At 50.4% G+C, this 67,393-nt stretch overlaps 1 protein-coding gene across 4 annotated transcripts; it reads right to left on the bottom strand.

Moving 5' to 3' along the window:
• Positions 1-9,487: 9,487 nt before the first annotated feature.
• Positions 9,488-42,877, bottom strand: CABP1 (calcium binding protein 1; the record flags this gene model as incomplete). 4 transcript variants are annotated; one of them, XM_080717459.1, is made up of 7 exons in its annotated part: positions 9,488-9,513; positions 12,257-12,404; positions 12,599-12,708; positions 14,475-14,618; positions 14,882-14,912; positions 21,204-21,383; positions 42,362-42,877. In XM_080717459.1, the coding sequence occupies 7 exons, from the start codon at positions 42,875-42,877 to the stop codon at positions 9,488-9,490; spliced, it is 1,155 nt and encodes a 384-aa protein (XP_080573585.1). The 4 variants fall into 4 exon arrangements, with proteins under 4 accessions (XP_080573585.1, XP_080573587.1, XP_080573586.1 ...); XM_080717461.1 differs by lacking the exon at positions 42,362-42,877 and adding an exon at positions 28,580-28,624; XM_080717460.1 differs by lacking the exon at positions 21,204-21,383.
• Positions 42,878-67,393: the final 24,516 nt, after the last annotated feature.

The following is a 67,393-nucleotide window of genomic DNA, read 5'->3' as shown; positions in this document are numbered from 1 at the left end:
CCATGTTTCAAAATTTAAAAAACTCAGAGGCAGAATGTCCCTAGGTTCAATCCTTAGTGACGTGCGTGCACATACGCATACATGCATGCATGTATGCGCGCGCGCGCGCGCGCACACACACACACACACACACACACACACACACACACACTGGCTTGTCTCTCAAGGGGTTACAGAGAAGCCTGCTGGAGGGAGTGGCTGGGTGAGGACGGCACTGGCCTGGCTTGGAAACAACAGCCCCTCGCTGGCTCTGGCATTCTGCCCAATGTTTGCAACCTGTGACAGTGAAGTCAATTAAAATTCCAGTTTTATTTTATTTAATTTCAGTTAAATGGCCACATATGGCTAGTAATTAATGTAGGACAATGTACTTTACAGTACAAACTTCATGAAACCAGGGATCTAAGTATACTTTTCTCTTTTTATGTGTAACACTGGGGATTGAATCCAGGGGCATTCTACCTCCAAGCTATACCTCCAGCTCTGTTTGTTTTATTTAATTCTATTTTATTTATTTATTTTTTGCAGTACTGGTGATTGACTGCAGGGACCTTTTACCTCCAAGCTACATCCCTAGCCATATTTTATTTTTTAGTCTGAAACAGGATCTCACTAAGTTGCAGAGGACCTCGTTAAGTTGCTGAGGCTGGCCTTGAACCTGACATCCTCCTTTCTCAGTTTCCCAAGTACTGGGCTTACGAGTGTACGTCGCCACGTCCAGCGTTTTTGTTGTTGTTTGGGAAGGGATGGGTATGGTGATCCATGCCTGGCCCCTTCCTATATTCAGTATTTAAGTTGAGAGCCCAGATCCAAGAAATGGGACAGATCTAATTATTCAAAGAACACAGTGCGGTTGGGCATGGTGGTGCACGCTTGTAATCCCAGGACTTGAGAGGCTGAGATGGGAAGGTCACAGGGTTGCAGCCACCCTCAGCTACTTTGTGAGGCCCTTTGCAACTTAATGAGACCCTGTTTCAAAATAAAGGAATAAACTATGGCTGGAGATGTGGCTCGGAGGTGGAGGTCGTATGTCCAATCCCCAGGGGGTACTGAAAAAAAAAAAAAAAGAGCTCCGTGAAAAGCACTCAGAGCACAGGCGAACGCTGCCAAGCATGGTGCTGGGGCTGTTTCTTCGCAGCCACCTCGCCAGGTAGGTACAATTATTATCACTAATAATAGCAACGAGGCTCAAGGGAACAGGCGCTTTGCCTTCAGTGGCAGAGCTGGGTCCTGTTCGCACCAAAGCCTGTGCCTCAGTCATGCTGCTGGCCCTCTGTCCTCCCTCTAGGAAAGAGGGCCAGCAGCCAGCGAGCAGGAGCAGATGGCAGCCCTCCCTGCCCTGCAGCCAGAGCCACGGGCCAACAGGATCCGAGCGGCCACTCCTGGTTGCTGAACCCACTCCCAGAGTTAAGCTGCGATTATCTTGTCACTGTCAATGAGAGGTTCTGGCACAGACACTGAAGGATGACATTTCCGACTTTCCCTTGCCCTGTCCTTGAGAGGGAACCACAGAGGTGCAGGACGCGTGGGAAAGGGTGGGAGGGAACTAGGGAGTAGCTCCAAGGGTTTCATGGATATAGTCCACCCTCAGCATCCACGGTGGGTACTGGTGTCTGCAATATCTGATGCAGATGGATTTTGTGTGTCTGTGTGGTACTGGGAGGGAATCCAGAGGCTTTCTACCTCCAGGCTACACTCCCAGACCTATTTTATATTTTATTTGGAAACAGGGTCTCACTAAGTTGCGGAGAGCCTCACTATTTAGCTGAGGCTGGCTTTGAACCTGTGCGATCCTCCTGTCTCGGCCTCCCAAGTACTGGGATTACAAGCATGCGCCACCACGCTCAGCTTTGCAGATGGATTTAGTATCCACAGATACCAAAGTCTGTGGCTGCTCAAGCCCCTTATAAAATAGCACTATAGCCGGGCGTAGTGGCGCACGCTTGTAATCCCAGCATTTGGGAGGCTGAGACTGGAGGATCGCGGTTCGCAGACAGCCTCAGCTACTTAGTGAGGCCCGCTGCAACTCAATGAGATCCGGTTTCAAAATAAAGAATAAAAAAAAAATAGGGGAGGGGATCTAGCTCCGAGGTTCAATGCCCCTGGGTTCCATCCCCAGACCTGCAAAAAAAAGCACTATAATTTGCATATAACCTGTGTACTTTATTTAATTTAATTTTTTATTGTGTGTGTGCATGTGTGTGGTACTAGGAATTGAACCTATGGGCAATTGACCCTGTTTCAAAAACAAACTTTCAGCAACCTAGCAAGACGCTGAGATAAACACCAGCTTATTTTATTCTTAATTTTGAAACAAGGTCTAAATTGCGGAGGGCCTCACTAAATTGCTGAGGTTGGCTGTGAACTTTTGATCCTCCTATTTCGGCCTCCCAAGTACTGGGAATAAAAGTGTGCACCAACATGCCCTGCTGTAACCTGTACACTTTATTTTTTATTATTATATTGTGGTGTGTGTGTGGTACTGGGGATGGAACCCAGGGGCTTTCTAACTCCGGGCTATACTCCCAGACCTATTTTATACTTTTTTATATTTGAGAAACAGGGTCTCCTAAGCCAGCATGGCTGGCTTCGATGCGATCCTCCTGTCTCCGCCTCCCAAGCACGGGGATTATAAGCGTGCGCCACCACACCTGGTGTCCCAGACCTATTTTATATTTTATTTGGAAAGAGGGTCTCACTAAGTTGCCAAGAGCCTCACAAGATAGGAGGATAGCAGGTTTGTAGTCAGCCTCGGCAATTTAGCAAGGCCTTTGCAATTTAGTAAGAGCCTGAGGCTGGCTTCGAACCTGCGCGATCCCCCTGTCTCCGTCTCCCAAGCGCTGGGATTACAAGTGTGTGCCACCACGCCCGGCGCCTGAATACTTTAAATTACTTCTAGATTACTAGTAACGCCTAGTGTGGGTGCTACTAAACAGTTGTTATCCTGTTCATTTAGGTAATAATGACAAGAAAAAAATCTACATGCATTTTTTCAGATATTTTCAATTCAGTTTGTGGTTTGTCAAGTCTGGTTTCCATATTCTCAAAGAGCAAACTATACTAGTTTATAATCCTTTAATTTTCAGAACAACCCTATAACATCATCCCCATTTTATGAAAGAGGAAACTGGGACCCAAAGGGGATGAACACTTATCCGCATGACTCAGCTCAATAAACGGCAGAGCTGGGATCTGACTCCAGGTAGCTGGCTCCTCAGTCCACGCCCATTTTTCTTTTTAAGCCTTTTTATTGTTTAAAAAAAAAAAGGTAAACAGAAAACCACACAAAACAAATAGGTAACTTGGCAAATTAGTATAATGCAACCACCCTGTGATCACCCTACTGGCCAGGAAATAGAACTTGCTGGGTGGCACATGCCTGTAATCCCAGTACTTAGGAGGTTAAGACAGGAGGATCTCAGGTTTGAGGCCAGCCTCATCAACATAGTAAGACTCTTAGCAACCTAGCAAGACCCTGTAGCTTAGAGGTAGAATGTCCCCAGGTTCAATCCCCAGTACAAGAGGAAGTAAAGAAGCAAGAGGGGGAGAAGGAGGGGGAGGGAAGGAAGGGGAGGAGAAACTGACATCCTGGTTTTTATAATAAAAATTCTCCAGGCAGGTGTGGTGGCCCAGACCTGTAATACCAGTACTTGGAAGACTAAGATAGGAGGAGAGCAGGTTTGTGGTCAGCCTCAGCAATTTAGCAAGGCCTTCTGCAACTTGGTAAGACCCTGTTTCAAAAAAAAAAAAAAATTAAATGGGAACCGAGCATGGTGGCGTCGCACACTTGTAATCCCAGCATTTGGGAGGCTGAGACAGGACGATCGCGGTTCACTGACAGTCTCAGCTACTTAGGTCCTTTGCAACTCAGTGAGACCCTGTTTCAAAAGAAAGAATAAAAAATAGGACTGAGAGTGTAGCTCGAAGGTAGAATGCCCTGGGTTCCATTCCCAGTATTGAACAAAAAAATTACATGGGATAAGTGTTACAGCTCAGAGGTAGAATGCCAAATACCACAAAATAATAAATAAGTAAATAAATAAATAAACACATTCCCCTGAATCTCTGTGTGTGTGTGTGTGTGTGTGTGTGTGTGTGTGTGTGTGTGTCTACCCAACTGCATATCATCTCTGGAAACTATCATTATCGTTCAGTCTGCCCTGTTTTAAAATTCAAAAACCTCTCGGCCGGGCGTGGTGGCCCACGCTTGTAATCCCCGCACTTGGGAGGCGGAGACAGGAGGATCGCGCAGGTTAGAAGCCAGACACGCTGGCTTAAGAGACCTGTTTCCAAATTTAAAAAGTATAAAAATAGGCCTGGGAGTGTAGCCCAGAGGTAGAAGGGCTTCCAGGAACCCCAGACCACCAAAAAAAAAAAAAAAAAAAAAAAAAAAATCAAAAACCTTTTAAGTGTGTTTTACTGTTTTTTTGTTTATTCACTTGTTCTTGCATTGCTAGAGTTTGAACCCAGGCCCTCCTACCCATGTGCTAGGCAAGCACTGATCTATATCAGCCCCTTAAGTTTCTTATAATCCACAAGCTCCTCCTCTGTCTGTTTCTTGTGATTGGTACTTTGAAGGGCCCCAGCCAGCTGAGGAGTGTCCTGGGTTTCGCTGATGGCAATGTGTTCCTGGGCCTCAGTAGTTCCTGCAAATTACCTGCTGGGTCTCATGAGGCGTGATCAGACTCCAGGAGATCCTTCTGGCAAGGCCCCCACTGGTGTTCTTCCATCGGGGCATCTAACATCTAGTTTTCTGTTTTATGATCAGAGCCTAGGCTTTTAAGCATGCTGTGATGGGAGCTCCCTGGCTACCCTTGGGTCTTCTACTCACTGGCCAGATTGGTCCCCAAAGGCAAGGCCTTCCTAAGTACCGGGGTGTCTGTGGCCGTGGCCTGCAGAAATAGACAGCTCTTTAGAGGTTCCTCCAGAGCCCTCCGCATCCTGGATCTGCAGGGTGAGGTGCCCCTCCTGTCACCTGCTGCCCTCTCTGTTTCTCCCTCCAGCCAGTTTCTGCCTAGTTTCTCAGAGGGGCCAGGCTCCCCCTGACCTCTGGGCCTGTGCACATGTTCTTCCCTTGACCAGAAACACTTACCGCCCGCCTCTTCTGACTCAACACTGCAGGTCCTAGAAACTGTCCCTTCCGCTCCCTCATCACCCCGCAGGAGCGGTGCCTTTTATGTGCATTCGGGACTTTGAGGCTAGTCGTGTTAGCCACTACATCACACTTGCTTGTTTTCTTGTTCCATTTCCCCTCTAGAATCTGAGCTCCTTGAGCACAAGGCCTGGCCCGACACAAAGCACATAGTAGGAACTCAGTAACAATCAGTAGGGGCTGGAATGTAGCTCAGTGGTAAGGCGCATGCCAGGCACGCGGAGGCCCTGGGTTCCATCTGCAGTGCCACAAAATTAATAAATAAAAAAGTATCAGTTGAGCTGAGCAAGGTGGTGCATGCCTATAATCCCAGTTCTTGGGAGGCTGAGACAGGAGGATTGCAATTCACAGCCGGCCTCAGCTACTTAGTGAGGCCCTCTGCAACTCAGTGAGACCCTGTTTCAAAATAAAGAATAAAAAATAGGGCTGGGGGTTTAGCTCGAGGGTAGAATGCCCCTGGGTTCCATCCCTAGTACCAAAAAGAGACCTGTCTGCCCATGAGCACTGTTCTAAGAGGACCCCCAGAGGTCCCCATAGCATTACAGCAATGATGTGAGTGGTGGCAGAGAGAATTCTTGCCTAGGAAAATGTATCTGGATTCTTGAAAAGTCGCTGATCCCTTTCTTCAAACAATTTTCCCAAGAGTCCTAAAATACAAGTAAAAAGGGAGGAAGTCTAGTTTTAGCATCAAAGGAGGCAGAGGTCCAGAGCCTAGGCCTCCCATTCCCCTGGGCATTAAGATACCTCTGAACAGTGGTCCAGTGATGCTCTCAGGTTGCTTTATCACGGCTCCTGTGTCTATGGTAGCAGCCACAGGCTGGGGATTACCCCAAATCCCACCTTCTCCTCAGGTGTTCCAGGACTCACCCTGCCACTGCCGGAGATGTCTACAGAGGAAGATGTCTGCCTCTGTCTGCAAATTGCCCTCCAAGGCCATTGCATTGTAGACCTGGGGTCTGGGCAGAGCTAAGCCTTGTGGAGAAGCAAGCTGGCAGGCCTGCCCAGCAGGGCACAGAGCCAAGGGCTTAGTCTCAAAATTGGATTATTAGAGTGAATTTAGAACTCCCAGCCCCTCTAGCTTAGGGGACATGAGGATTACCCGAGTCTCTGGCGTGGGTCCATAGTCCTTCCCACATTCCCTGCCAGGTCTAAGAACCGGTGTCCCCTCCTCTGTCGCAGCACAGGGGGCAGGGGACACTCCACCTGCCTCCCAGCCCCAGGCACAGCCTGCCCAGGCTGCCTGGAAACACTCTGGCCTCCCGCGTAGCTGGGTCATAGAGCCAAATTCTTCAGACTGTGGCCCACAGTCTGAAACATGTGCGTCTTCTGGGAACTTGGAAGAGATGCAAGTTTATGGAGCCCGTCCCAGATCGGAGGCAGAATCGCCGAGGTGGCCTCAGATTGCGGCTTACGAAATCTTCTAGGTGATGACGATGACGATGGTTTTATACTAGGGACTGAACTCAAGGGTGTTCTACCTCTGAGCTATACCCACAGCCCTTTTTATCTTTAACTTGTGTGTGTGTGGGGGGGGGGTACTGGGGATCGAACCCAAGGGAATTCTATCTCCAAGCTACATCCCCAGCCCTATTTTATTTTTTATAAATAGGGGTCTCGCTAAGTTGCAGGAGAGCTCATAAGGTTGCTGAGGCTGGCCGAGAACCAGCCATCCTCCTGTCTCTACCTCCTAAGTATTGGGATTACATGTATGCATCTTTTTTTTTTTTTTTTTTTTTCAGTACTGGGGATGGGACCCAGAGGCATTCTACCTCCAAGCTACATCCCCAGCCCTATTTTTTATTCTTTATTTTGAAACAGGGTCTCACTGAGTTGCAAAGGGCCTCACTAAGTAGTAGCTGAGGCTGTCTGCAAACTGCGATCCTCCTGTCTCAGCCTCCCAAATACTGGGATTACAAGTGTGCACCATCTTGATAAACTTCTGGGACTGATCTGGAATCTGCAATCCTCCTGTCTCAGTTTCCCAAGTAATGTGATTACAGGTGTGTGCTACCACATCCGGCTCTCCAGGAGACTCACGCACTCGCTACAGTAGAGAACCAACAGCTTGGAGTGCACCTGCTACCACAAGGACCTTCCCAAGTACGTGCCAAGCCTGCCAAAGCCACAGACTTCTTCAGACTCCTTAGCCCTTCATATGTAGAAATTAATTACAGTGATTACAGTCATTCTAGTCCATGTTGGCACACTGCACAGTTCCACTGCAGTCTGTGAATGGCAGTCCCTAGAATTATGCAAGGCGATGTCCCAACAGTACTTACTCTGTACTGGCCCCATCCTTTATTATCCCCATGTTACCTAGAAAGAAACTGAAGTTTAAAAATGGGACGTGGCCGGGCGTGGTGGCACACGCTTGTAATGCCAGCATTCGGGAGGCCGATACAGGAGGATCACGGTTCACAGCCAGCCTTAGCTACTTAGTGAGGTCCTCCATAATTCAATGAGACCCTGTTTCAAAATAAAGAATTAAAAATAGGCCTGGAGGTGTAGCTATTAGGTAGAATGCCCCTGGGTTCAATCCCCAGTATAGAAGGGGGAGGGGGGAGAAGAAACGTGACTGGCCCAAAGACATAGCAATTAAACCCCATGTCTAAGCCAGGCGTGGTGGCACACACTTGTAATCCCAATCCTTAGGAGGCTGAGACAGGAGAATCACAGGTTCAAGACCAGCCTCAGCAATATAATGAAACCCTCAGCAACTGAGCAAAATCTTGTATCAAAATAAAAATAGATGCCGGGCTTGGTGGCGCGCACTTGTAATCCCAGCATTTGGGAGGCTGAGAGTGGAGGATCGCGGTTCGCAGACAGCCTCAGCTACTTAGTGAGGCCCTCTTGCAACTCAGTGAGACCCTGTTTCAAAATAAAGAATTAAAAATTGGGCAGGGAGTGTAGCTCGGAGGTCAGATGCCTCTGGGTTCCATCCCCAGACCCGCAATAAATAAATAAATAAATAAAATAAAATAAAAATATCCGGGCGTGGTGGCGCATGCTTGTAATCCCCGCGCTTGGGAGGCTGAGACAGGAGGATCATGCAGGTTTGAAGCCAGCCTCAGCTACTTAGTGAGGCTCTCAGAAACTTAGTGAGACCCTGTTTCCAAATAAAATATAAAATGGGTCTGGGAGTATAGCCCGGAGGTAGAAAGCCTCTGGGTTCTACCTCCAGTACCACCAAAATATAAGTAAATAAATAAATAAATAAATAAATAAATAAATAAATAAAAATAGAGGGCTGACGGTATAGCTCAGAGGTAGAATGATCCTAGATTAGATTCCCAGTACAAAAGAAAAAAAAAAAGCAGTGCCTAACCACAGTACATCCTGCTTTCTTTCCATCACAGTGAAGAGGCGGCTGTTTCAGTGTCTGTCTCTTCACACACACTAGGATTTCCTTCAGGGCAAAACCTTTGTCATCGTTTCCTCAGGAAAGCTTTCCTGACCTCCCAGAGCAGACCGGCCAGGTCTCCTGATTATACCCTGCTGCCGGTCCCTGTGCTTCTCCTCTGCAGCGGCGTTATCATTTGTGATCATATATAAATGTGCTTATGTCATGTCTGTTTCCCTGGCCACTATGAAAGATCCAGGAAGTCAGGAAGTAGGGCAGACCCTGCTAGATGCGTTCAGGGTAGTCATCCTTCCCTTTCAGACCCTGGTTTTGTTTGGGCAGCTGCAAATCCGGCTAAATAACTGCATTCCTCAGACTGTTAGTAAGAGGCAGCAGGTTTTGGCCTCTGCAGTGAGAATGGAAGGTGCTGGGTTTAAAATCGTTACTCAATCCATGCAGGCTGCATGCAAGAAAGTGCAGCCAGTCCTGGGTATGCATGTGGTTCTCAGAGACGTGCATCCTTTAACCAGGCCCGAGAAGCAAAGACCACCCCTGCTGTCTTTCTCTTGGAAATATTTTTATTGGTTCTGAGATCACAGGGCTGAGGCGAGCTGGGACGGGCATAGAGCTAAGAAGGGCAGCGAGAGACTTTGCCCCTGGGCAGACATGCTGTGTGGGGTCTGCTGGCGGGTCCCTGGCCCACCCAGCCAGCAGTGGCTGGGTGCATGGCACGTGGCGCCTGGCATGACCTCTGCGGGCTTGGCACTGTGGCCTCGTCAGCGGGCGCCCCCCTTTCCAGTTGCAGGAGTTGTCTTTCACAGTGCGGAGGGGTGGGGGTCCGGGGTGGGCACCTCCCCGGGGTGCAGGCAGGCCCCGTCCGCCAGTACATCCTGGGCTCTCAGCGGCTGCGGCGGCGGCAGGGAGGCCAGCTCTGGCTCCTCTTCTCCCCTCCCCGCCTGTGGGAGCTTGGCAGTCCTGGAGGGGCCCTTGAGGCCTCAGCGGGACATCATCCGGACAAACTCTGCCAGGGAGGCAGCGGCAGTGAGCGCCCAGCCAGGACGCTGCCCCAAACTGTCCCCATCGCCGCTGGCCCGACTCGGTGCTGCTCCCCCACACCCACTCTGCCCCCTCCACCCATCTTCTGCACAGCAGCTAAGGTCAGCTTCTAATCTGCACACGTGGTCTCTGCTTAAACCTCCATGGCACTCCACTGATGATGTCCAGCGTCCGGGCAGGGCCTCGGGGCCTCCCTGACCTGGCCTGGCTCAGCTCCAGTGAGCCAACTCCATGTCTCCCTCGTCAACACCCCCAGCTCCAGCCGCACAGACCTCACTGTCAGAATGCAGATGGCTTGGGCTTGACACTGCATGCTTGGGCCTCTCTCTCCCTCTCCCTCTCTCTCTCTCCATCTCTCTATCTCTCTCCCTCTCCCTCTCCCTCTCTCCCTCTCCCTCTCCCTCTCCCTCTCCCTCTCCCTCTCCCTCTCCCTCTCCCTCTCCCTCTCCCTCTCCTTCTCCCTTCCTGATGTAGGTAAGTTACTAGGGACTGAGCCTAGGGGCATTCTACCTCTGAAGTACACCCCAGCCTTTTTTATTTTTTATTTTGGAACAGGGTCTCACTACGTTGCTGAGGATGGCCTCAAACCTGTGATCCTGTCTCAGCCTCCTAAGTACTGGGATTACAAGCCTATGCCACCATACCTGGCTATCAATTCCTTTTTCCTTCCTTTCTTTCTTTCTTTCTTTCTTTCTTTCTCTCTTTCTTTCTATTTTTTTAGTACTGGGGCATTCTACCTCTGAGCTATACCCCCAGCCCTATTTTTATTCTTTTTTTTTTTTTTTTTTTTGGTGGTACTGGGGGTGGAACCCAGAGGCTTTCTACCTCCAGGCTATACTCCCAGACCTTTTTTTTTATAGTTTATTTGGAAACAGGGTCTCACTAAGTTGCTGAGAGCCTCACTAAGTAGCTGAGGCTGGCTTCGAACCCTTGTGATCCTCCTGTCTCAGCCTCCCAAGCGCAGGGATTACAAGCGTGCACCACCACGCTGGGCTTTATTCTTTATTTTGAAACAAGGTCTCACTAAGTTGCAGAGGGCCTCACTAAGTAGCTGAGGCTGTTGATTCCTTTTTAAGAACTTTTACTGAACATTAGCTATGTCCGGTGCTTAGTTACATAGGAAATACAGAGATAAAGAAAGGAGCAGGGCATGATGATGCATACAGAGATAAAGAAAGGAGCAGGGCATGATGATGCATGCGCACGCTTGTAATCCCGGGACTTGGAGGCTGACATAGGAGGATGGCAGGCTTGAGGACATCAATTTAGCAAGACCCTGTTTCAAAATAAAAATAAATAAATAAATAAATAAATAAGTAAATAGGTCTGGGGACATAGCTCAGAGGTAGAAAAAAATACCCCTGGATTCAATTCCTAGCACCACAAAACAAACAAACAAACAAACAAATAAATAAGAAAAGAAAGAGCCAGTGTGGTGGTGAAAAATTTATAATCCCAGTACTTGGGAGATAGGAGGAATGCAAATTTTAAACCAGCCTCAGCAAGTTAGTAAAACCCTATTTAAAAAAAAAAAAAGCTGGGTGTGGTGGCGCACCCTTGTAATCACAGCATTGAGAGGCTTAGACTGGAGGATCGTGGTTCACAGCCACCCTCAGCTACTTAGTGAGGCCCTTGGCAACTTAGTGAGACCCTGTTTCAAAATACAGAATAAAAAATAGGGCAGGGGGTGTAGCTCGGAGGTCGAATGCCCCTGGGTTCCATCCCCAGTACCCAAAAAAAAAAAAAAAAAAAAAAAAAAAAAATCAAGCTGCGCGTGATAGTGCACACTTGTAATGCCAGTACTTGGGAGGCTGAGACAGGAGGATCACACAGGTTCGAAGCCAGCCTCAGCTACTTGGTGAGTCTCTCAGCAACTTAGTGAGACCCTGTTTCCAAATAAAGTATAAAATGGGTCTGGGCGTGTAGTAGCCCAGAGGTAGAAAGTCCCTGAGTTTCATTCCAAGTAACACACACACACACACACACACACACACACACACACACACACAAAATATATCAGGTTGGGATGTAGTTGGAGGTAGACTGTCCCTGGGTTCAATCCCCAATACTAAAAAAAGAAAGAAAAAGTACGAGCAAACAGAGAGCTGTGGCTGATTATGCGAATACTTAGGTGATGCATGGGTGGGCGTATGGAGAGAGCCAGCAGGTGCGTGATGGGGAGATAAGAGCACAGATCAAGTCGGTGCAGATGGCTATTTAGGGACGCAAGGCTAAAGAGGCATCCAGACAGACGGACAGATTAGAGACGGACCAACAGAAACAGAAGTGGAAGGATGAGCCGGGCGTGGTGGCGCACGCTTGTGATCCCAGTGCTTGGGAGGCTGAGACAGAGGATTGCAGGTTTCCGGCCAGCCTCAGCTACTTAGTGAGGCCCTCTGCAACTCAGTGAGACCCTGTTTCACAATAAAGAACAAAAAAAAAAAAATACGCTGGGGGTGTAGCTCGGAGGTAGAATGTCCCCAATACCGAACAAAATAATAAAAAAAAAAAATAGAAAGATGAACGAATGGATGGGTAGGTGAACAGAGGCGTGGCTAGATGGACAGCGAAGGGACGGGGTGGAGGGCTGCAGGAGCAGGGGCGTGAGCATGAAGGGCAGAGCTGTGTTCCCTTGGAAACCGGAGTGGCGCCAGGCGTGGGCTATGGGTGGCCCTGCTGGCGGCTTCCTCACTCTCGGCCCCGCCTACCTTCGAAGTCCACTCGTCCGTCTCCATTGAGGTCCACGTCTCGGATAATCTCCTCTATGTCTCTGTGTCCCACCTGATGACCCAGGAGCTTCCTCATCGCCTCTCGCAGCTCACTCGTGCTTATCTCCCCATCCCCGTTGGTGTCGAACTTGAGGCAGGAAGGAGAGCAGGTGGCAGCAGCCCAGGGAGGAGCAGAAGCACGGCCCAAAGCCGGGCTCCTTCTTCAGGCCGGCTGTCCTGCGTTCCCTAGAGACACTTCCCGTCCAGGCCTCTTCTGGAGCTGCCCTCCTGGGATCGGGTGCCCCCGGCCCCCCCACCCTGCCATCTGTGCCTGTCACTCACCTCTCGAAAGGCGTCTCGTAGTTCCTTCACCCCGATCATATCTGCCGTCTCCGCCAGGAGTTTAGGACCCATGAGCTCCACAAAGTCATCAAAATCCACGTGGCCACCCACTGGAGCAAGAGGAAAGGCTAGGCCACCCGCAGCCACCTGCTCCCCTTCTCCAAGAGGCAGCCCAGTGGCGCGCCTGCCCTCCTCCATCTGCCCAGCTCCAGCAAAGGCCAAATGGGGACAGAGGTGACCACAGACAGGTGGCTCAGGCCTGGGCGTGGTGGCACACACCCGTAATCCTAGTTCTTGGGAGGCTAAGACAGGAGGATCACAGGTTCAAGGACAGCCTCAGAAACTTAGACTCTCAGCAACCTAGTGAGACCCTGTTCCAAAATAAAAAATAAAAAGGGCTGGAGGTGTAGCTCAGAGATAGACTGCCCCTGGGTTCAATCCCCAGTACACCACAAAAAAAAAAAAAAAGAACAGCTCAGGAGAGTGGCCAGGGTTTGAGTCAGGGAGCAATCAGGAAGTAGGTAGAGGTAGATATGGACAGGGGAGCCGGGCGTGGTGGCCCACATTTGTAATCCCAGCATTTGGGAGGCTGAAACAGGAGGGTAATGGTTCGCTGACAGCCTCAGCTACTTAGTGAGGCCCTTTACAACTCAGTGAGATCCTGTTTTTAAAATAAAGAATAAAAAAATTGGGCTGGGGGTGTAGCTTGTAGGTAGAATACCCCGGCGTTCCATCTCCAGTGCCACAAAATAAATAAATACATGAAATAAAATAGATATGAGCCGGGCGTGGTGGCGCACGCTTGTAATCCCAGCATTTGGGAGGCTGAGACCAGAGGATCGTGGTTCACGGTCAGCCTCGGCTACTACTTAGTGAGGCCCTCGGCAATTCAGTGAGGCCCGGTTTCGAAATGAAGAATAAAAAATAGGGCAGGGGATGTAAGTTGGAGGTCGAATGTCCCTGGGTTCCATCCCCAGACCCACCAATAAAATAAAATAAAATAAAATAAAATAAAATAAATATGGACAGGGGAAGGAAGTCTTAAGCTGCAGAGCCAGGCGAAGAACTTCAGAGATGGAGCGCTTGATACGCACCCCTGGAAAGGCGGAGAGGAAGCTCTGGGGACCTGGGCACATGTCCCAAGCCTATCCTTGTGGGAACGCACTCAACTTCCAAGTGGCTCTCTCAGTAGACAGGACTGGAGCCCTGACACCCACTGCCTGCTCACAGCAGCTTCAACAGTGACTGATGGGGACAGAGGGGAAAAGCCCAGCTGGAGCGGCAGCAGCTGCTGGGCTAACTTTGAGGTGGGCATCTTGCGTGGAATCTGAACTCCCAGCATCCCCTTCCCTCCCCTCCCTCGCTTCCCTGCTCCCTACCTACATTTTCCTTCCCCTACCACCCAGATCCCTGTCTCAAGAGAACCCAGATCAAGACAGAAGAACAAGGCCTCCCAGTGCTAGTGCCTTACTGCCAGTGGGACCGGGCTATTTACATAGCATTCCCTAATTGACTTCCTGGCCCTCATTTTACAGGTGAGAAAACTGAGGCTCAAAGAGGGTAAGAGGCCGGGCGTGGTGGCGCACGCTTGTAATCCCTGCGCTTGGAAGGCGGAGACAGGAGGATCGCGCTGGTTTGGAGCCAGCCTTGCTGGCTTAGGAGACCCTGTTTCCAAATTTAAAAAATATATAAAATAGGTCTGGGAGTGTAGCCCGGAGGCAGAAGGGCTTCCAGGAAACCCAGTAACACCAAAAAAAAAAAAAAAAAAAAAAAGAGGGTAAGAGGTCTGCCAGGCCACAGGGCTGGAAGAGGTGGCTGCAGGATCAGAACCGGCCTGTGTGAGGACAGGGAGGAGGTGCCCTGCAGAGGGACTCACAGTTCATGTTGATCTGCTGGGACAGCTCGATAAGCTCCATCTCGGTGGGCATGTAGCCCATGGTGCGCATGCAGTTGCCCAGGTCCCGGCAGTTAATGTAGCCGTCCTTGTCCTTGTCAAATTCTCTGAAGGCCTCTCGGAGCTCTGGGGAAGGCAGATGTGGCTGGGGGTAGGACATGCACTCTGGAGGCAAGGGCAAGCCAGGGCCCGCCAGCTCCAAGAGATGGACCCTGGAGTCCCCAAGACTCTGGGACCCTGCGCTCGCCTCAGGATTTCTCCTCTGATGGCTGCTTCACACTAGGCCCTGTTCCCATGAGGCCAAGGTACCCTGCCTTTTTTCCCACCAACCCCTTCCCACACCTTCCTGGAGGGCTGAGCAGCCGATTTCCCCAAGGCCCAAGTTTTACCTTCAATCTCCTCTGGCCGCAGCGATCTGTCCTGAAACAAGAGAACATGTCCTATTAGCAGCAGTGAGGGGCCAGGATGTCACAAAATGCCCATCTCCTTGGCATTTTTTCCAAGGGGCAGCAAGCACTGGGTGGGAGGTGATGGAGATAGAACACAGGTGTGTCTGGACCATGTCCTTGAAGGAAAAGTTGCAGCTCCATGGGGACCATAGGCCCAGACGCCCTGGCCCTTCTCTGGGGATGTGCAAGGACCCAACAGCCCCCTGAGCCTGGGCGCCGGAGCCTCTGCCTCCCCAGATCCTTATTCCAAACACAAGCCTGGGTCAGGGACAAAGCTGGTCCAGAGGCAAGAACCTGTGAATAAAACAGGACCAGGGAGGTGACCACAGAGAGAAGAGATCATCACCCAGTGACACCTGGAGGAGCCGAGGAGCAGAAGCCTGCAGGAGGTGAGAGAAGAGGGCTGCGGTGGGACAGAAAGCAGGGACTACAGGGGCAGCCCCAAGGAGAAGGAGGAGGAGCCAGGGAGGCGGAGGCAGAAGTGGGGACATGCCCTGCCTCCTGGGCACTGCCCCACTTTGCCCAATTTGACCCCTAGCCCTATACCTCACCCCGTCACAGGATACAGGATGGGACTGTGGAGGCCACCAGCATCTCTGATGGCTGCCAAGGCCCAAAGCTCACATCTCCAGCCTCTCCAGGGCCCAGGTCTCCTTGGGGAGTCATGGAAGCCCTAGGTACAGGCGTCAAAACAGATGGCAGAGAAGTCCCCAGACCCAGAGGAGGCCTGAGGACGGCCCCGGGTGGCGAGGTGCTGTTGCCCCAGGCCTGCCCAGGAGGGAGACAGATTGGCACGGAGAAGATGCCTGTACCCACTCCACCCTGGCCCCAAGGTGGGGGATGCAGGCATCAGGATGTGGGAGGATCCCGTGGAAAGGAGAGGATGCTGCCGTTGAGAGTGTATGTGAGCTTGAACCCGCAGGGTACAGGTCCCAGTCCTCCAGATGGGTCTGTCGGAAAGGAGGCAGGTCTCTGTGTGATGGTCTTGTGGACTTTCACTTAAGGGCATCATGGTAGGTGTCTCAAGGTCATGTCACCCCTGTTCCTAACACACCCAAACATTCCTAGACTTTCTTGGATGCCCAGGGTATATTTTTTCAGCATGTTGCATCACCAGCGAGTGAGTGAGTACAGTCATCTCTCCGTAACGGAAGGGAAGAGGCTCCAGAGCCCCACCCCAGAGCTACCCAAATCTAAGGATGCTCAAGTCCCTTGTATAATGGCATCCCACTGCATATAGCCTTCGCTCACCACTCTGCCTCCCATATACTTTTTTTTTAACGTGTATATATGGTACTGGACCTTAAACTCAGGGGTGCTCTACACCCCCAGTCCTTCTTATTTTTTCTTTTGAATCAGGGTCTCACTAAGTTGCTGAGGGCTTTGCTAAGTGGCTGCGGCTGGTCTCAAACCTGTGACCCTTCTGTCTCAGCTTCCTAAGTACTGGGATAACAGGTACTTAGGAAGTAAGTACTACCATGCCTGGATGTTCCCATAAAATCATCTCTAGATGACATAGTCCCCAATACAGTGCAAACGCTACGGAAATAGTTTTTATTCTGTATTTTTTAGACAATAATACCAAGAAAAATAGTTTTTGCATATTAATACAGATGCAACGTGCGTGTGCGTTGTATATGTGTATGTGTGACCTGTGTATGATGATAATGGTGATTTAACCCAGGGACATTCTACTTCTGAGAAATACCCCAGCCCTATGTATTTTTGTTGTTGTACGTTTGTTTTGTTTTGTTCGAAACAGGGTCTCGCTAAATTAGCACACGCTGACCTCAAATCTGCAGTCCTTCGACTTCAGCCTCCCAAGTACTGGGATTACAGGAGTGTGCCACTGTGCCTGGTTCAGATGTAATTCTTGTGTGTGTGTGTATATGGGGAGGGGTACTGAGGATTGAACCCAGTGGCATTCTACCTCTGAGCTACAACCAAGCCCTATTTTATTTTGTATTTTGAAACAGCATCTCACTGGGTTGTGGAGGGTATCCCTAAATTTCTAAGGTGGACCTTGAACCTATGATCCTCCTGTCTCAGCTTCCCAAGTGCCAGGATTATAGGCATGTACCGTCATGACTGGCTTGAATGCTTTTTTTTTTTTTTCCAGTACTGGAGATTGAACCCAGAGGCATTCTACCTCTGCCCTATTTTATTTTTATTTTGAAACAGGATCTTACTAGGGTGATGAGAATCTCACTACTTGCTGAGGGTGTCCTTGAACCTGTGATCCTCCTGTCTCAACTTCCCAAGTACTAGGATTACAGGCGTGCACCACCCACCATACCTGGCTCGGATGCAATTTTTTAAGGATATTTTGATGCTTGGTTGGTTGATTCACTGATGTGGAACCCACAGAAACAGAGAGTATATGTAAATACATAAAAAGTCTAGTCGCTAGGACCAGCTACTTAGCCATGGCAAGCCCTTTCCCACGCATCAGGCTTCAAGTAGCCTGCCACTTCTCCAGAGCCCAGTTCTGCAGGACTGGGAGGTGGAAGGGACTGGCGCTGGCAGCCTCTCTCAGCCCCTTCCACACTGCTCTTGTGCCCGGAGCCCAGTGAGCAGGAAAGCCAGGCACCCTTCACATGTGCCTGCAGCAGGAGCCCCTGGGCTGCTCCTTGGCTCACACACTGCTGCCCAGAGAGCAGTGGGTTTACGTGTGCTGTGTTCTGGAGTAGAGCTAGAGGTACCCACCAATGTGGCAGCGACACAGCGCACCAACCCGGGAGGTGCACTATGCAGTTGAGGACGAAGAGCTTGGGCCCTAGAGTCAGACCTGAGCACAAAGCCCAGACCTGCTGCTTTCTGGCCCTGAGACCTTGGACAGGCCGCTCCTGTCATCTGAGCCACAGTCTCCTCATCTGTAACATAGGTCGATACCAGTACCTACTGCACAAGGCCCTTGTGCTCATCCCATTAGACAAGGCATGCCATGCCATGTATTAGGCATGTGTCACGCAGTAAATGCAGCCCACAACTGTGTGTCTCTGCAGCATCTCTTCCCCTCCCCCGGTGATGATTCACAGGAGGCTGTCAGACACAGTAGCCACTAGCTGCATGTGGTTATCTAAATTTGACTTAGAACTACGTAAAATTATCAATCTCACTGAGTCATGGAGGCATTCTACCTTTGAGCTATACCCCCAGCCCTACGTGTGTGTGTGTGTGTGTGTGTGTGTGTGTGTGTGTGCGCGCGCGCGTGGTACTGGGGATGGAACCCAGGGGCATTCTACCTCTGAGCTACACCTCCAGCCCTATTTTTTTTATTTTTTGAAACAGGGTCTCACTGAGTTCCAAAGGGCCTTGCTAAGTAGCTGAGGCTGTCCACAAACAATGATCCTCCTGTCTCAGTCTCCTAGATGTTGGGATTACAAGTGTGAGCCACCGTGCCCGGCTGGCAGACAGTATGTATGTATGTATTTTGCGGTACTGGGGATGAAACCCAGGGTCATTCTACCTCCAATCTACACCCTCAGCCCTATTTTTATTCTTTAATTTATTTTTAAAATTTATTTATTTATTTATTTATTTATTTTTGCGGTACTGGAGATAGAACCCAAGGGCATTCTACCTGCAAGCTACATCCCCAGACCTAGTCTTTATTCTTTATTTTGAAACAGGGTCTCACTGAATTGCAAAGGCCTCACTAGGTAGCTGAGGCTGGCTTCAAACCTGAGCAATCCTCCTGTCTCAGCCTCCCAAGTGCAGGGATTACAAGCGTGCACCACCACGCCCAGCTTATTCTTTAATTTTTGAAACAGGATCTCACTGAGTTGCAAAGGGCCTCACTAAGTAGCCGAGGCTGTCCATGAACTGCGATCCTCCTGTCTCAGCCTTCCAAATGCTGGGATTACAAGCATAAGCCACCATGCCTGGCAGGAATTTTTTTTTTTTTTTTTTTTTTGGTGGCACTGGATATTGAAACTAGGGGTAGTCTACCTTGAGCTACATCCCCAGCCATATTTTATTTTTATTTTTATTTTGAAACAGGGTTTCAGTAGGTTGATAAGGATCTCACCGTTTGCTGAGGCTGTCCTTGAACCTGCAATCCTCCCATCTTAGCCTCCCAAGTACTGGGATTCCAGACATGCATCACCACATCTAGCTGCATGTATGTATTATGGCAAGGAACCTTACCATAAGGTATAATTGCAATGAACCAATAAATTATTTTTTAAAAAACAAATTCCCATCAGAAGAAACGAGCTAACTAAAATTAATGATTCAGAATTGGTTGGTTATTGTGGGGATCAAACCCAGGGCCTCACAGCACCACTTTTTATTTTTTTCCGAGTCTGGGGATGGAACCCAGGGGCATTCTACCTCTGAGCTATACCTCCTGCCCTATTTTTGATTCTTTATTTTGAAACAGGGTCTCTCTAAGTTGCAGAGGGCCTCACTATGTAGCTGAGGCTGTCTGCAAACTGCAATCCTCTGGTCTCAGCCTCCCGAATGCTGGGATTACAAGCATGCGCCTCCATGCCCGGCTACAGCACCACATTTTAAGTATGTCTTCTAGCCAGGCATTGTGGCACACACCTGTAATCCCAGTACTTGAAAGGCTGATAGAGGAGGATCACAGGTTCGAGGACAGCCTCAGCAAGTAGTGAGACTCTCAACTTAGTGGTTTGGTTTGTATAAAAATAACAAGCCAGAGCCGGGTGTGGTGGCGCATGTTTGTAAATCTCCGCGCTTGGGAGGCAGAGACAGGAGGATCGCGCAGGTTCGAAGCCAGCCACGCGCGCTGGCTTAGGAGACCCTGTTTCTAAATAAAAATATAAAAATAGGTCTGGGAGTGTAGCCCAGAGGTAGAAGGGCTTCCAGGAACCCCAGTACCACCAAAAAAAAAAAAAAAAAAAAAAAAAAAAAGGTCGGGGAGTGTATCCCAGTGGTAGAAGGATTTCCAGGAACCCCAGTACCATAAAAATAAATAAATAAATAACAAGCCAGGCTTGTGGTGCATGCAGGTGATCCCAGTACTTGGAAGGCTGAGACAGGAGGATTGCAGGTTCAAAGCCAGCCTCAGTAACTTAGTAAGGTCTGCAACAACTTAAAGAGACTCTATTTCAAAAGAAAATAAAAAATAAAAAGGCTGGAGTGTAGCTCAGAGGTAGAGTGCCGGTAGGTTCAATCCCCAGTACAAAAGGGAAAAAAAGTATAAAATAAGGGTCTGGTGGCACACACCTTATTATCCCATACTTGGGAGGCTAAGACAGGAGGATCGCAGGTTCAAAGCCAGCCTCAGCAATTTATTTATTTATTTATTTTGGTGGTACCGGGGTTCCTAGAAACCCTTCTACCTGTCTACCTCCGGGCTACACTCCCAGACCTATTTTATACTTTTTTATTTAGAAACAGGGTCTCTTAAGCCAGCGCGACTGGCTTCAAACCTACACGATCCTCCTGTCTCCGCCTCCCAAGCACAGGGATTACAAGTGTGCACCACCATGCCCAGCAGCCTCAGCAATTTAACAAGATCCTGTTTCAAAAAAATAAAATAGGAAGCCAGGCGTGGTGGTGCACACTTGTAATCCAAGTATTCAGGAGGTGGAGACAGGAGGATCGCAGTTCATGGACAGCCTCGGCTACTCAGTGAGGCCCTTCGCAACTCAGTGAGACCCTGTTTCAAAACAAACAAACAAACAAAAAAAAGTCTGGGAGTGTAGCTCAGAGGTAGAAAGCCCTGGGTTCAACCCCCAGCACCACAAAATAAATAACAAATATAAAAACGAATTACCCAAATTCTTCGTTGTACTTGCCACATTTTAATGACCCACAGTGGCCAGATTTTCAACTTTCCATTTGCTGGATGGATGCTCTAGAGACAGAATCATTAACAGCCCAAGATGTTCTGAGTTCTTAAGCCAGACCAGCAGACTGCCCCCTACAGCTGTCTCCTTGTGCATGTTGCTGTTTTCCGTTTTCCTGTCTGTAAAATGGGGACTAAAGAATACCTACCTTTTGGAGCTGCCTGAGGCTTACATGAGGCCGGCCACCTACGCGCCAAGCGCGGTGCCGGTCACGTTGGAGGTGCTCTGCGGAATTTTACCTGCCATCATTATTCTCCTTGGTGGATATGGACTCATTTTGCAGCCATGAACAGGCAGCTTTAGGGATTAGATTCACAAGTTGGGGCTTTTAGGCATATCCTCGGGGGACAGAGGCTGCTGTTCATGGAACCCCTCTTCCCAGCACCTTCTCAAGCCCGTGGAGCTGAGTTCGCTGAGCTCCACTGGGCCAACTTACGTACAGGCTGCCTGTTCTCAGCGAAGCCCTTGCGCAGGAAAATGCAGGCTGGGCCCAGCAGGTTGTGCATGACGGCACAGTTCTGAGCCAGCATCAGGAGTGGTCCGGGGAGCTCAGCGCCGGCCTCCAGCCCCTCCTCGCTTGTCTGCACCACGGTGTAGCTGGTCTTCTCCTCCTGGCGCATCTTTAGCCAGCACCAAGCAAATACAAGAGAGGCAGGCTATCACCTCCCTGCCACTTAGACCCTCCTGGCCCCTGCCCGGCTCCTGGTCCTAGAAGGGGCTCTTCTCAGAAGGTCCTCAAGAGTCAAACGTTGGGGTGCAGAGGGCCCAGCATGCACAAGGGCAGGCACCAGATTGGTCTGGCAGATGGAGATTGCAGTCCTCGACCAAAACAGTTGTCCAGGGAGAGCTGAGATACCTGCTGCATGGCGCACACACACACACACACACACACACACACACACACACACACTGACACAGATATACACACAGAATGACACGCTCTGGTGCACACGGAAGCTTCAGAGAGAGAAGCCAGCAGAGGACGGCTTCTCTACTAACCAATGGAAGTGTTCTCTCAGAGCACCACGGAACAGTGTCCTTCCCAAACTGCTCCCAACATCTCACTCCATCCCCAGGGCTCTGTCATGTCTCCCCGTGGCTAATGGACCCTGACCTTACCCAGCTGGGCCCCTGTTGGAAGGCTGGGAGGCCAATCAGAGCAGACAGCAAGAACAGGCCCCACTGCTCAGCTAGACAGGAGGCTGAACACAGCCGTGCCATGGCTGACATGACGAGGCAGGCAGGGTGAAGGAGGAGACAGGCAAGATGGATGCTGTGTGCCTCTACATGGGCAGCGTTACTCAACTTCCAGCCAGTTGTTAGATCACCTGATTTTTTGTTTTTGTTTTTGTTTTTTTTGATACTGGGGACTGAACCCAGGAGCATTCTATTTCCAAGCTATACTCTCAGCTCTGTTTATTTTTTTTATTTTTTGGTACTTGGGATGGAACTCAGGGCCATTCTACCTCTGACCTATACCCTCAGCCCTATTTTTTATTCTTTATTTTGAAACAAGGTCTCACTAAGTTGCAGAGAGCCTCACTAAATAGCTAAGGCGGGTCAAGAACCTCCAGTCTCAGCCTCCCAAGTACTGGAGTTATAAGCATGTGCCACCACACCCTACTACATCCAATTTAAAGCACCAGGTAGAGTCAGGCATGGTGGCACATGACTACAATGCCAGTTGGGAGACAGGAAGATCACAGGTTCAGCAATCTAGCGAGACCCAGTTTCAAAAAACAGGGCTGTCAGGCCTGGTGGCTCACACTTGTAATCTCAGAGCTTGGGAGGCTGAGACAGGAGGATCCCACAGGTTCGAAGCCAGCCTCAGCTACTTAGTGAGGCTCTCAGCAACTTAGTGAGACCCTATTTCCAAATAAAATATAAAATAGGGCTGGGAGTGTAGCCTGGAGGTAGAAAGCCCCTGGATTCCATCCTCAGTACACACACACACACACACACACACACACACACACACACTCTCTCTCTCTATACATATATATATATATATGGCTAGGGGTATATCTCACAGGGAGAATCCCCCTGGGTTCAATCACAAGTATCACAAAAGAAAAAAAAAAGAAAAACAGGCATGGTGGTGCAGTACTTGGGAGGCTAAGACAGGAGAGTCACAGGACCATAGATTCAGGGACAGCCTCGGCAAGTAGTGAGACTCTCATCAACCTAGTGAGATCCTGTTTCATAACAAAAATAAAGCCAGGAGTGGTGGTGGCACAGACTTGTAATCCCAGCATTTGGGAGGCTGAGACAGGAGGGTTGCAGGTTTGCGGCCAACCTCAGCTACTTAGTGAGGCCCTCTGCAACTCAGTGAGATCCTGTTTCAAAATAAAGAAATTTAAAATAGGACTGGAAAGCCGGGCGTGGTGGCGCACGCTTGTAATCTCTGAGCTTGGGAGGCTGAGATACAAGGACCGCACAGGTTCGAAGCCAGCCTCAGCTACTTAGTGAGGCTCTCAGCAACTTAGTGAGACCCTGTTTCCAAATAAAATATAAAATAGGGCTGGGAGTATAGGCCGGAGGTAGAAAGCCTCTGGGTTCCACTCCCAGTACCATTAATAAATAAATAAATAAATAAATAAATAAATAAATAAAATAGAATAGGACTGGAGCTGGGCATGGTGGCACACGCTTGTAATCTCAGCATTTGGAAAGCTGAGACAGGAGGATTGCGGTTTGCAGATAGCCTCAGCTACGTAGTGAGGCCCTTTTCAACTCAGTGAGACCCTGTTTCAAAATAAAGAATAAAAAATAGGGCTGGGGGTGTAGCCCTTGGGTTCAATCTCCAGCACTAAATATATATATATATATGTGTGTGTGTGTGTGTATATATATATATATATATATATATATATATATATATATATATATCTGGAGGTATAGCTCAGAGGTAGAATGTCCCTGGGTTCAATCTCTAGTACTGTAATAAATTAATTAATATAATATAATAAATAAATAAATAAATAAATAAATAAATAAATAAAAAGGGCTAGGGATATAGCTCAGAGGGAGAATGCCCCTGGGTTCAACCCACAGTAGCACACATAAAAAATAGAAGAAAGCACCAGCTGGGTCAAATGACACTGACCTGGTCATCTGAGCTTAGACTCTACCCCACTTGCCACCTCCTCCAGATCAGACAGCCTCCCAGCAGTCTCTTTCCCTCCCTCCAGCCTTCCCTGGCTCCCTGCCCAGCTCTTGCTCACTGGACCTCCAGAGGCTGAGGCAGGGGCCTCGTCTGCTGACCGAATATAGCTGTGCTCCCAGGCCCTGGCCGCACCAGCCTCCACCCCGCAGGTTCCCACGCAGCTATAAAAAGTCAGCACTGCCCACAGACCTTCCCCTTAGGACCACAGCAGCCTCCAGACACAACATTCGGTCCCCGCCCAGCCTCCCCAGCTGGCCAGTGCCCCTCCAGAATCCAGGTCCTGAACTCTACCCTCAGCCCTGCGCGGCGCCTCCCTCCGTGTGGGGATGGGGAGTGGAATCTTTCCAAGGAGGCAAAGTCGCTGAACTCCTGAGGGCTACTTGAGACCCCCAGAGCTGTGTGCCCAGCCCCATCATATCGCAGCCCACCTCCAGGCGCCTCCAGCTCAACGCAGGGCATGCCTAGGAAAAGATCCCACCACCCGGGGGATGCCTGCCCTGCCAGGTGGAGAAGCAGACCAACAGCCCTGGTCCTCCTGGGCTTCTCCCCAAAGCCACCATGTGGGGCTCCAGAAGGAGGCTCATGCAAGGTCCTAAGCCCCTTGCAGGCCTAGGGAGCGCAGCAGTACTCTGCTTAAAGACAGTCTTAGGAAGTTTCAGAACCTGAGGGTGTCAGACAGACCAAGGGCTCATTCTGCCTCCAGGCCAAAAGAAATAAGATGCAGAGCCCCACTGCACTGGCTCTCACCGCGGGACCCAGGCTGGAGCCGGCTCAGACCGAAACCTTCCCGATGCAAAGGGTCCCGAAGGAAGCCTGGGAGCGGACAGCGGCCTGGCCCCAGGAAATCATCTCGCAAGATGTTTCAGAAAATCAAACTTTTTGTTTCTGGTGAATCTCAGGCACTTGGCTCAGAGTGAGCACAGCCCGGGAAGGAGGAGGCAGCAGCGGCACAGAGCTCTGAGAGGCGGTTTAATATGCCGGCCTTGGACACAGTCTTGGAGGCAAGTTCTGGCTCTGTGGCTTGCTAACTGTGTGCCCGTGGATGGGTCACTTCACCGCTCTGTGCTCCGGCTTCTGTCTGGAGAGTGGGGACAGCCATGTCTACTCACAGGCCTCTTGTGAGAAATAAATGAGAAATAAATAAATACTGTATTAAAAAGTGCCCTGCATAGTGCCTAAAACATGGTTGGACCGAATAGGTGAGTTGCCATGGTGATCACAATCACGATGATGATGGTGGCGGCGGCACAACTTAAAAGTGCTGGGTGCCAGAGGCATTAACTTCTGGCTCCAGAGGAAGTGGAGGAACATCTGCCAATCAGGAAAGAGATGAGAAGGATGGAGGGGACTCTGCTCCCGCAGAGAATGAAACAGCCGTGACCGGGGAATTTCCACTGCACCTTTGATCACAGCACTGCCTGGCACCAAGTCGCCCCGGAGGCCGCAGTTCTTCTCCTGCCAGTGATGGCACCTGACAGCCGGGTCCTGTGCAGCTCGGAGCCTGCAGCAGGCTGCCTCTCGCCACCACCAGCTCCCAACCACCACTCAAGCTGGGCCAAGGGCTGACCGTGTCTCCTGGCACCGAATGGAAGTGTCCTGGGGACAGACAGGTGGCAGGAGGGGCCAGCAGGCCTCAGGACCCTCTGACTTCCTAACAACACACAAGCTGGCAGAGCGCAGGCAGGTCCGAGCTCCCTGGCCCCAGGTGCCGCCCAGTGAGGGGAGAGGGGCTGGCTGCGCAGGCTGGGAACCTGCGCTGGACAAGCTCTCGGTCCTTCGGGAATCTGTGAATAGCATTTCCCACAGCAGGAGAAAGAGTAAGGCAGCCTCTCCGGGAGGGGAAAAATCGAAATCAAATCAGATCAAATACCAGCTCTGACTTCACGCTGTCCAGGGTCTAGGTCCCAGCTCTGCTTGCTGTGGACTGAGACCTGAGGTAGGTTGCCCCGGTCTCTGCAAACTCGCCACGAGGACGACTCCGGGAGAGTGAGCCAGAGAGCCGGTGTTGGGCACGCCTGGCCGGTGTGGGGTACGGGAAGGCATGTTTCCTAAGAAACACGACACTGAATGCAGTACGGTTTTATGATTTTCTTTTCTTTCCTTTTTTTTTTTTTTTTTTGGTTCTGGGGGTTGAACCCAGAGGCGTTCTACCTCCAAGCTCCATCCCCAGCTCTATTTTATTTTTTATTTTGAAGCAGAGTCTTGCTAAGTTGCTGAGGGCCTCGCTAAGAGCCTGGCCTTGAGCCTGTGATCCTCCTGTCTCAGCCTCCCAAATATTAGGGTTACAGGCACGCACGCCACACCCAGAACCCAGCATAATTATGATGTTTTGCCTTACTTCATGGACTCAGAACCTCCCTGTATGAGGTATGACTCAGTGGCAGGGCCCAGTACTGCTACTTATAATAACCTTTTATTTCCTTTAGTAGTGCATCCTCTTTCCTAAAGCGTATAGTGAACAACTTATTTAGTCTTTTTATTTTTTGAAAGAGTCTCACTGAGTTGCAAGGGGCCTTGCTAAGTAGCTGAGGCTGTCCACAAATTGCGATTCTCTGTTCTCCACCTCCCAGATGCTGGGATTACAAGTGTGCACCACCACGCCCGGCTGTGAACAATTTAATTAACTAATTAAATTAGTTATATGTGTGATAAATTAGTTATATGTGTGATACTGGGAATGGAACCCAGGGGCATTCTACCTCCGAGCTACACCCCAGCCCTATTTTTATCCTTCCTTCCTTCCTTCCTTCCTTCCTTCCTTTCTTTTCTTTTCTTTCTTTTTTTTTTTTTTTTTGGTGGTACTGGGGATGGAACCCAGGGGCCTTCTACTTCCAGGCTACACTCCCAGACCTATTTTATATTTTTTTTATTTGGAAACAGGGTCTCTTAAGCCAGCTGAGGCTGGCTTCAAACCTGTGCGATCCTTCTGTCTCAGCCTCCCAAGCATGGGAATTACAAGCGTGTGCCACCACGCCCGGCTTATTCTTTCTTTTGAAACAGACTCTCACTAAGTTGCAGAGGGCCTCACTGAGTAACTGAGGCTGGCTGCAAACATGTAATCCTTCTGTCTCAGCCGCCCAAGCACGGGGATTACAAGCGTGCGCCACCACGCCCAGCCATAGTGAACAATTTATGATGACAGAAACCCTGACATTTATTGACTACAATATGCCAGACACTATGCAAATCACTGTATTAGTTCTTGCAATCATCTCAAGAGAGATATCAGAGCTGGGATGCACTTAGTGGTATAGCGTTTGCCCAGCGAGAGGATATCAGTACCTCCAATTGATGGACAAGGGAACTGAGGCTCAGAGGTTTGCTGGACATCACCTGGCTGGAGAGGGAAACCTTTAGCACTTTTCTGTGTAACGGAAGGTGGTAGGAAGGACGGAGGACAATCCTTGTGCACCCCTCAAGCTCTGCACAGAACCCATCACGCGAGCATTCGCCTGTTATCCTCCAGACCGATTGAGATGAGTTTCTGCTTCTCTGAAACAGCGCAGAGACCACCTCTGATGTGGAAGTCCCCCCTAAGAAGATGGAAGATTATGGGGGTGGACACAGAAAAAACCATCAGTCCTCAGAAGGCTCCAAGGAACAGCAAAGATTAAATGGAATTTGATGTGAGCAGCTTAACCGAATGAGGAAGACAGGCAGAAAAGCCCGAAATGTCCTAAATCGAGAGGCCATCAAGCTGAAGGAGGAGCCAGGAGGGGCTGGTACACAGGCACCATCGACTAGCCTGAGGCACACCACCTAACCTCACTCGTCTGAACAGCAGGCAGTTCCTTGTCTGGAAAATAGAAGAACTGGGGCTTGGGGGGGGGTATCATCCCTCCTTCCTTTAAATAATATCTGAGTTTCTTCTTCAGCCTGACTATGGAAATATAGTGAGAGACCCCATGAAATAAAACCTTACAGATCATAAAAGATGCCCTGGGGACAATTCTTGCAAAAGAATATTATCCTGGTGTGTAAGCAATCAATTCACTCCACAAAGTTTCTTATGTACATCCCTGTCTCTTGGGCATCCTACCTCTTAAAGGAAGCAGTCCTGGGCCTAAACCCAGCCTGGTCCTTCCTGATATTCTCTGACCTGACTCAGGAATTATTGGAAGTAGAAGGAAGAGGATACGCTGGTTGTTGCTTTTTCAACAGCAATGGGATGTGCTTCAGATGCTGTCATTCTGAAGACTTAGAGACCACCAGAGATGGGTACAGACCCTCAGAGCTATGAAGGAGCCCCAGGACTTGCTGCTGGGAAGGAGCCCCAGAGCCTTTTGATCTTGCACTGATATCCTAAGAATCCACACTTTTAATTTTGGGGCCCGGAAGCCCCAGAGCTACACGGTTTCCTTCCTAACTCCTCTGCAAATTCCCAAACATGGCCTCCCCCTCCCACCCGCCTTTCACATACCCCCCCCCCCACACACACACACATCCTCAGGGACCCAACTTCAGCTCAGAGCCCGGGACATAAGCAATTGTGACAGGAAGGTACGTGGGGTAGGAACGGGGAGGCAGCTCTTGTTCCCCCGGGGAAGGGTAGCAAGCTTTAGACGCCCACCCCCCATGCCCATCCTCTGGGACAGGTGGCAAGATGCCCCAACCCGCCGGTGCCAGGGCTTGGGAGCGCCACAAACATACCTTCCTGGAGAGATTTCTCAGTGGCGACTTGACACAGTTGCCCATCCTAAGCTGAGGCGGCCCCTCTCGGGATCCTCGGGGCCATGAAGGAGGCTCCTCGGGGGCCAGAGGAGCTGGGTGTGGGTCGCTGCCAACCCGGCCTCCCTCTGCTTGGCCTCTTGCTCCGGCCGAGCCGAGCCCTCTCCCTTGCGCGCGTGCTCTCTTACTCGTCTGCCCGCTTGCGCTCACTGATTTTTTTTTTTTTTTTTTGATGGCTTGTATGTGTGTTTGTGTGTCTGGGTTTAACTTTCTGGGCACTTTCTTAAGGAGATGAAGGCAGAAGGGGAGAGTGCAGGGCACAAAGAAAATCGCCTGGAGAGCTGAGAGCAGAGGGTAGGCGAGCTGGGAAGCAGGATCATCTCCATCAGATTAGAGCTGAGTCCTCTTTCTGCTTCTCTTCCCTTCCCTCGCCCCCTCCTTTCCTGCTGCAGGGAGATTGCCTCCGGGAGGGGACCCAGGATGGCAGCTGCAGCTGGGAATTAGGCCAGCAGATCCAGAAGGGGAAGCTGGCTAGTTTGGACCCCCCCCCCAAGCCGGGGTGCCTCACGGCTCACAGCTCTGTGTGCATAGACGCCACACACACACACACACACACAACACACACACACACACACACACGCATTCATACACAAGCCCCCAGGCAGATGTGTGCCTCTTCAGAAGCACAGTGAGCCGGCTACCCGAGCACACAGCTCAGCTCCCCTGGGCTTCCGGCTGGATGGACAGCAGGCGGCTGCCGGCGAGGGCCTGGGAGGTCTGGTGACGTCTCCATTACGCTCCATTTTTCACACTTGCCTCATCACTGAAATGGGAAGAGGCTCTGGGGCGGGCAGCACAGCTGAGCCGACAGTGAGAGGGCTCCTTCTGCTTCGGTGGCTGTGCGCGGGCCCTCTGACCCGAGAGAAGCTGAGAGGCGGCTCTGGTGGAGGGCGCCCAGGAGGCAGCGCTGGCGTGGAGGGCGTGGGCACGGTCTGCAGGCCTTCCCTTACCCTCTGCCTGGTCCTGAGCGGGCAGCTCTCATCGGCTTCCTCGGGGTGCAGAGCAGAGAGGCCACCCTTGAGGTCCTTGAGGTTCCACAGCTGAAACTTCCGAGGTGACCGACTGGCTCTTCTTTGTCCCTGCAGATTCTGGATTGGATGTGAATTCACCTCCGGTCTCAGAGGTCCCACTGGGGAACAACAGCCCTAGCCAGATACCCAGAGAGAGGACGTCCCCTCCACTCCCTGCATCTAACTTTCCCCAGCAGGGGGCACCAGAGATGGGCCCTGGCAGAGCCCCTGGGGGGGGGGGGGCAGGCAGCCAAGCCTCAGCAGTGTCAGCCCACACTGGCTCCTTCCTGGGGGCGTTCGTCCACTTTGGGTAGCTGGTCAGAAATCCCATTAGGGAAGGTTGCGGGGGCACTGCCCCGAAGGCGCTGCTGGCTCACCCCTACGGGCTGGAACGAGGTCCCTGCTGACTGGCCAGTGAACGGTTTAATCAGGGCAGTTACTAGTTTGGACCAAACTTCTGCCCGGGACTATGGAGGGGGAAGGGCCGCTCCCTGAGGACAAAGGGAGGAGCCTGGGAATGGGATTGGGGTAGACTCCTAAAGGGCAGGAAAGAGGGTGAGGATGCCCAGGAGCCAGAACGGGAAGAGCAAGCCGCCAGAATAAATGCCTTCTTCAAAGGCGTCTGTGGGAACCGAGCAGCAGGAAGCACTCCATGGCCAGGCAAAGGGTCCGGGTCCAGGGACGCTGAAGGATGGGAGGGCGGCCGGGGGAGCCTCGCCCGCCGGTGACTGCCTCCCACTCCCAGGCTTCGATTTCCTCCCCTGGAAAATGAGGCTACCCTATCTGGCTAATATAGCGTATCCATAAAGAAAGGGTGCCACGTAATAGCGGCTCAGTAAGTAATTATTCAAATGGAAGAAAGTATCATGTGCCTGGTGATTAAATGAGGGGCTGGGCTTGGCTCTAGGAGGAATGTTGTGGGACCCAAGATAAACATGGCCCCTGCTTTCTGGAAGCTTATATTCTGGCAACAAGACACAGTAAAGATATGAGGATGCTTAAATATACATACTGAGAGTAGAACCCAGGGGCCTTCTACCTCCAGGCTATATTCCTAGCCCTATTTTATTTTTTATTTGGAAACAGGGTCTCCTGTTTGGAAACTGTTCTCCTGACAGTTGCTGAGGCTGTCCTCAAAGCTGTGATCCTCCTGTCTCAGCCTCCCAAACACAGGGATTACAAAGGTGCACTGTATCAGGCTAATTATATTTTAGATAAATGCTATGGAGGGGAAATACAATAACTGAGAGTGAGCCTGGAAATTTCACTTAGTTTGGGGAATCAAGAAAGACTTGTAAGCCGGGCGTGGTGGCGCACGCTTGTAATCCCTGCGTTTGGGAGGCTGAGACAGGAGGATCACGCAGGTTCGAAGCCAGCCTCAGCTACTTAGTGAGGCTCTCAGCTACTTAGTGAGACCCTGTTTCCAAATAAAATATAAAAATAGGTCTGGGAGTTTAGCCCGAAGGTAGAAAGCCTCTGGGTTCCACACCCAGTACCACCAAAAAAAAAAAAAAAAAAAAAAAAAAATGACTTGTAGACAAAATCTAGAAAAGGGAACATTTGTAAACTTTTTTTTGTATTAAAGATTGAACCCAGGGGCATTCTATCTCTGAGCTATACTTTCAGCTTTATTTTACTTTTTACTTTTGTGTGTGTATGTGGTGCTGGGAATTGAACTCAGGGCATTCTACCTCCCAGCTACACCTTCAGTTTGATTTTTTATTTTGCATTTTGAAACAGGGTCTCACTGAGTTGTGGGAGGCCTCACTAAGTAGCCGAGGCTGGCCACGAATCCAGATTCTCCTTTCTCAGCCTCCCAGATACTGGGATTACACGCGTGCGCCACCATGCCTGGCTTATTTTTAAATTTTTTTTTTTTTTTTTTTTTTTGGTGGTACTGGGGTTCCTGGAAGCCCTTCTACCTCCAGGCTACACTCCCAGACCTATTTTTACATTTTTATTTGGAAACAGGGTCTCCTAAGCCAGCGCGTGCGGCTGGCTTCGAACCTGCGCGATCCTCCTGTCTCTGCCTCCCAAGCGCGGGGATTACAAGCATGTGCCACCACCCCCAGCTATATTTTAAATTTTGAAACAGGGTCTCATTAAGTTGCAGAGGCTGGCTGTGGACCTGCAATCCTCCTGCCTCAGGCTCCCAAGTCCTGGGAAGCATATGTCACTGTACCTGGCTGCCCCAGCCCTCTTTATTTATTTTGAAACTCAGTCTCAGTAAATTGCTGAGTTGTTGCTGAGGCTGGCCTCGAACCTTTTATCCTCCTGTCTCCGATTAAAGTAGAGTCTCACTAAGTTGCCGAGGTTGGCCATAAACCTGATTTTCCCCGTCTCAGCCTCCCAAGTACTGGGATTACAGGCATGTGCCACCATACCAGGCTTAATCTTTTGAAAAGATAAAGCTTCCCAGGGACCAGTGGGAACTAGGGTTAGGCTCCAGGTACCAACTCAATTTCATACTAAATAAATGGGTGGGAAGCCGGGCGTGGTAGCGCACGCCTGTAATCCCTGCACTTGGGAGGCTGAGACAGGAGGATCGCGCAGGTTTGAAGCCAGCCTCAACTGGCTTAAGAGACCCTGTTTCCAAATAAAATATAAAATAGGTCTGGGAGTATAGCCCGAGGTAGAAGGCCCCTGGGTTCCATCCCCAGTACCACCAAAAATAAATAAATAAATAAATAAATAAATAAATAAATAAATACATACATACATACATACATACATACATACATACATAGGTGGAAACAGGTAAAGACAGCGCAGGGGAAGGCGGGGTCTCATGCAGGCCATACATTGGCATCACCAGGGAGCATCTAAAAAATCCTGGTAATAGATTAAACGTATGTGTAAGTGGCCTCTGGGCATCAATATTGTTTAGTCTTCCCCAGGGAATGCCAACCTGCAGCCAGTGTTTGAATCATAGATAGGGCTTCAGAGCTTCCAAGGCAGAGTCAGGCTGCCTTAGATTCTAAGACCCGCTCTGCCGCTCAGTAACTATGCAACCTTGAACACTCCTTCATCTCTCCCAGCCTCAGCTTCTTTGTTTATGAAACAGAATTCTCTCAGGACAAGTTGGCACAACCCTGGAATTCCAGTACTTGGGAGGCTGAGACAGGAAGATCTAAGGTTCCAGGACAGCCTCAGCAAGTAGGGAGACCCTCATCGACCTAGCAAGACCCTGTTCCCAGATAAGAAATAAGAGCCGGGCGTGGTGGCCCACGTTTGTAATCAATCCCAGCATTCGGGAGGCTAATACAGGACGATCACGGTTCACAGCCAGCCTCAGCTACTGACTGAGGTACTTTGCAACTCAGTGAGACCCTGTTTCAAAAGAAAGAATAGCCCGGCGTGGTGGCGCACGCTTGTAATCCCCGCGCTTGGGAGGCTGAGACAGGAGGATCGCGCAGGTTAGAAGCCAGCCTCAGATACTGAGGGAGGCTCTCACCAATTTAGTGAGAACCTGCCTCCAAATAAAGTATAAAATAGGTCTGGGAGTATATCCCGGAGGTAGAAAAGCCCCTGGGTTCAACCCCAGTACCACAAAAATAAATGAAAGAAAGAGAGAAAGAGAGAAAGAGAGGAAGGAAGGAAGGAAGGAAGGAAGGAAGGAAGGAAGGAAGAAAGAAAGAAAGAAAGAAAGAAAGAAAGGAAGGAAGGAAGAAAGAAAGAAAACCAAAATAGCACTGGGGGTATAACTCCGAGGTAGAATACCCCTGGGTTCCATCCCCAGTACCACATACACACACACACACACACACACACACACACACACACACACACACAAAATCAGGCTGGGGGTATAGCTGGAAGGTAGAATGTCTCTGGGTTCAATCCCCAGTACCACACACATGCGCGCACACACACACACACACACACACACACACACACACACACACAATATTCTTTCTCAGCTGAGCATGATAACACATGCCTGTATTCTCAGTACTTGGGAGGCTGAGACAGAAGGATTTCAGTTCAAGGACAGCCTCAGCAAGTAGTGAGACTCTCAGCGACTAACAAAATAAAATAAAATAAGTTTCAAAATAAAAATAAGCTGCAGGGTGTGGTGGTACACACTTGTAATCTCAGTCCTTGGGAGGCTGAGACAGGGGGATCACATTTCACAGACAGCCTCAGCTACTTAGTGAGTCCCTGTTTAAAAATAAAGAATAAAGCCAGGCGTGGTGGTGCAGGTTTGTAATCCCAGCATTCAGGAGGCTGAGGCCAAAGGACTGCAGTTTGCAGATAGCATCAGCTACTTAGTGAAGCCTTCCGCAATTTAATGAGATCCTGTTTCAAAATAAAGAATAAAAAATAGGGCAGGGGGTGTAGCTCAGAGGTCGAATGCCCCTGGGTCCCATCCCCAGACCTGCAAAAATAAATAAATAAATAAATAAATAAATAAATAATATAAAATAAAATATATAAAATAGGACTGAGAGTGTAACCTGGAGGTAGAAAGCCCCTGGGTTCCATCTCAAGTACCACACACAAAAATAAACAAATAAATAATGAGATAAGATAAATAAACAAATAGAATAAAATAAAGAATAAGCCAGGCATGGTTCACATGCTTGTAATCCCAGTGCTTGGGAGGCTGAGACAGAAGAATCGAAGGTTTGTGGCCAGCCTCAGTTACTTAGTGAGGCCCTCCACAATTTAGTGAGACCCTGTTTCACAATAAAGGATAAAAATGGAGCTGGGGATATAGCTCAGAGGTAGATGCCCCTGGGTGCAATCCCCAGTACCACAAAAACAAATAAGCAAATTAATCAATTAAAAAAAGCCAGGTTGGCCGGGCGTGGTGGCGCACGCTTGTAATCCCCGCGCTTGGGAGGCGGAGACAGGAGGATCGCGCAGGTTCGAAGCCAGCCGCACGCGCTGGCTTAGGAGACCCTGTTTCCACATAAAAATGTAAAAATAGGTCTGGGAGTGTAGCCCGGAGGTAGAAGGGCTTCCAGGAACCCCAGTACCACCAAAAAAAAAAAAAAAAAAAGCCAGGTGTGGTGGCACATGCTCGCAATACCAGCATTCCAGGGGGCTGAGACGGGAGGATTGCAGTTCACAGACAGCCTCAGCTACATAGCAAGGCCCTTCACAACTCAGTGAGACCTTGTTTCAAAATAAAGAATGAACCAGGCGTGGTGGCGCACGCTTGTAATCCCAGCATTCCGGAGGCTGAGACCTGAGGATGGTGGTTCACAGACAGCCTCAGCTACTTAGTGAGGCCCTCCGCAACTTAGTGAGACCCTGTTTCAAAAATAAAGAATAAAGATTAGGGCAGTAGGTGTAGCTCGGAGGTCAAATGCCCCTGGGTTCCATCTCCAGTACCGCAAAAAATAAAAATAATAATAATGATTAATTTAAAAAATAAGATTCTCGGCTGGGAATGGTGGCACACACCTGCAATTCTAGTACTTGGGAGACTGAAACAGAAGAATCACAGGTTTGAGGACAGTCTCAGTAACTTAGGGAGGCCTTCTGCAACTTAGTGAGATCTTGTTTCAAAATAAAAAATAAAGTAGGACTGGGGTTGTAGCTTGGAAGTAGAATGCCACAAGAGAAAAAAAAAAAAGGCAGGCATTCACATAACCGCTCCCTAAGGCTCTTATGAGGATTAATGGCATAGTGCATGCAGAAGATCCCACACAGTGCCAGGTACCAAAGAGTGCCCACTTTCAGTACTGTTTTTTTGCTTTTTTTTGTTTTGTTTTGTTTTGATTTTGTTTTTGTTTTTGTTTGCGGTACTGGGGATGAAACCCAGGGGCATTCCACCTCCAAGCTACACTCCCCAAGCCCTATTCTTTATTCTTTTATTTTTTGAAACAGGGTCTCACTGAGTTGCAGAGGGCCTTAGTACTGGCTAAGGCTGTTACCGAACTGCAATCCACCTGTCTCAGCTTCCCAAATGCTAGGATTACAAGCCTGCACCACCATGCCCGGCTTAGCATTTTTGTTTGTTTGTTTTTGGTTTACTTGTTTTGAATGAAACCCAGAGGCATTCTACCTGAGCTTAACTTTCAGCCATATTTTATTATCTGTGTGTGTGTGTGTGTGTGTGTGTGTGTGTGTGTGTGTGTACTGTGGTGGAACCCAGGGGCTTTTCTACCTCCGGGCTACACTTCCAGACCTTTTTTCTATTTTTATTTGGAAACAGTGTCTCACTAAATTGCTGAGAGCCTCACTGAGTAGCTGTGGCTGACTTTGAACCTGTGCGATCCTCCTGTCTCAGCCTCCCAGGCGTGGGGATTACAAGTGTGCGCCACCACGCCCGGCTTATTATCTTTTGTTGTTGTTGTTGTTGTTGTTGTTGTTGTTGTTTTGGTGGTACTGGGGTTCCTGGAAGCCCTTCTACCTCCGGGCTACACTCCCAGACCCATTTTATATCTTTTTTTTTTTTTTTTTTTTTTTTACTATTTGGAAACAGGGTCTCTTAAGCCAGCGCGGTTGGTTTAAAACCTGCGCGATCCTCCTGTCTCCGCCTCCCAAGTGCGGGGATTACAAGCATGCGCCACCATGCCCGGCTTTTTTTATTATTATTATTATTATTATTATTATTATTATTATTATATTTTGGTGGTGCTGGGTTCCTGGAAACCCTTCTACCTCCGGGCTACACTCCCAGACACCTATTTTTTTTATATTTTTATTTGGAAACAGGGTCTCTTAAGCCAGCAAGGCTGGTTCCGAACCAGCGCAATCCTCTTGTCTCCGCCTCCCAAGCACGGGGATTACAAGTGTGCGCCACCGCGCCCAGCTATTATCTTATTTTGAAGCAGGGTCTAAGTTGCAAAAGACCTCACTTAAGTGGCCAGGGCTAGCTGTGAACTTGTGATATTCCTGTCTCAGTCTCCTAAGTACTGGGATTACCACTATGGGCCTCCATCCACCCCTCCCCTTACCCTGGGCATCTAGCAGAGGTTGGAACCCAAAGACTTTCTACTCCAGGGCTATACTCCCCATACCTTTTTTTTTTTTTTTTTTTTTTTTTTTTTGGTAGTACTGGGGTTCCCGGAAACCCTTCTACCTCCGAGCTACACTCCCAGACATATTTTATACTTTAATTTGGAGACAGGGTCTCTTAAGCCAGAGTGGCTGGCTTTGAACCTGCACGATCCTCCTGTCTCAGCCTCCCAAGCATGGGGATAACAAGCGTGCGCCACCATGCCCGGCTCCCCATACCTATTTTATGCTTTATTTGGAAACAGAGTCTCACTAAGTTGCTAAGAGCCTCACTCAAAAGCTGAGGCTGGCTTTGAACCTGTGCGACCCTCCTGTCTCAGCCTCCCAAGTGCTGGGATCACCCTGCCAGGCTGTAGCATTGTTCTTAAAGGGCCAGGCATAGCATCTGGTCAGCTGGCATCTAGGACCTGGCTAGTCCTGCCCCCTAGAGGCCATTCTGGGGCACAGCACCCACATGTCGACCTTGGGACATGCCTCTGTCCTTGGAAACAGGAGACAGAGACAGTGCGGACAGGAAAATCAAGCACTTGAAGAAGGCCCATTCTGCTCTGGGAGAGGAGGGGAAATGAGCACTAGCTTGAGGCTTAGGGGCAGCAAGGGATTCCAGGGTTCAGATCTGGGTTCAGAGCTTCCTTCAATCCCTGGGCCTTGGGCAGGTGGGGTAGATGGCTGGCTTTAAAAAGAAGGGCGGGGATTCCTCTAAGAGTAAAGGATGCTGAGTCCCCCATCCACCCCATCCTTCCCCACTGAACTGCGGTCCCTGGGCCTCCGGAAGCTGTGCTTTGCGTTCAGGAATGGAATAATAGGATCAGAGGGATGAGAAGGATAAACCCGTTGCTGATTATTCCCGATTAGGAGGGAGACTGGCCTTTGGGACTGATCAGTTCTGTCACCAGCATCTGAACCTGGATGACAGCCCAGTGCTAAGGCTCCGGGGAAGCTGGGCTGGAACCTGAGAGGTGCTCCGCAGATGCCGCTGACAGAGAGGAGACATACGGGCGACTTCCGACCCAGGCTCGGAGTCAGGCAGCCCTGCCATCTACTGCCCACTCACCTTTCTCTTCACTGGGAGTGCTCTCAGTACTCGGGAGGCTGAGACCGAGGATCCCAGGGTCCGGACCAGCCTCAGCAACTTAGTGAAACCCTCAGCAACTTCATGAGATTCTGTTTCAAAAGAAAAAAGCCGGGTGTGCTGGCGCACGCTTGTAATTCCAGTACTTGGGAGGCTGAGACAGGAGGATCACAGGTTTGCGGCCAGCCGCAGCTGCTTAGTGAGGCCCTCCACAACTTAGTGAGACCCTGTTTCAAAATAAAGAATGAGCCGGAGCCAGGCACGGTGGGCATGCCTGTAATTCCAGCGTTCAGGAGGCGGAGACCAGAGGATCACGGTTTGCAGGCAGACCCAGCTACTTAGGGAGGCCCTTTGCAACTCAGTGAGACCCTGTTTCAAAAGAAAGAATAAAAAAATAGGGCTGGGGCTGTAGCTCAGAGGTAGAATGCCCCTGGGTTCCATCCCCAGTACCACAAAAAAAAAAAAAAAAATAGGGCTGGAGTGTAACTCAAAGATAAAATATCCCTATTTTTGATCCCCAGTACTATACACAAAAATAATAAATAAATAAATAAATAAATAAATAAATAAATAAAATGGGGTGGTAATAGCAGCCTTTACAGGTGGCAGCAAGGACAAGGTGATGAGCCAGCGTTGGCAGTTGTTTAGTGGCTGGAGACCGAGGGCTCAGGCACCCTTGTCCCCGCCCAGAAGCAGCCAGACGCAGACGCAGACTGTCAGCCACTATGGCAGCCACTCTGCTCACCTGATGCTCGCCACACGTGGACCTTCTCTCTCCCCTCCCCAGGCCCCAGACGAAAGGCCAAGGAGAATTGACCCTGGCCAGAATGAGCAATATACATGGCCCTCATCCTAGGAGTGCAGGCCTGGTGTGGACCCAAACCATCGTGCCCTTTCTCCTCCATCTAAGCCACAGGAACTAAGCGCCTCTGCCACCCACAGCTGGCGATACCATTCATTCACTCACTCATAAAGTACTGTGATCTTACCAGGTACAAAGCAGGGTGGAAACCCAGCCAGCCTATCCAATCAGAAGAGATGTCTCTATGGAGGGGGACAGAGCTGAGGGCTTTATTCACGTGTGTGTGTGTGTTGTGTGTGTGTGTGTGTGTGTGTGTGTGTGTGTGTGTGTGTGTGTGTTACTGGGAATTGAGCCCGGGGCATTCTACCTCTGAGTTACATGCCCAGCCCTATTTTTATTTTGTTTGTTTGTTTGTTTGTTTGTTTATTTATTTGCAGTTCTGGGGGTTGAATCCAGGGACATACTACCTCCAAGCTACACCTCCAGCCCTATTTTTATTTATTATTTATTTATTTTTTTTGTGATACTGGGGTTCCTGGAAACCCTTCTACCTCCGGGCTACACTCCCAGACACCTATTTTTTTTATATTTTTATTTGGAAACAGGGTCTCTTAAGCCAGTGAGGCTGGCATCGAACCTGCGCGATCCTCCTGTCTCCACCTCCCAAGCGCGGGAATTACAAGCGTGCACCGCCACGCCTGGCTTTATTTTTATTTTGAAACAGAGTCTCACTAAGTTGTGGAGGGGCTCACCTAAGTAGCTGAGGCTGGCCACGAAACTGAGATTCTCCTGTCTCTACCTCCCGTGTATTAGGATTACAAGCATTCACCACCACACCCAGATTTTATTTTAATTTTGAATCAGGGTCTTGCTAGATTGATGAAATTCTCACCCCTTGCTGAAGCTGTCTTCAAACCTGTGATCCTCCTGTCTCAATCTCCCAAGTACTAGGATTACAGGGGTGTACCACCATGCCCGGCCAAGGTAGTTTTTAATCAATCTCATTTCTGGATGAAGAAACTCAACTAGAGAAAGAAAATGACATGCCAAGGTCACAGATTTAGAAAGTGACAGAGTTAGGACTCAAATTATAACTTTACCATCTTCCAAGCCACCATTCTATGCTTTAGCCCAAAAAACACACTGTCTTCCTGCAGGCAGTAAGGATGCTCCCGGAGGTCATGAGGTCCAGGAAGATCTTTTTTTTTTTTTTTTAATGTTTAGCTTTTATTTTTTATTTATTTGCTGGTACTGGGGGTGGAACCCAGAGGCCTTCTACCTCCAAATAAAATATAAAACAGGGTCTCTTAAACCAGCTGAGGCTGGCTTCGAACCTGCGGGATCCTCCTATCTCCGCCTCCCAAGCAAGGGGATTACAAACGTGCGCCACCACGCCCGGCCAGGAACATCTTTGTTTTTGGTACTAAGAATTGAACACAGGGGCATTTATCTCCAAGTTATAATCCAGCTCCTCCTTTTTTAAAACAGTCTAAATGCTGAGGCTAGTCTTCAACCTATGATCCTCCTGTCTCAGCTTCCCAAATACTGAGATTATAGACATGTACTACCATGTCCAGCTCCGCTGGAAGAAACTTCTTTTCTGTTTCCCCAAACGTAGGAGTCTATCTTGGTACCACCAAAGTCACTTTGAACCTGGCACTTCCTGACTCTATTATGAACAGAAAGAAAATACCCTTACTAATTAGTCAACAAAAATAACAATAACTAACACTGAGAAAGCCCTTGCTCTGTCCCATGCCCTGGGCCAACCTCCATACATACCTCCAAACTCTCCTTGAGACACTATGATTGTCCCTATTTTACAGCTAAACAAAGAGCCTTAATGAGGTTAAGGTAGAAAAACAAAAACAAAACAAAAACCCCTGCACCTTGAAAGATACAAAAAATAAAATTCTCCAAATATATTTTGTCCTAGGTAGAGCCGATCTGAAAGTTTCTGTATTCAGAACCCTTTTTCCCTTCTCTGGATCCCCACCCTATCTCAAAGGACAGAAATCTCAATGCAGAAGAAAGAAGGGAAGGGGAGACCAATTCCATTCTGACACAGGCGACTGGAGGCTCTGATATAAAAGTCCCGGGCTAGGTTTGTTGTCCCCTTACAGTTGTGGTTCAGATGCCTGCGGCGCCAGCAGGAAGCCCAGGCTGAATATGCCCGGCTTTAAACAAAAAGCCCGCAGCTCCAAGAGGCTGGAGCTTCCAGAGGAAGGTAGTAAATATTTGATGGGACCTTCCAGCTTCTCTTGACTCAAGTGACCCTGGTGACATTTCAGGACGTGGGGCTGGAGCATATTCTTCTGGACAATGAGAAGGGAGACAAACGGAAGTAACCGCAGTGCTGAGCTCGGAATGGCTCAACGCAGGCGAATTCTGCAAGGCTAGGAAGCAAGGCTTCTTTTTCCAGGAGCTGAGTCAGATCACCAGCAAACTGAAAAACCAGGAAGTGTGTGATTCCAGGCCGTCCTGACTGCTAGATCCCAAGCCCCCAAACAGCGGCACCCTGGCTATCTTGGTTCGCTCTGGTCTCCCTAGTGAGCCACACATATCTGGCAAAGTAGGTGCTCAAGAAATATTATGATAAAGCGAATTAATCGTTGAACACCGCATTCCCGTTGCGACCCGGTCCCAATCCACAGACCACTCCTGACAAAGCAACCTCCACCTCCTCACTAGCACAGAAGCCACTGCAGTGGACCGGTCCCCCGGCATGTCCCTGCACTAACTCTCAGGGCTCAGCATCCACACCTCTACTCCGGAGAACTGTTTCCAGCTTACTCGGCTAACGAGGGCTCCCCGCGGGAACAAAGCTGCACGCTGCTGCCCGGTCACGCCGCCAGGGCAGCCCCTGCAGCCCGGATGGATGCCTTTGTGTCAGATCTCCACTGGCGCCTGCCACCGCGGAGTAGTACTTTGAAAAGAAATGTGCAGATCTGAAGCAAAACACACATGGCCTCCTTAGAGTGCCGATCCAGCACGGCCAGGCAGGAGCTCGAGGCGGCTTGCCTGCACTAGATCCTAGTACAGAGACGCTCAGACCCAGTGGCCCCCACAAACCACGCAGACCCTTTGATGGGACCTGCACATCACTCTCCTCCCGGGATGGCGCAGAACTGTCTCAGAGCCGGGTCGGGGAGTTTGACTTGATGACTGAGAACTAGAGGAGATCCTGGCTTCGCTTGGGAGTTCATAGATTGCTGTCACCCAGCAGCACAGTGCCACACCGCAGACCTGGACGGTGGGCACGGAGCTGTTTTGAAAAGGCAGATGCCCAGGTGCCTGGGACCTCTGAAGGAAAGGCCTAGGGGAGACCCGAGCGGCAGGGGGCGACCTCCGAGTGCTCTTTCTGACCCTGGAGGGCACGCCGACTCGGGCTAGGGTCTTTCTTCTGGGGGGGTTATCCCACGACCTGCACCTGCCCAGCCTCCCAACTCCATTCTGCAGGCACCCCTGAAGTAGCAACCGCCTTCAAACTCCCCAAGTCCGGGTGGGAGCCAGAGCCCCGCGCGGCCCCTCCGTGCCTGCCCAGACACCCCTCCGCTGTGCTCCTAGTCCTGAATCTCCTAACTTTTCGCAGGCCTTTGAGGACGCAGAGCCAGGGGCTAGGATCGCCGGTCTCCAAGAATGCCCGCGCGTCCTAGGGCTCGCGCTCCCGGCCCCCTCGCTCTCTGGGGTCCTCCCTGGAGATGCTGGCCAGAGGCCAGAGGCGCGGGCTCGGCGCCCTGCTCGGGGCTCCTCCGGCCCCCGCCGGCCCGGGAGGGAGGGACCGGCGGTCTGGTGGGGCGCTCGGCCGGGCGCGGGCGGCGGACAGCGCCGGGTGCTGAAGCCCTTACCTGGCCGAAGGCGGAGCTGAGCATGGGGCGCAGCCGGTGCAGGAACGGGTCCGCCTCGGCGGCGGCGGCCCCGCGGCCCGGCGGGCTGGGCGGCCGCGCGCGCTCCCCGGCCTGGCCCCCGCTGCCCGGCGCGGGCGGGGGGCGCGGCGCGGCGCGGGGCCTGCAGGGCGGGGGTGCAGCGCGCCGGCGCCCCCGCGCGCCCTCCTCCCGGGGCGCGGGCCGGCACAGCGGCCTCCGCGCGCTGGGGTCGGCGCAGGGCGGCGGCGAGGCGGGGCGCGCGGCGGGCGGCCGGCGGGCGGGCGCGGGGTCGCGGGCGGCGAGGCGGGGGGCCCGGCCGCCGGCCGCCGCCCGCAGCAGCGACGTCCTGGACTCGCTCTTGGCGATGTGCGAGCTCATCGCGGCGGGGCCGGCGCGCGCATGGCCCGGCGGGGGCGGCCGGCGGGAGCCCGGCCCGAGGACGCGCTGCCGGCGGGCGCCGTCCCCCGGCCGCTTAAATGCGGGCCCGCCGCCGCCCATGTGACTCGCGGCTCCGCGCCCGCCCGGCCCGAGCGCCCAGCTCCCGGCCGCCGCCTCCGACAGCCCCGCCCGCCCCGGCGGCCCTGGGGCCCGGGGGCCGGGTGGCCCTGGCGACCCCTGGTGGTCCTGGTAGCCCCTGGCGGCCCCTGGTGGCCCTTGGAGGCCCCTGGTGGTCCTGGTAGCCCCTGGTGGCCCTGGCGACCCCTGGTGGTCCTGGTGGCCCTGGCGACCCCTGGTGGCCCTTGGAGGCCCCCCGCGGTCCTGGTGCCCTGTGGCCCTGGTGGCCCTGGTGACCCCTGGTGGCCCTTGGAGGCCCCCGGCGGCCCTGGTGCCCTGTGGCCCTGGTGGCCCTGGCGACCCCTGGTGACCCCTGGTGGCCCTTGGAGGCCCCTGGTGGTCCTGTTAGCCCCTGGTGGCCCTGGCGACCCCTGGTGGTCCTGGTAGCCCCTGGTGGCCCCTGGTGACCCCTGGTGGCCCTGGCGACCCCTGGTGGCCCTTGGAGGCCCCCCGCGGTCCTGGTGCCCTGTGGCCCTGGTGGCCCTGGTGACCCCTGGTGGCCCTTGGAGGCCCCCGGCGGCCCTGGTGCCCTGTGGCCCTGGTGGCCCTGGTGACCCCTGGTGGCCCTTGGAGGCCCCCGGCGGCCCTGGTGCCCTGGTGCCCTGGTGGCCCTGGCGACCCCTGGTGACCCCTGGTGGCCCTTGGAGGCCCCTGGTGGTCCTGTTAGCCCCTGGTGGCCCTGGCGACCCCTGGTGGCCCCTGGTGGTCCTGGTAGCCCCTGGTGGCCCCTGGTGGCCCTGGCGACCCCTGGTGACCCTGGCGGCCCCTGGCAGCCCTGGTGGCCCTTGGAGGCCCCTGGCAGCCCTGGTGCCCCGTAGCCCTTGTGGCCCTGGCGGCCCCTGGTGGCCCTTGGAGGCCCCTGGCGGCCCCTGGTTGTCCTGGTGACCCCTGGCGACCCCAGGTGGCCCTGGTGACTCCTGATGGCCCCTGGTGGCCCTGGTGGCCCTAGCGACCCCTGGTGGCCCTGGTGGCCGAGGGGCGCGGGCAGGGCCGGCAAAGCACCGGGGCGGGGGTCCGGCGGCGCCCCTCACTCCCGAGACTCAGGTGTCCAGAGGGCGTGCTCCCCAGGGGCACAACTTTGGCACGAGGACAAAAGAGGCGCAGGGGACGAGACCCAAGGAGGATGGCGGCACCCTGGAACACCACTGAGTACACACGCAGAGCCAGAATGGCGGGGAAGACGTGCAGGAAGGAAGGACTTCACTCCGGGGCGCAGGAGCAGGCGTGGTACTGGGATGGCCCCGGTGCGTCGGGCCACAGAGTCAGAGGGAAGCCAGGTGGCACCTGGCTGTACTCCCTGCCAGGAGGAGCCTGAGCTAGATGCATTCAGCTCTTCCTCCCCGTCACCTTCCTGCCCTTGGAGCTGCTCGGAGACTGCTGCTGCTCCTGGGAGGCAGCCAGGAAGTCACACGGGGCTGGTTTGAATCTCAAATCCCAGCTCTGCAGCTCACCATCTGGGCCTCTTGGGCAAGTGTCACCAACTTCTCTGAGTCTTGCTTTCCTCTTCTGTAAAATGCAAATGATAATCCTAAGTACGTTCTTGGTGACATCGGATGGCACCGTGCACAGGAAAGACCTAGCCCAGTACTTGGACAGGGAACACAGCCATCCAGTTCCCGAGGGCCCCATCTTGTTTAGTAAAGGGATGCTTGAGATTCAGGGGTGAGAGAACCTCCCTGGCCACTGCTTAGCCTCATTGGAAGGATGAGGAGCCGGGCACAGCGACACAGATCTGTAATCCCAGCGATCAGGAGGCTGAGGCAGGAGGGTCTCAAGTTCAAAGCTAGTCCGGGCAACTTAATGAGACCTCTTTCTTTCTTTCTTTTTCTTTTCTTTTCTTTCTTTCTTTTTTTTTCCGTACTGAGGGTGGAACCTAGGGGCATTCTACCTCTGAGCTACACCCCCTGGTCCTATTTCTTATTCTTTATTTTGAAACAGAGTCTCACTGAGTTGCAAAGGGCCTCACTAAGTAGCTGGGGCTGGCCGCGAACCTCGATCCTCCTGTCTCAGCCTCCAGAATGCTGGACTTATACACGTGTGCCACTGGCTCCTGTTTCAAAATTATAAAAAGGGCAGGGCTTGTAGCTCAGTGGTAGAATGCCCCTGGGATCATTCCCAGTAAGGGGTGTGGGGGCGTAGATGGATGGGCTGCCGATATTACAAATGCTTCGCCTCCGCCAAAGGGTCTCCCTTCTCTGTGCTGTCTGCTGCTTTTACTCGTGAATATGTAAGAAATTAAGAAAAACAGAATGGGCAGGAAGAGTAATTGCCCAGAGGCCAAAGTCAGTGTTCTCCAGTTCACTTACTGAATATCAACACCACTCAGCTTCTTCCTTTCTTTCTTTCTTTCTTTCTTTCTTTCTTTCTTTCTTTCTTTCTTTCTTTCTTTCTTTTTTCTTTCTTTCTTTCTCTTTCTTGTGCATGCCCCCCTCTTCCCTTTTTCTTTTCTTTTTTATTTCTCTCTTTCTCTCTCTCTTTCCCTCTGTGTGTGTGTGTGTGTGTGTGTGTGTGTGTGTGTGTGTGTGTGTGTTACTGGGGATTGAACCCAGGGGCATTCTACCTCCAAGCTACACTCCCAGCTCTATTTTATTTTTTACTTTGAAACAAGATCTCACTAAGTGGCCAATGATCTCGTCAAGTTGCTGAGGTTGGCCACAAACCTTCAATCCCCCTGTCTCAGCCTCCCAGGTACTGAGATCACAGGCATGTGCCACCATGCCCGGCTGCCACTAATGTTCTTAACCACAAATACTGAGGCGGGCTGGGGGGGAGCTCTGAAGGGTCTTTGCAATGGCCACTCGGTACCAGGGTGTAAAGCATTCACCCGCTCAGGGCTTGGGGGTCAGTTAACGTCTTACCTGCTCCAGCCCTCAGAATAATCAGTGTTCAGCAGGATTAAAGACAAATGTACATTCAATATAAATCACAGGAGATAAAGTGCCTTAGCAGAATCCCTCAGGAGCTGCTGAGAGGCAGCGGGCTGATAGGAATTCCAAATCCCTATTCCGCTGCTCATGGTTACTTCTCTGAAATCCCCTAAATGTTCTTGGGCAAGACTGGTTAACTCGTCTCTGGAAAAGTGAAGAATCTAGTTAGATCACCTAATTCTTATATTTGCTAATGGTTATTAGCAAATAAAAATAAAATTGAAATTGTGTTCACAACTTAGTGAGACCCTGTTTCCAAATAAAGTATAAAATAGGTCTGGAAGTATAGCCCAGAGGTAGAAAAGCCCCTGGTTTCCACCCCAGTACTACACACACACACACACACACACACACACACACACACACACACAGAGTAAAAACAATCATTGAAGCCGAGAGCGGTGGCGCACACCTGCAATCCCAGTATTTGGGAGGCTGAGACAGATCACAAGTTTGAGGCCAGACTCAACAATTTTTTTGTGTGTGTGGTGCTGGGGATGGAATTCAGGTTCTACGTCCGAGCTACACCTCCAGCCCTATTTTCTATTCTTTACTTTGAAGCAGGGTCTCACTGAGTTGCAGAGGGCCTCACTAAGTAGCTGAGGCTGTCCGCAAACCCAGATCCTCCTGCCTCAGCCTCTCAAGTGCTGGGATTCCAAGCGTGCGCCACCATGCCCAGCTCAAGCCTCAGCAACTTAGTGAGGCCCAGTTTTCAAATAAAATAGGGCTGAGGTTAGAGCTTATAGGTAGAATGCCTCTGGGTTCAATCCATATCACCAAAGATAAAATACAAATAATTATTGAGTGTCCACCATTGGCCACATGTTAGGAACAGAACAGTAAATAAGTGAACAGCATGCCTTTCCTCATGGATTTTTAAGTTTGGCAGAGGTAATGAGCACTACGTGTAGAGGCTGGGCCAGATTCAGGAAATGTTTCAGAAATATCATCTTGAAGACATGCAGAGTCTTGAATGTGGAAAGTGAAAATGGCTTGCCACACTGCTAGTGAGACAGAATAGAAATGCAGTTACTACAAAGTACCCTACCATGAGGAAGTAATTTTAAAATAATCCTTTTGGATCCGATGTACCTTCGTAGCTTCAGCAGCGATTTTCACATAAAGCCTCACACTTGCCTTTAGGTGTTACACAAATAGTAATTATTAACTAATTGCCTGTGGTTATATTCTTTGACTGGTTAACTGTCATGTGAAAATTGTGCAGAAGAAGAGCTGTTTTGGAACCCGGGAAAGACATCTTCCCAGCATGCAGGGACAATTAAATAGAGAGGACGGGTCTGCAACAACTATATCCGTCTATCAAGAACTGCATTTAGCTGTGTTTATGTCTCACCTATTTATTTTTACTTTTGCTCCTGGGGATGGAATCCAGGAGCATTCTACCTCCAAGCAACATCCCCAGCCCTGTTTTATTTTTATTTGGAAACAGGGTTTCACTAGATTGATGAGAGTCTCACTACTTGCTGAGGCTGACCTTGAACCTGTGACCCTCCTGTCTCAGCCTCCCAAGGACTAGGATTACAGGTGTCCACCACTACGCTTGGATATTTATTTACTTACCTACTTACTTATTTATTTATTTTTGTGGCACTGGGGATTTAATCCAGGGGCATTCTACCTACAAGCTACACCCCCAACTCTATTTTATTTTAAAACAGTCTCAACCGGGCGTCGTGGCGCACACTTGTAATCCCCGTGCTTGGGAGGCGGAGACAGGAGGATCGCGCAGGTTCGAAGCCAGCCTCGCTGGCTTAAGAGACCCTGTCTCCAAATAAAATATATAATAGGTCTGGGAGTGTAGCCAGGGTTCCATCCCCAGTACCACCAAAAATAAATAAATAAATTAAATAAATAAAACAGTCTCACTAGGTTGTGAGAGTCTCACTACTTGCTGAGGCTGCCCCTGAACCTGCAGTCTCCTATATCAGCCTCCCAAATCCTGAGATTACAGGCGCACACCACACCTGACTCATTTAATTTATGTATGTATTAATGTATTTATTCATTTATTTGTGATACTGGGGATTAAACCCAGGGGCATTATAGGTCTGAGCTATACCTCTAGCCTTATTTTTTTTTGGTGGTACTGGGGTTCCTGGAAGCCCTTCTACCTCCGGGCTACACTCCCAGACCTATTTTTACATTTTTATTCGGAAACAGGGTCTCCTAAGCCATCGCGTGCGGCTGGCTTCGAACCTGCGCGATCCTCCTGTCTCTGCCTCCCAAGCGCGGGGATGACAAGCGTGTGCCACCACGCCCGGCTCTAGCCCTGTTTTTGAAACAGGGTCTCACTAAGTTGCTGAGGCTGGCCTCAAACCTATGAGCCTCCCGAGTCCTGAGATTACAAGTGTGGCCCACTGCGCCTGGTTCTTATGTCACATTTCTAAGAGAATCCACATATAAGGCGTGAAGCAGGGTTAAGGGTCAGGCTCCTAACAGGTGCATGGACTTTGATGTTTCTGTGTCCTGTAGCAAATGTCGTTAAGACCTGTCCTTTTCTGGCTCCCAACAGGTGCATGGACTTTGATGTTTCTGTGTCCTGTAGCAAATGTCGTTAAGACCTGTCCTTTTCTGGCCAAGGAAAGGGCATGTAGCCGTGGTGTTGAGAGTCTTGAAAACGGCCGTGGAGCATCTGCGCAGTGGCCTCGGATTCATTCTGGGTGACGGTCTCTGTCCAGCTCATTTTTCTGCTGTTGTTAGAATCAAATTCAGCTCTTAATCTCCCCTTATTTTCAGATGACAAAATCTCTGTTAGGCTTCAGAACGCGAGGATTACACAACGTTCTTATGGTTTTATGTCCTCCGTGGTGATTGGAGAATACAGGAAAGGATTGGGGGAAATTTTTCTTTGGGGTCCGGGGGGCCAGTCAGCGTACTAAATAGAGGATTCCTCACCCAAATCTTCCTCTGGGCTTATGTATTCATCGCTTAAGAGGATGCCAAGATTTTTCAAATAAAATGAAAAGGCCTGTGGGTTAAAAGAAGATACGCATGGGTCACAGCTGAACAGTTAAGACTGTGCATCTTACTGTGTCAGTGATGACGCGACAGAGAGGGAAACCGGCAAGACGGGGCAGTGATAATTAAGATGACACGCAGAACCAGCTGGACTGGCCTAGGGACACGGCAGAGGATTTCCAAAACACTGACAATGGAACTCGCTTGGCCGCAAGGCTGAAAGCGAGGAGAGGCTTAGATGAGGGAAACTCTATTCTGCACAGATGACTCATTGGCCAGAAGCTATATCATCATCATCATCATAATCATCTTCCTCCTCCTCCTCCTCCTTCTCCTCTTCCTCTTCCTTCTGGATTGAACCAAGGGGCATTCTACCTCCAAGCTACACCTCCAGTCCTATTTTTCATTCTGTGTGTGTGTGTGTGTGTGTGTGTGTGTGTGTTACTGGGGCTGGAATCCAAGGGCTTTCTACCTCCGGGCTATACTCCCAGACCTATTTTATATTTTATTTGGAAACAGGGTCTCACTAAGTTGCTGAGAGCCTCACTAAGCAGCTGAGGCTGGTTTCGAACCTGTGCCATCCTCCTGTCTCAGCCTCCCAAGTGCTGAGATTACAAGTGTGAGTCATCACGCCCGGCTTTCATTCTTCATTTTGAAACAGGGTCTTACTAAGTTTGAGAGGGCCTCACTAAGTAGCTGAGGCTGGCTGCGAACCAGGATCCTCCAGTCTCAGCCTCCCAAGTACAAACATGGGATCACAAACACGCGCCACCACACCCAGCTCAGACAGCTCATTTCTATTACGCATCTCTACAGCCTGGGTCCTTCCGCGACCAGCGAGCATCAAGGTGACCTTTAAGGACCATGTTTTTGCCACAGACAGGAGGGTTCTAGGTTTTAATTGCCTGGCGGTTCCATCCAAAATCAGAGTCAGCCAAGAGCGCAGCCTGTGAGCAGGGCAGCTACTGCTGCGGCACTTGGAGCTGTGCCTGGTCCTGCGTGGAGGAGACCTCCTGGTCTGCACGGCGGGAAGCAAAGTGGGTTCAGCAAGGGAAGCTGCTGCTGCTATGCGGGAAGGTGGAGCGACTCCTGAAACCACCTGTCAACAGGCTTAGGACTTAGCTGGGGAATGGGAGGCACTTGGGTCCCCAGAGGTTCAACTGTTTACCCACAGATGGAATGGAAGGTTTTTTTCTTCTTCTTCTTTATGCTAAGGATTGAGCCCTAGGGCATTCTACCTCTGAGCTACCCCCTCAGCCCTAGTGTGTGTGTGTGTGTGTGTGTGTGTGTGTGTGTGTGTGTGTCTGTCTGTCTGTCTGTCTGTCTGTGTTGTTAGGGATTAAACCCAGGAGCAAGCCAGGCATGGGTGGAGCACCCTTGTAATCCTAGTATTTGGGAAGCTGAGAGAGGAGGATCGCAGGTTTGCAATCAGCTACTTAGTGAGACCCTGATTCAAAATAAAGAATAAAATAGGGCTGGGGGTATAGCTCAGAGGTACAATGTCCTTGGGTTCAATCCCCAGTACCTAAAAAAAAAAAAAAAAAAAAAAAAAGAACAAAAACCCAGGGGTGTTCTACATCAGAGATATATCCCCTGACCAATTTTTTTTTTTTTTTTTTTTTTTTTTGTGTGTGTGTGTGTGTGGTACTGGAGTTCCTGGAAACCCTTCTACCTCCGGGCTACACTCCCAGACCTATTTTTATACTTTTTTATTTGGAAACAGGGTCTCTTAAGCGAGTGCACGCAGCTGGCTTCGAACCTGTGCGATCCTCCTGTCTCCGCCTCCCAAGCGCAGGGATTACAAGCGTGCGCCACCACGCCCGGCCTCCCCTGCCCAATTTTATTTTTTATTTTTTAATTTTTAAAATTTTTATTGGTGCACTGTAGTCATACATCTTAATGGAATAAAAGATGGTGGAGACATACATGCACACATCACCCAATTAGCCCTTACCCAATTCCCACCCCATTCCCTCCCCATCCCCCATGCTTGGCTTAGTTATTGACTTTGACATGTTATTATTTTTTGTTTTTGAAACAGGTTCTCTCTAAGTTGCTGAGGCTGGCTTCGAACCTGTGATCCTCCTATCTCCTCCCAAGCAGTGAAATGACAGGTGGGCACCATTATGCCCAGCCATTATTTTTTTTTTTACTTTGAAGCAGGGTGTCCCAAAGATGCTGAGGGAGGGTCTTGCTAAATTGCTAAGGCTGACCTCAAACCTGCAATCCTTGTGTCCCAGCCTCCCTAGTACTGGGACTACAGGCGTGTGCCGCCACGCCTGGCTAGATTTCAGTCAGCATTTTACCAACTGAGGCAGGGTGCTGGAGCATATCAGCTGACTCCCAGGCCTAAGTATTGGTAGAACTATCCGAGCACAGGAAGTCCAGGGAGCCTTTGCTTCCTGAACTCTGGCATCTGCAGGTCTGGGGATAGGACGTGCAGACGATGCCTTTGCAGTAACTAAACGCTGCGGCGCTGCGTGCCTTGCTGGCATCTCCTCGCCTTTTAGTCCCCGAGATCACTGACAACATAAGGGCCGATTCCAGGTAACTGCCCTATCTAGAGAACAATCTTTCCGCAGGTAGGCGACTGGCTCTCAGAGACAAGAGTCTGAGAGCTCACCAAGCAGGCCCCACTCTCCCAGCCCCGCCACGGCCAGCCCTGTCCCTTACGTGTAACCCAGCAACGAGGAGGAGGCACACAGGGACCGGGCTAAGTGACGAAGTCAACGCTCGGCCGCTACAATCTCCAAACACACTCCACTTGAATGGAGGAGAGCTTTCAGGAGAAAAAAATCCCACAAATTCTCTGCCTTTTCAGCCTCACTCGGTTCTCTTTTTTATCTGCTTTCGGCATTTCCAGTCAGTCTTGAAATGAGAGCCCCCGGAAGAAGCCAGCGGCGCCCGAGGAGCGCTAGAAAGCCGAATGATCCGGAGAGACGAATGCCAGCGAGGGACCCCACGGCAGGGACAGACACTGAGCCGCTCTCCGTGACCACGCGGCGGGCGATGGCACCATCTGCCAATTCCTTCGGAGGACAGAACAAACCAGCGAGGCATGAAGATTTGATTATGTAACGCTGGAGGATTGCTGTTTTCAAAAAGGACACAAATGGAACGAATTGATTTGCTTGTCAAAGTCATGTCGCCAAAGGAGACCTGTTCCCTCCTCCTCTGAGAGGACCTCATTAGAGAGAGGATGGCTTCGCAGACTCGCGAAAGGAGAGGCCACAATCCACTACGTTTCTAGAGCTGCACCAGAAAATCCTATCCTGGTCTCCCTGCTTGCAAATGACTATTCAGTAACCACTCAAAGGCGCCAACATGGCAAGGAACAGAACTCCAGCTGCCAGCTGAAAGATGCAGGACCCAGAGCTTTGCAGCAACCTTGAGTCCAGTGGAGTCAGAGCTACTATTCTGAGCTCAAAACACGTGCTTTAAGAGAGTGGGGGGCCGGGTGCGGTGGCGCACGCTTGTAATCCCGGCATTCGGGAGGCTGAGACAGGAGGATCTCGTTTCAGGGACAGCCTCGGCTACTTAGTGAGGCCCTCTGCAACCCAGCTGAGACCCTGTTTCAAGATAAAGAATAAGCCGGGCGTGGTGGCGAACGCTTGTAATCCCCGCGCTTGGGAGGTGGAGACAGGAGGATGGCGTAGGTTCGAAATCAGATGCGCTGGCTTAAGAAACCCTGTTTCCAAATAAAAAATATAAAAAATAGGTCTGGGAGTGTAGGCCGGAGGTAGAAGGGCTTCCAGGAACCCCAGTACCACCAAAAAAAAAAGAATAAAAAGTAGGACTGGGGATGTAGCTCAGAGGTAGAATGCCCCTGGGTTCAATCCCCAGTACCACAGAGAGAGAGAGAGAGAGAGAGAGAGAGAGAGAGAGAGAGAGAGAGAGAGAGATAGAGTTAGAGTTCTTAAAAATACACACACCGAGCCAGACACAGTGGTGCACATCGGTAATCCCAGCATTGGGGAGGCTGAGACAGGAGGATCGCAGGTCCATAGCCAGCCTCAGCAACTTGTAAGGCCCTTTGCAACTCAGTGAGAACCTGTTTCAAAATAAAGAATAAAAAAATGGGGCTGGGGGTATAGCACAGAGGTAGAGTGTCTCTGGGTTCAATCCCCAATAAACACACACACACACACTAATAAATAAATAAAAATAAAATAGGGCTGGGAGTGTACTCCAAGGTAGAATGCCCTGGGTTCTGTTCCTATTACCACAAAATAACAACAATAACAATAACAATAATAATAATAATAATAATAATAACAACAAAAAACTATGCATCAGGACAGAGAATGCAGTGCCTTCCTACGCTTCCTCTCTGGGTTTCTCTGAAATGTTTTTTGTAGTATATTCAGTAGCTGTAAAGAAGGACACTCAGCTACTACATACTGAGGCCCTCTGCAACTCAGTGAGACCCTGTTTCAAAATAAAGAATAAAAAATAGGTCTGGGAGTGGAGCTTGGAGGTTGAATGTCCCCGGGTTCCATCCCCAGTAACACACACAAAAGAAAAGAAAAGAAAAGAAAAGAAAAGAAAAGACAGACAAAGGAGAACCCCAGATCTGCTGCCACAGCACCATTCCAAAGCTTTCCAGGTCTTTATTCAACATGTAAATGAGACCTGGGTCTCAGACACTCCACTTGCCCCTCCAGCTCCACTCTCTCCAACCTGCTCTTTGCCCTGGGGCTCTGACCCACATCAGCGCCACTCCTCTCTCCTGTGCCCTCTAGCTTTGGGGGGGGGGGGAGGGAGCCCGGTCGCCTTAGGCTGACTGTGTCTTTTGTCTGATAAAAGGTCACCCCTTCTTCCCAAGGAGGCGCTTTCCACCCAACTCTCTCGCCCTGGGCTCTGTAATTCCTCCCTCTCCTCAACCTTCAGAGCTAGGAGTGGTAATGGCTCTTCCCAGCCCACTGATACACACACATCCTTATGGTTTCCGTGTGCCCTGCCCAGACCTTGTAAATAGTCCCTTTATTAAATCCTCCTCTAATTATCTAATTTGAGCGTACCATCTGTTTCCCATACAGACCCTTCCTGATACACCTACCACATGTGGTGGTCTGTTCTAGGCCCTACACCATATTTTTTTTCTTAAAGTAGCTCCAGCTTTATGTAGTTATCCTGCATGTTTACCTTTTCCCAAAGCTATAACAACTTAAAGATAAAACCTAATTCCTCTTTACAACATAATTGTGCGGTAGAGTTCGTATGAGCTAAATATAATTCAGAGAACAAGCTTTCTCATGCCATCAAAATTCATGTTCAACTATAAAGAGAAAACTCCAGAACTGATTCCACTGACTTGAAGTTTAGCAGAAAATATCTTCCAGTATTTAAGTCAACCCAACAAATACTGAAAGTCAACTCTTGTGGCCAGGGTGTGGAGCAATGGAGACAGGAAACAAACTTTGTGGAGTTGGATATTTATTTGTTTGTTTGTTTGTGGTACTAGAGATTGAACCCAGGGGCAGTCTACCTCCAAGCTATAACCAACTCAAGTTTTTATTCCTTATTTTGAAACAGAGTTTCACTAAGTTGTGGAGGGTCTCACTAAGTAGCTAAGGCTGGCCATGAATCTGTGATCATCTATCTCAGCCTCCCAAGTACTGGGATTACAAGCGTGCGCCACCACACCCAGCTTCCTATTTTATTCTTTAGTTTTGAAATAGGGTCTCACAGCCGGGTGTGGTGGCGCACGCTTGTGATCCCAGCATTCGGGCAGAGACTGGAGGATCGCAGTTCGCAGACAGCCTCAGCTACTTAATGAGGCTCTTTACAAATCAGTGACACCCTGTTTCAAAATAAAGAATAAAAAAATAGGGCTAGGGGTGTAGCTCAGAGACGGTTTGCCCAGTACCACCAATAAATAAATAAATAAATAAATAAATAAATAAATAAATAAATAAATGAAATGGGGTCTCACTAACTTGCAGAAGGCCTCACAAGTTTCTGAGGCTGGTCTCGAACCTGTGATCCTCCTATCTCAGCCTCCCAAGTACTGGGATTACAAGTAGTGCCACCACACCCTGCTTGGATCTTGTTTTATACAATATGAGTTCCAAAAAAACTGAATGCAAATTGCATTTCCAGCTGGGTATACTAGATACTAGTACACGACTGTAATCTCAGTGCTTGAGAGGCTGACACAGAAGTATTGCGGGTTTGAGGCTATCTTCAGTAACTTAGCAAGGACAAGACCCTGTTTTAAACTAAAAAATAAAGCCGGGCGTTATGGTCCACGCTTGTAATCCCCGGGCTTGGGAGGCTGAGACAGGAGGATTGCACAAGTTCAAAGCCAGGCTCAGCTACTTAGTGAGCCTCTCAGCAACTTAGTGAGACCCTGTTTCCAAATAAAGTATAAAATAGGTCTGGGAGTATAGCCCGGAGGTAGAAAAAGCCCCTGGGTTCCACTCCCAGTACCACCAAAAAAAAAAAAAAAATCACCCCTTAATCTTTTGAACCGATCAGATGTGGAGCACATGGATGCAGTGTCCTTCACATGAAAGTTATCTTTAGTCTGTAGGGAGGGTAGGTCTCCTTCAGCACTCCTGAAATAGCAGAAATTGTGGAATAGAGTCTAAAGGAAAGATAAGGGAATTACCATTTATAGACCACACGTAAAATGCTAGAAAATCTGCATCTGTTAGTTAGCACATTTAACCCTGAAGATAAATACATATTCCATCGAGCTCTTATTTTCTATTTCTCAAAGTAAAAAAAATAAAAATATCAGTATGGCAGGTGTAAAATTCAAAATTAATTTTTTTGCCAATGAGAAAGCAAGGCAAAAATAAAATTCAGTGTAGGGCTCTAAAGATTACTCTACTCCCCAGCTTCCCGCTGCTCTTGGGATGGAGTCCAAAATTCTTCTCAGGCCCAGTTCCCTCCAGCATCCTCTCTCCCCACCATCCAGGCTCCTTCCCACTCGAATGGCCTGGGCTGCAGCTCTGCCTTCTCCTCCAGGGTACCGCAGAAGCATCCCCCTGATTTCCGCTCCGTTGACACTTCCCAGGGAATGTCTGTCTCCCCATCTGGGCCCCTAGTGCTGTATCCTTCATGTCCAACGCCAGAGAAGGACTCAGCAACCATTTGCTGCCTGGCTGAACCAAAGAGGAGGGGCTACCCAATTTTCCTGTTCACCCGCCATAGGGTATGAAGACAGCAGAACTTCCAAAGCCCTGTCGGAGATTGTTCTAGAAACCTGTGGCCACTGCCACCATCTCCTGGTTGGGATTCCTCTGGTCCCTGGGGCCTGGCAACATCTCTCTCAAACAGGAGAAGGTCAAGAGAATCCTCATTTGAAGCTGGGCATGGTGGAGCACCCCTGTAATCCCAGTACTCGAGAGGCTGAGACATGGGCATTGTAGGTTTGAAGCCAGCCTCAGGAACTTAGCAAGGCTCTCAGCAATTTGGCGAGATTTTTTTTTTTTTTGGGGGGGTACAGGAGAGGATGGAACCCAGGGGCATTGCACCTCTGAGCTATGCCATCAGCCCTATTTTGTAGTCCTTTTATTTTTTTTATTTATTTATTTATTTATTATTTATTTATTTATTTTGGTGGTACTGGGGCCCCTGGAAACCCTTCTACCTCCGGGCTACGCTCCCAGACTCTTTTTTATACTTTTTTATTTGGAAACAGGGTCTGGCTTCGAACCTGCGCGATCCTCCTGTCTCCGCCTACCAAGCGCGGGGATTACACGTGTGTGACACCACGCCCGGCTCCTTTTATTTTTTGAAACTGGGTCTCGCTGAGTCTCGAAGAGCCTCCCTAAGTATCTGAAGCTGTCCGCGAACCGTGATTCTCCTCCCAAATGCTGGGATTACAAGCGCGCACCACCACGCTCAGCTAGCAAGACCTTTAAAACAAACAAACAAACAAAAACAAGCCGGGCGTGGTGGCGCAAGCTTGTAATCCCAGCATTCAGGAGGCTGGGACTGGAGGATCGTGGTTCGCAGCCAGCCTCAGCTACTTAGTGAGGCCCTCAGCAGCTCAGTGACACCCGGTTTCAAAATAAAGAATAATAATTAAAAAAAAAATTGGGCAGGGGGAGCTCGGAGGTCAAATATCCCTGGGTTCCATCCCCAGACAATAAATAAATAAATAAATAAATAAATAAAAATAAGAAAAGAAGCTAGGGAGAAATAAGTCATAGGAGGAAGTCTAGGTGAAGGAGAGTCTATATATGCGCAAATACGGCAACCTAGCTGAGGAGATGAGGGGGGGAAGAGGGAACATCTCTAACGCATATGATGTACTTTAACAAACATATTACTATCAATCACTAAACCAAGCATGGGAAGGAGGGAGGGGAGGGAATGGGGCTAACTGATGTATGCACGTGTGTCTCCACCATCTTGCATCCCATGAAGATGTTTGAATACAACGCACCAATAAAAAAAAAATTAAAAATAAATAATAAAATCGGGCTGGGGGTGTAGCTCAGAGGTAGAATGCCCTGGGCTCAAACCCCAGCGTCATAAAGTCAATCAATCAATCAATCCTCATTTGAGGTTCTAGAAGGTCTGCTGACCCTGCCCTCTTGAAGCGCTCACCGGGGCTCCAGGACGCGCTCCAGCTGAGGCCAGACGGGACGTTCCCAGGATCCCAAGGAGGCCTGGACAGTTCTTTGGGCTTTGCACCTGCAGACCGGGGCAGCACCGGGTACACGACTTGCAGAGACTGTGTATACGCATGCGCGGTCGGATTATTTGGTGAGATTGCTCCACCCCCTTGAATACCACTGCTGTATACTTTCGCCAGGCCCCGAGGACCAGAGACTGTGAGGAGGAGGGGGGCTCCGGCATCTCTCAGGAGGTCAGGTCGGGGCTGGATGTACTGAGCACCGCCCAGGGGCAGGCAACGAACCGTGTTCTCCCAGTGAATACAGTACTCCCGGTGGCTTTGTATAGTAGGAATGAGTGTGTCCATTTTACAGATGAAGAAACCGAGGCCCCGTGCTTTTCAGAATTTACCCAAAGGTACAGGTAAGAGAAAGCTGAGATGTGAACTCAAATTTCTCTGATTTCCAAATGCCCAAGGTCTTTTAGGCCCTCCGGTCCTTTTGGCCCTGGGGATTGACCGCAGGGGCATTTATTCTTCCTCCAAGCTACACCCCTATCCGCCTTTTTTAGAACAGTTTCTTGCTAAGTTGCTGAGAGTGTCACTAAATTTCTGAGGCTGACCTCAAACCTATCATCCTCTTGTTTGAGCCCCCCAAGTACTGGGATGACAGGCATAGCCCACTATGACCGCCCCCCACTCTAAATCCTTCAAAAATAATTTTCCCAAAGTATAGAGGCCAACGGGAGGGAATCCTTCCTGTCCTTTTCTCGAACCCAGAGCCGGCACTGTGTGACCCTGAGCAACTCACATCACCGCTGAGCATCCATTTCGTCGTCCTCAAAGCCAGAGATGGTGGCACACACCTGCAATCCCAGTACTTGAGAGGCTGAGCTAGAAAGATCACGGGTTCAAGGCCAGCCTCGGCAACACAGCCAAAGCTCTCAGGAACCTACTGAGACCCTGTTTCACAAACAAAAAATAAGGTAGGGCTGGGGGTGTAGCTCAGGGGTAGAACACCCCTGGGTTCCATCCCCACCTGAGCAGCAGTGGAGCCACTGCCCGTTAAGAACAGGCGAGAGAGCCGGGCGTGGTGGTGCACGCTTGTAATCCCCGCGCTTGGGAGGCAGAGACAGGAGGATCGCGCAGGTTCGAAGCCAGCCTCAGCTACTCAGTGAGGCTCTCAGCAACTTAGTGAGACCCGGTTTCCAAATAAAAATATAAAATGGGTCTGAGAGTATAGCCCGGAGGTAGAAAGCCTCTGGATTCCACCCCCAATACCACCAAAAAAAACAAAAACAAAAACAAAAACAAAAAAAACAAAAAAGAACAGGTGAGATGTAGGGTGGGCCCGGCTTCCCCAGCTCTGCTGTGGCCCCCACAGCTGGCCAACTGTTAGGTTAAAAATGGAGTTAGGGGATTAGGAGGGAGGTAAAAACACCAACCGGGTTATCAGAGACCACTGTTTTATTAGACCCCAACTGTAGCACCCTCCGGAGAGTCCGCCAGCCGTGGGGGAGGGACCCACGGGCCTCGAATCTGGAGAGCTGCGCACAGTCCTGATCGGCCGGCTGAGTCACGTGGCGGAGCGGAGGCATCCATGTTTTATAGGCATGCCGATTCTCTCGTGACAACCCGAGTCTCGCGATGTTTGGAGTCTCGAGGCGCCTGGAGTCTCGCGACGGCTTCTGGCTTCCGGGGTTCCGCTGCATCTGGCTTCCGGGGTTCCGCTGCATCTGGCTTCCGGGGTTCCGCTGCATCTGGCTTCCGGGGTTCCGCTGCATCTGGCTTCCGGGGTTCCGCTGCATCTGGCTTCCGGGGTTCCGCTGCAAGATCACGTGGGGGAGGGACCCAACTTATCACCAACAACCTGCCACCGGTGGATTCGGGGATTCGCAGAGCAGTGGGTGGCGCGTCAGTTCATTAGCAAAGGGTCTGCTGTGTCTCTGGAGACTTCTGCAGTTTACTCTACCTACAACAGAAGCAGAAAGGCACAGCGAGACGCGTGCTGACATTTTGCCGCACTGTCCCGTCTCAGCGTGGTTCCTGTGCGCAGATGAAGGCACACACGTGCCTCTGCTCAAAGCTTGTGGTGCACTTCCAAGAACACTGGCACACGCCTGCTCTCGGGCTCCGGCACTCTGTCTAGAGAAGTCTCATCTGGGAGAAAAATATCAAGCCAGGCCCTGGCCAGCTCTCCTTTTAGTAGATTTTTTTTTTTTGGGGGGGGGCGGTCTCAGGAACCAGGATGAAGGGACCCAACTATAGGCTGGCCAAATTGTAAGGCCAGAGGTCCGTTGGACCAAGGCCCAGAGACATAAGGTTAGCTGACCAGGCTCACACAGCAAGCCCGCAGAAGTCTCCTCGAATCCAATCGTGTATTGCTGGCTGTGGTTTCAAGCCGAAAGGGGGGTCAGGGGCCTCACTGAGAAGGTGGGATTGGGCAAAGACCTGAGGAAGGGAAGCCATATCTGGAGCTGAGGGCAGAGGCCGAAAAGTCCCAGCAAAGGCCTCAGGGATGAGGAGCGGGAGGAGGGGGCCAGCCGGGGCCTGGGGCCCCTGGAGGACTTGGTATCTTACTCACTGAGTTGAGAAAACATCAGAGAGCTTGAGGCAGAGGGATGATAGGTCTAACCAAATAGAAAGGCTGGCGCTGCTTCCATCCATCCATCCATCCATCCATCCATCCATCCATCCATCCATCCATCCATTCACGCTTTCATTTTGGGCTCTTAGGTGCAGCCCGTTGTGCTGCTGCTGAGCCAGCCACCCCAGGAGACTGGGGGACGCACTTGAGTGTGTATTCTGTGCTGATCGGGGAGGCAGGGGCCAGGAGAAAGGAGGCTCAGCCCTGCCCTGCCCCTCTGCCTTCTGATCCTTCCCTAGCTCCCTGCACCCAGGGGGAATGGCCCCAGGTTGCTGCAGGGCTCTGTGCTCAGGAAGCTGCTGGAACCTGCGGGTTATAAATAGTATCTCCTGTGGCAGAGAATCGAGCTCCGTCCAGATGAGTCAGAGGCACAGAGCCACAGCCCCCCGAACTGCGGCAGCACTCTTCCACCCCACCACCCCATCCGGGAGCCCTCTCTGACTTCTGACAAAGGCCAGGCCTCCTCCCACCAGGACCTTGTCTGGCCCTGTCACCCTTCTCCCAAGCTTCACCCTCTAGGACACCAGAAAACTCATAGGCCCATTAGTTCTAAGGGGCAGGATTGTATAATGTTCAAAAGCCCCTCCAGAGCCGGGCATGGTGGCGCACACTTGTAATCCAGTACTTGGGAGGCTGAGATAGGAGGATCGTAGGTTTGCAGCCAGCCTCAGCTACCTAGTGAGGCCTTCTGCAACTCAGTGTGACCTTGTTTCCAAATAAAGAATAAAAAAATGGAAGCCAGTTGTGATGCCGCACGCTTGCAATCACAGCATTTGGGAGCTGAGGCAGGAGGACTGCAGTTTGAAGCCAGCCTCAGCTACATAGTGAGGCCCTTTTCAACTCAGTGAGACCCTGTTTCAAAATAAAGATATAAAATAGAGCGGGAGGTGTAGCTTGGAGGTAGAATGCCCCTGGGTTCTATCCCCAGTACTACAAAGATAAATAAATAATAAAATAAAAGGACTAAAAAATAGGGCTGGGGGTGTAGCTCAGAGGTACAATGCTCCTGGGTTTCATCCCCAGTACCACACACACACACACACACACACACACACACACACACAAATTAGGGCTAGGGGTTCAGCTTGGAGGTAGAATGCCCCTGGGTTCCATCCTAGTACCACACAAACACACACACACACACACACACACACACACACACACGTAAAAATTGGGGCTGGAGCTGGGGCCGGGCATGATGGGGTGCATGCTTGTAATCCCAGCATTTAGGAGGCAGAGACCGAGGAATCACTGTTCACAGACCACCTCAGCTACTTATCAAGGCCCTTCCCAACTCAGTGAGACCCTAATTCAAAAAATAAAAAGAAGCCAGGCATGGTGGCGCACTTGTAATCCCAGTACTTGAGAGGCTGAAACAGAAGGATCACGTAGTTTTGAAGCCAGCCTCAGCTACTTAGTGAAACCCTTTGCAATTCAGTGAGCCCCTATTTCAAAACAGAGAAGAAAAAATAGGACTTGGGGTATAGCTCGGAGGTAGAATGCCCCTGGGTTCAACCCCCAGTACCAAAAAAAAAAAAAAAAAGGGGCTGGGAAGCCAGGTAGGTGGCACATGCCAGTGACCCCAGTACTTGGGAGGGTGAGACAAAAGCATCGCAGGTTCCAGGACAGCCTCAGCAAGTAGTGAGACCCTCATCAAGCTAAGAAATGAAATCAGGCTGGGGGTGTAATGTGAAGGTTAGTATGCCTCTGGGTGCAATCCCAGGACCCCCCAACACATACAAAGGGCTGGGGATGAAGTTTGCAGGTAGAATTTCTGGGTTCAGTCCCCACAACCACACAAACACACAATAGTTCTGCGGGGTGTTGCCATGCACCAGCAATCCCAACACTTGGGAGGCTGAAACAGGAGGATCACAAGTCCAAGACCAACATGATGTAATTTATCAAGAGTCTAAAAACATAAACCGGACCTTGAGAGCTTGTTTGGAGGTTCTGGCAGGGGAGCGCAGCTACTCGTATACCCTTGACCGAAGACCGGTCCTCCTCTATTCGGGGAAGGTCATCCTCTTCGACCGAGCGCGCAGCTTCGGGAGGGACGCACATGAAGCGGTGAGGGAGGAAGGGGACACCCGCCTAGCCAGCCAGATCAGCCGAATTCACCCTGGCGATCTGCCGGGCGTGGTGGTGCACGCTTGTAATCCCCACGCTTGGGAGGCGGAGACAGGAGGATCGCGCAGGTTCGAAGCCAGCGGTGCTGGCTAAGAGACCCTGTTTCCAAATAAAAATATTAAAAAAAAAATAGGCCTGGGAGTGTAGCCCAGAGGTAGAAGGACTTCCAGGAACCCCAGTACCACCAAAAAAGAAAAAAAAAAACATAAACCGGGCGTGGTGGCGCACACTTATAATCCCCGCACTTGGGACGCTGAGACAGGAGGATCATGCAGGTTCAAAGCCAACCTCAGTTGTCTTAAGAGACCCTGTTTCCAAATAAAATATAAAATAGGTCTGGGAGTGTAGCCTGGAGGCCACTGGGTTCCACCCCCTGTACCACCAAAAAAAAAAAAAAAAATAATAATAATAATAATAATCCTAGCATTTGGGAGACTGAGACAGGAGGATCATGGTCCGCAGACAGCCTCAGCTGATTAGCCCTTTGCAAATCAGGGAGACCCTGTTTCAAAATAAAGACTAAAAAATAGGGCTGCGGTGTAGCTTGGAGGTAGGATGCCCCTGGGTTCCATCCCCAGTACCCCAAAAATAAAATAAAATAGAGCTGGGGATGCAGCTCAGAAGTAGAACTTCCCTGGGTTCAATCCCCAGTACCACAGACGTGCCACTGCTGTCTGTCCTGAAACCTTGTGTGAAGCAAAAGAGAAGCGGGCAGGGACACGCTTCCGGTCTCTGTCTCTCTCTCTGTCTCCCCCCACCCCCAGCTCCTAGGCGAGAAGCCCTCCCTCCACTCCCCTTCCTCGCACAACCTGGGCTAGCTCTCCTCCGGGGACACGAGTGGAACTCTCACTCCATAGAAGTCCCCAAAGATCTGTCTAGCCCTTTCTTTCTTTCTTTCTTTCTTTCTTTCTTTCTTTCTTTCTTTCTTTCTTTCTTCTTTCTTTCTTTCTTTCTTTCTCTTTTTTCCAATACTGGAAATGGAACCCAGGGACATTTTACCTCTGAGCTACACCCCTCAGCCCTATTTTTATTCTCTGTTTTGAAACAGTCTCACTAAGTTGCGGAGGGCCTCACTAAGTAGCCAAGGCTGGCTGCCAGCTGCGATCCTCCTGTCTCAACTCCCAAGTATTACAAGTGAGCACCACCACACCTGGCTTATTCTTTATTTTGAAACAGGGTCTAAGCTGTACAGGGCCTCACTAAGTAGCTGAAGCTGGCCGCAAACCTGCAATCCTCCTATCTCAGCCTCCTAAGAACCGGGATTACAAGCGTGTGCCATCACCATGCCTGGCCGGGACAGGTCTTAAGAGCATAGTGGTGCACACCTGTAATCCCAGTACTTGGGAGGCTGAGTCGGGAGGATCAAAGTTTCCAGGACAGACAGCCTCATTAAACTAGAGTCCCATCAGCCTAGTGAGACCCTGTTTCAAAATAAAAAATAAAGTAGGGCTGGGGCTGTAGCTTGGAGGTAGAATGTCCCTGGGTTAAGTCCCCAGTGCAGAGAGAGAGAGAGAGAGAGGTTTGGTGTGTGAGCTAGGGTGACAAGAGAGTGGCGGGGAGAGGGAAGAGATGAGGGCAGAGACGGGCAGGAACAGATCATCAGAGAGCTCCAGCGACTAGGATCCTCACAGCATTTGGTGAGAGGGTGCAGAAATCCAGTGCAGGACTTGGCATCCAGTGCTCAGTATGCACTATTATGACTGTGAGTCTTCACTCTCCTCCTCCTCCTGCTCCTCCTCCTCTTCCTCCTCCTCCTCCTCCTCCTCCTCCTCCTCCTCCTCCTCCTCCTCCTCCAGGCCCTCCCCACCCCTTCAGCCCTTGCTGAGCTGTGGCTGCCTTTCCTGGGGTGGGGTGGGAGGGGGAAGGGGCTGCAGATCGGAGGAAGTATCCCGGCTCTCTCTCCTCCCCTCCTCCTAATCCTCCCACCGCAGCCCAGTGATTTTCCTGCCTCTCACAAGGCGATTTTATTAAACATCTCGAAAAAATATTCTCTCACTCCCTCTCTCTTTATTTATAAAAATCAACTTAACACCCTGCTCCTTTGTTCTATTTGGAAACTGGAACAGCATGGTTTATATTTAGCCAAAATCCTTCTCCTTTCCCCACAGATTCCGGCTCAGCCCAATGAGCTAGAGGGGCTGCGGGAGGAGGAGGGGGACAGGGGCCGGGGCGGCCGGGGGGCTTCTAAGGACCGTCCCCAGAAGGCCCTGGGCTCGCAGAGTCTGAAGGACCTGGAAGGGCCTTCCCACGACACTGGGTATCCGACTCCAGGCTTTACAAGACCGTGCACCATTCTGTGACTCTGTAATGCCAAGCAGGGATCCCCAAAGAAGACGGACCAGACGATCGCTGGGTAGAAGGAGCCAAGCCCTGATCTGGAATCAGGTGGGGAGAAGCAGTGGAAGGCGGGCACTGGCTGGTGGGCGGCTGGGTTCAAACCCAAACTCTGCCCCGCCCCTTGCTACTGGATGCTGGGAGGAGGTCTGCACGCTCCAGGTAGCCCCTGGTGTCTGTGTTCCACAAGCAGTGGCTGTTGTTATTACTGTGAGCTCATCTGCTGTGATTCAAGGCTCACTCAAACGCTGCTTCCTCCACAAAGCCGTCCCAGATTGAAATGAGTGTGTTCTGCTACACGTCGGGGCTCTGAGATCATGGGCAGGCACTCCCAGGCTCCCAGCGTGATCAGAGATGGACACCCATGATTGCCGCAGAGAGTACTAAGTTCCAGAAGAGGCTTGAGCTCCTTTTGTTTACACAGATATGCAAAACCAGTCCTCTGTATTTGCAGCTAAACACAGCCTGTGAGGAAACGACATAGAATAGTGGTCAAAAATAAGCCAGGTGTGGTGGCACCTGCCTGTAATCCCAGCATTTGGGAGACTGAGGTGGCATGATTGCACATTCCAAGCATCCTCAGCCACTTAGTGACTCTGCTTCAAAATAAAAATAAAATAAAATAAAAAGGGCTGGGAATGTAGCTTAGAGGTAGGATGCCCCTGGGTTCAGTCTCTAGTACCAAAAAAACAAAAATTAGAGCCAGGAGTGGTGGCGCACGCTTGTAATCCCAACATTCAGGAAGCTGAGACTGGAGGATCGCAGTTCTCCGGCAGCCTCAGCTACTTAGTGAGGCCCTCTGCAACTCAGTGAGACCCAGTTTCAAAATAAAGAATAAAAAATAGGGCTGGGGGTGCAGCTCGGCGGTAGAAAGCCCCTGGGTTCTATCCCCAGTACCTCAAAACAAAACAAAAATAATAAATAAACAAATAAAAAGAATATATCTGGCTTGAAATCCCAGCATTCGGGAGGCTGAGACAGGAGGTTTGCACAGGTTCGAAGACAGCCTCAGCTACTTTTTGAGGTCCCTTGCAACTCAGTGAGACCCTGTTTCAAAATAAATAATAAAACTGGGCGTGGTGGCGCACGCTTGTAATCCCCGTGCTTGGGAGGCAGAGACAGGAGGATCGCTCAGTTTCGAAGCCAGCCTCACTGGCTTAGGAGACCCTGTTTCCAAATAAAAATATAAAAAATAGGTCTGGGAGTGTAGCCCAGAGGTAGAAGGGTTTTCAGGAACCCCAGTACCACCAAAAAAATAAAAAAATAAGAAAGAAACAATAAAAAAAATTAGGGCTGGGGGTGTTACTCAGAGGTAGAATGCCCCTGAGTTCCATCCCCAGTACCAAAAAAAAAAAAAGAAAAGAAAAGAATATATCTAGGAGTTGGGGTACAACCCTTAGTTAGCATATGCAAAGCTCTTCTTGCAATCCCTAGCACAAAGAGAGGGAGGAAAGAAGGAAAGAAGGAGATGTCTGGGTAAACAAATTTTGGTCTATCCATACCATTATGGAGGAGTATTCAGCCATGAAAAAGGACGAAGTGTTGATACACGTTACAGTGTAAATAAGCCTCTAAAACATTTTGCTAGCCAGGCGTGGTGGCGCACGATTATAATCCCAGTACTTGGGAGGCTGAGTCAGGAGGATTGTGGTTCGTAGACAGCCTCAGCAATTTGGTGGGGCCCTCCACAACTTAGTGAGACCATTTCAAAATAAAGAATAAAATAAGGCTGAGGGTGTAGCGCAGAGGTAGAAAGGTAGAAAGACCCTGGGTTCAATCCCCAGGACCTCAAAAGAAAAAATCTGCTAAGTGAAAGAAGCCAGTTGCCAAAAGACCACTCTCATGAGGTGTCCAGAGTAGACGCGTCTGTGGAGACAGAGTCCAGAGTAGAGGTGGTCAGGGCTGGGAGGAGAGGGACTGGGGAGCAGTGCCTCCCAAGTGCGGAGGGTCCTCCTGGGGTGGTGAAGACGTTTTGGAACTAGATAGAGGTGATGGTTGGTTTGCGATGCCACTGAATTCTTCACTTTTAAGATGTTAATTGGCCGGGCATGGTGGCACACCCAGTACTTGGGAGGCTGAGTCAGGAGGATCGTGGTTCAAGACAGCCTCAGCTACTTAAGTGAGGCCCTCTGCAATTCAGTGAGACCCTGTCTCAATATAAAGAATAAAAAATAGGGCCGGGGTATAGCTTGGAGGTCGAATGCCCCTGGGTTTCACCCCCAGTACCAGATAAGAAAAAGTTAATTGTATGGTAAGTGACTGTATGTATGGTATGGATCTCTCCGTGTGGTGCGGGGTGGGCCCCGGGGCCTTGCGTGTGTGAGGCAGACACTCTGCCTCAGAGTGACATCCCTGCCCTCACCTCCGTTCTAAAAAGAATGTATCTAGCCGGGCGTGGTGGCGCACGCTTGTAATCCCCGCACTTGGGAGACAGAGACGGAGGATCAAATAGGTTCCAAGCCAGCTGTGCTGGCTTAAGAGACCCTGTTTCCAAATAAAAAAGTATAAAAAATAGGTCTGGGAGTGTAGCCCGGAGGTAGAAGGGTTTCCAGGAACCCCAGTACCACCAAAATAAAAAATAATAATAATAAAAGAAACTCCAACAGAGCAGGAATAGAAGGGAACTTCTTCAACCTGTTAAAAAGTATCTTCTAAATATCTCCAGGTAACACATTTAATGCTGAAAGTCTAAACACAGTTTTTGCTCTAAGATTGGAAAAAAGGCAGAACTATCTGCTATCACTACTGTGTGTGTGTTGGTGGCGAGAGTGGGGGTGGAGGTCCTGGGGATTGAAACCAGGAACATTCTACCTCTGAGCTACACACCCAGAACTATTTATTTTATTTTACTTTACTTTGGAAGAGGGTCT

Source organism: Muscardinus avellanarius (assembly GCF_963383645.1).
Source record: "Muscardinus avellanarius genome assembly, chromosome: 21".
Taxonomy (NCBI): Eukaryota; Metazoa; Chordata; class Mammalia; order Rodentia; family Gliridae; genus Muscardinus; species Muscardinus avellanarius.
Note: the sequence above shows the minus strand (reverse complement) of the source record. Positions and strands in the feature narration are given on the sequence as shown.